This window comes from Rana temporaria, chromosome 2, assembly GCF_905171775.1.
Source record: "Rana temporaria chromosome 2, aRanTem1.1, whole genome shotgun sequence".
Lineage (NCBI taxonomy): Eukaryota > Metazoa > Chordata > Amphibia > Anura > Ranidae > Rana > Rana temporaria.
In genome coordinates this window covers 384,389,554-384,461,642 of record NC_053490.1, presented here as the reverse complement: position 1 = coordinate 384,461,642, position 72,089 = coordinate 384,389,554, and positions in this window count along the sequence as shown.

Here is a 72,089-nt window from a genome sequence, read left to right as displayed (position 1 = left end):
CCAACTGCGTTTAGGTGCTATTTAACAGCAAACGTGCAGTCACACCAACTGCGTTTAGGTGCTATTAAACAGCAAACGTGCAGTCACACCAACTGCATTTAGGTGCTATTAAACAGCAAACGTGCAGTCATACCAGCTGTGTTTAGGTGCTATTTAACAGCAAACGTGCAGTCATACCAGCTGTGTTTAGGTGCTATTTAACAGCAAACGTGCAGTCACACCAACTGCGTTTAGGTGCTAATAAACAGCACACACGCAGTTATAGCAAATGCGTTTAGTTGCTATTAAACAGCAAACGTGCAGTCAGACCAACTACGTTTAGGTGCTATTAAACAGCAAACGTGCAGTCAGACCAACTGCGTTTAGGTGCTATTTAACAGCAAACGTGCAGTCACACCAACTGCGTTTAGGTGCTATTAAACAGCAAACGTGCAGTCACACCAACTGCATTTAGGTGCTATTAAACAGCAAACGTGCAGTCAGACCAACTGCGTTTAGGTGCTATTTAACAGCAAACGTGCAGTCACACCAACTGTGTTTAGGTGCTATTAAACAGCACACACGCAGTTACAGCAAATGCGTTTAGTTGCTATTAAACAGCAAACGTGCAGTCACACCAACTGCGTTTAGGTGCTATTAAACAGCAAACGTGCAGTTAGACCAACTGCGTTTAGGTGCTAGAAAACAGCAAACGTGCAGTCACACCAACTGCATTTAGGTGCTATTTAACAGCAAACGTGCAGTCACACCAACTGCGTTTAGGTGCTATTAAACAGCACACACGCAGTTACAGCAAATGCGTTTAGTTGCTATTAAACAGCAAACGTGCAGTCAGACCAACTACGTTTAGGTGCTATTAAACAGCAAACGTGCAGTCACACCAACTGCATTTAGGTGCTATTAAACAGCAAACGTGCAGTCAGACCAACTGCATTTAGGTGCTATTTAACAGCAAACGTGCAGTCACACCAACTGCGTTTAGGTGCTATTAAACAGCACACACGCAGTTACAGCAAATGCGTTTAGTTGCTATTAAACAGCAAACGTGCAGTCAGACCAACTACGTTTAGGTGCTATTAAACAGCAAACATGCAGTCACACCAACTGCGTTTAGGTGCTATTAAACAGCAAACGTGCAGTCAGACCAACTACGTTTAGGTGCTATTTAACAGCAAACATGCAGTCACACCAACTGCGTTTAGGTGCTATTAAACAGCAAACGTGCAGTCAGACCAACTACGTTTAAGTGCTATAAAACAGCAAACGTGCAGTCACACCAACTGCGTTTAGGTGCTATTAAACAGCAAACGTGCAGTCAGACCAACTGTGTTTAGGTGCTATTTAACAGCAAACGTGCAGTCAAACCAACTGCGTTTAGGTGCTTTTAAACAGCAAACGTGCAGTCATACCAGCTGTGTTTAGGTGCTATTTAACAGCAAACGTGCAGTCAGACCAACTGCGTTTAGGTGCTATTTAACAGCAAACGTGCAGTCAGACCAACTGCGTTTTGCGTTTAGGTGCTATTTAACAGCAAACGTGCAGTCACACCAACTGCGTTTAGGTGCTATTAAACAGCAAACGTGCAGTCAGACCAACTGTGTTTAGGTGCTATTTAACAGCAAACGTGCAGTCAGACCAACTGCGTTTAGGTGCTATTTAACAGCAAACGTGCAGTCAGACCAACTGCGTTTAGGTGCTATTTAACAGCAAACGTGCAGTCACACCAACTGCGTTTAGGTGCTATTAAACAGCAAACGTGCAGTCAGACCAACTGTGTTTAGGTGCTATTTAACAGCAAACGTGCAGTCAAATCAACTGCGTTTAGGTGCTTTTAAACAGCAAACGTGCAGTCATACCAGCTGTGTTTAGGTGCTATTTAACAGCAAACGTGCAGTCATACCAGCTGTGTTTAGGTGCTATTTAACAGCAAACGTGCAGTCAGACCAACTGCGTTTAGGTGCTATTTAACAGCAAACATGCAGTCAGACCAACTGCGTTTAGGTGCTATTTAACAGCAAACGTGCAGTCACGCCAACTGCGTTTAGGTGCTAATAAACAGCACACACGCAGTTATAGCAAATGCGTTTAGTTGCTATTAAACAGCAAACGTGCAGTCAGACCAACTACGTTTAGGTGCTATTAAACAGCAAACGTGCAGTCAGACCAACTGCGTTTAGTTGCTATTTAACAGCAAACGTGCAGTCACACCAACTGCGTTTAGGTGCTATTAAACAGCAAACGTGCAGTCAGACCAACTACGTTTAGGTGCTATTTAACAGAAAACGTGCAGTCACACCAACTGCATTTAGGTGCTATTAAACAGCAAACGTGCAGTCAGACCAACTTCGTTTAGGTTCTATTAAACAGCACACACGCAGTTACAGCAAATGCATTTAGTTGCTATTAAACAGCACACGCGCAGTAAGAGTGACTGCGTTTATGTGCAATTAAATAGCACACGTGCATTAACAGCGACTGCGTACTATGTTTAGGTACTATGTTTAAACGAAAGACTATGCAGGCAATACAACATGTTAGAGCACTGCATCAAGCACAATCTCCTGCCTGACAAATACTAATAGCAGATCTATCTATGCTATACAGTTTATAAATATATGTACAACTCATAGTGATGTATATATATTCTCTACAAACTGTAAATTTAACTATACTGACTAGCCTTCCTGCTCTATCTATCTATCTATCTATCTATCTATCTATCTATCTATCTATCTATCTATCTATCTATCTATCTATCTATCTATCTACCTGGGAGAAAAGACACTGTGGGGCTGATTTACCAAGCCTTTACTCCATGACTCATGGAGTAAAAGCAGGAGTAGCAGCCGTTTGGTCATTTACTAAAGAAATACGCTGCTAGTGCAGTGTATTTCCCTAGTTAGTAATGTGCTTCGTGCGCCCAGGAGAGGGTGCATTGTGCACCAGTACAGACCTGGCGCACGGCACATTGAAATGTAAATTGCGGGGGTTTGGGCGGGAGTTTATTAGGGGGGGAGGTGGGGGGATGCAGGGGAAGTGAAGTGACATGTGTTTGAAAGTCTTTGGCGGGCCGAATTGAAAGTGAAAGTGTTTTTTGAAAACAGAAAACCTCGGGAGGTTCATTTGCATACTGGGCATGCGTAGAGAGAAATTTCGGAGCTACCCGTGCGCCGTGTCAGTACGCCGTGAAAATCTTGGTAAATACCAAGCGGCGTACCCGTGATTGCGCTGCGTGATGCGGTGCACGGGAATCTCCGAGCTGTTTTCAGCCATGAAGGGGAACTTTGCGCCAAATTTCAAACTTGAAATCGGCGCGGGTCCCCCTCCAGGGCTACATTAGGCTCTTAGGCTTGGTCCGGAACGTGAGGGGTTAAACCCACGCCGATTCGGCGCGGGGTTCCCCCCCCAGATCCAAACCAAGCCCTCATCCCAAGCACGCAGTCTGGCCCGGACAGGAATGGGGGTGGGGACGAGCGAGCGCCCCCCCCTGAGCCGTACCAGACCGCATGCCCTCAACATGGGGGAGTGTGTGCTGTGGGGGAGGGGGGCACTGCCCCCCACCCCACAGCACTCTTGCCCCCATGTCGATAGGGACAAGAGCCTCTTCCCGACAACCCTTGCCATTGGTTGTCGGGGTATGCGGGCGGGGGCTAATCGGAATCTGCGAGCTCCCTTTAATAAGGGGGCCCCCAGATGCCGGCCCCCTACCCTATGTGAATGAGTATGGGGTACATCGTACCCCTACCCATTCACCTGGGGGAAAATGTAAAGTAAAATCAAACACCACACAGAATAAAATATTTTATTAATCAGCTCCGGAGCCCCCCTTTCTTCTTTAGCTCTGTCACAAGGGGGGGTTTCTTCTCTCCCGATCTTCTGCCGGGACCCTGGGCTTCGGTGATTTCTGCTGGGGGAGGGCGCCATCCCTCGGTCCTCTCCGGAGCCTTCCGCCGGGTGCCCCCACCCCATTTAAGCTCTTTTACATTAGGGGGGGCCATCCGGACTTCGGCGACTTCTGCCGGGGGATGGCGCCTATTCCCCGGTCTTTCCGGTGCCTTCCGCCAGGGTTCCGGTCTTCCTGGTCTTCTGCCGGGGGTGCGCCAACTCCCCGGTCTTTTCTCTGCTCCCTCTTCTGCCTGGCTCCCCCGCGGAGCCAGGGCTTTCTTCCGTCTCTCTTCCTTCTTCTGCCTGTCTCCTCCGGGAGCACAGGGCTTGTCTGCGCTGTCCTCTCCCTTCTCTTCCATTGGATGTTGACACGACGAGGTTCCGCGCTGACATGCCGTGTCAGCGGCGGGCATGGACTTATATAGGGCAATGCCACCATGTGACCTCAACCCATGTGACATCACATTCCCTGGGCATGATGGGAATGTGATGTCACATGGGTTGAGGTCACATGGTGGCATTGCCCTATATAAGTCCATGCCCGCTGCTCAGACGGCATTCCAGCGCGGAACCTCGTCGTGTCAACATCGAATGGAAGAGAAGAGAGAACACAGCGGAGACAAGCCCTGTGCTCCCGGAGGAGCCAGGCAGAAGCGGAAGGCACCGCAGAAGCCCGGAGGGTGGCGCCCTCCGGCGGAAGAAAGCCCTGTGCTCCGCGGAGGAGACAGGCAGAAGCGGAAGGCATCGCAGAAGCCCGCGGGTGTCGCCCCCCGGCGGAAAACACCGTAGAAGCCCAGGACCCTCCCCCAAAGGCAAGGAGCCTCACTGGTGAAGGGGGTCCCGGTGAAAGACGGCGCTGAAGACCCCTGCTGAAACCAGCGAAAGATGGCGCTGAAGACGGGGGGGGGTAGGTGAACCCCCCCGCAGAAAGCGACGGAGCCCTCCCCCATAGGCAGGAGCCTCATGGTGAAGGGGGCTCTGGCAGAAGACGGCGAAGCCCGGCGCCTAATGGGGTGGTGGTGGGGGGCCCCGGCAGAAGACCCCCGGCAGACTAATAAATTAATTTATTAATGTGTGTTGTGTTTTATTTCTTTACATTTTTTTCCCCAGGTGAATGGGTAGGGGTACAATGTACCCCATACTCCTTCACATAGGGTGGGGGGCCGGAATCTGGGGGCCACCTTATTAAAGGGGTCTCTCAGATTCTGATAAGCCCCCCGCCCGCATACCCCAACAACCACGGCCAGGGTTGTCGGGAAGAGGCTCTTGTCCCTATCAACATGGGGACAAGAGTGCTTTGGGGTGGGGGGGCAGTGTCCCCCTCCCCCACAGCACACACTCCCCCATGTTTAGGGCATGCGGTCTGGTACGGCTCAGGAGGGGGGGGGCGCTCGCTGGATTACTGGCAGTAATCCAGCTCTCACATAGTAGAGATTGTGTCAGTCAGCAGTGAGGGGCGCGGTCTCATTGCTGGAACCTGAGTCAGTCAGGCAATGATCACTTCCTGCTATTTTCCTGATCTGTGTGCAGCTCTGTGTAACATCTGAGTTCTCTACCAGCATTACTCTTCTCCTGAGACTTCTCTGGACAGCTTTTAGCGTGGAGGAATCCAGCAGCGGAGTGGTGGACACTAATCAGATAGAGAGACACATGCGATTTCGATCTGTTTGTCTGTGTGGAGGAATCCAGCAGTGGAGACTAATCTGATAGAGAGATACATGCGATTTTGATCTGTTTGTCTGGTAAGCAGATTATTTACCTGAGGTGGAGGTGCTTTTATTCAGCTATCTTGACACCATTATCTTGGATTTTTTCAACACAAATACGGGTGCTTCTGTGAAGATTTTAGAACTATCTATAGAAAACACAGATGATTGCGGCTATATGGACTATCATTTCTTCTGTGCACTTGTTTTTAGTTTGCATTAATTGCACGTTGAGCACTTTAATATTGTTTGTGTCTATGTATGCATAATATGGTATTTGGTGGGTGCCATATATACATGTTGATACTGTTATAAAAAGCATGGATCGATCAGACCTCAGCTGCCCTCAGAAGGGGCAGGCTGGCAGAAATTCTGTTGCTAAACACAAATGTGGTTTGTTGCATGTTTTTTTTTATTTTGCCAATGGTTTTTGTTTATTTTTAAATGATGTTCACTTTGATGTATTTGTCTATGCGGCCTTATTTTATGAAAAATGTGTCAAGATGTGACTTTAAAACTATGTTTATTTTGATTATTGAAATGTATTTTTGTTTGTGTGTTTGTTTGTCTTTTTTTGCTTTCCTTGTTTTGTTGACCAATAAAAATTACTTTAAAATTTGGAAGTTTGTTTTTTTGTTACTTTTTTATGCTATATTTTGACAGCTGCAGCTGAAATAGGTTTGGGCCTAACAAATTATGTGTGATTTTTGTCTAAGCTTCTTTCCTGGTGTGTAGGCATGAAATGTTTGCCATGTTTAATCTCGAAATTAAAGACAAACTGGTAAGTATTTTCTTTTTTTCTGCAGTGGTCCTCAGCCCTCAAGTACCCCCGACAGGACATGTTTTGTGGATTTCTCTTATCAAGAATTGCTGTCCAGACTGTCTTTTAAAGCACATGTGCAAGATGAAGTAAAACCTGCAAACATGGCCCATGGGGGGAGGGGGGGTTTGCTATTGGTGGACAGGCTTGACGTGCTGATTTACAGCACTGTGCTTAAATCTAGCACAAGGCAATCCAATTCTAATTGTGGGTGTTTGAGGGAAGCCAAGTGAGTGTTAGAACCCCTGCTTTGTGTTTTTTTTGGGTTGAGCTTTGTGTCCCTTTTCTTAAAATTGGCTTCACTTCCTGTCACACAGCTGAACAGGAAGTGAGGTTAAAACCCTACCAATGTCTTTTCTTTTATGGACACAGGTCAATCTAACTAGTGTCCCCATTAAGCAAATTGCACTCCAGCACTGCTGTGTACACCCCAAATCATGGGTCTTCAAACTACGGCCCTCCAGTTGTTCAGGAACTACAATTCCCATCATGCCTAGTCATGTCTGTGAATGTCAGTGCATTACAAGGCCTCATGGGATGTGTAGTTCTACAACAGGTGGAGGGCCGTAGTTTGAGGATCCCTGCCCCAAATGATTATTTAGTTTGGGGTTTAGTAAAGGCAAAGCCACTCTGCAGTACAAGCATAGTTGCTGAAAATCAGAGAGGAAGCACTGATGGTTTTAACATCCAATCCTGTAGAAGCAAAGTTGTTTTGTTTTCTTCCTTGCTTTGCACTTGTAGTGCAAAGTGGATTTGCCTTTAGTAAATGGACCCCAAAGTCCAAGATCCCTAATAATTTGGGGTGTACACAGCAAAATGCTAGAGTGCAATTTACATAATGGGAAACTATTTAGATTGATCTCTGTGTCCCCAAGAAAAGATATTAGTAAGGTTTTACCCTCACTTCCTGTTTGGCTATGTGACAGGAAGTGAATGAATTAGAAAGGGTGAAGACACCTCACAAATGTTGTCACTATCAGGGGTGCAGACATCCCCAAAAAAATGAGCAGATAATACTTATTTGCAAATTAATAATTTTTTAGTTAACATTGGGTGGGGTGCTCTAACACACACATTCATACATATTAGCCATGCTGTATCCTGGCCTATTGGCATGGTTATATTTTCTTAGGCCTCTCAATAAAACTCTATGAAATTTGTGCTTAAACTAGAACCAGGGGCGGACTGACAACTCATGGGGCCCCCGGGCAATAGAAGATTATGGGGCCCCTCTGGCTTACAGATGGCCACCATGCCAGGAGGCAGTGCAGAGGCGGGGCAGCTAAAATCTTGGGATATTCACATTAAAAGCATGTCAGTTTAGGACATATCAGGGACAGATCTAAAAAAATAAAAGATTTTTACATACTGTCCCTGGTTTTACTGAGCCTGGCAACCCTGATGGGGGCCCCCTAGTGGCATGTGGCCCTTGGGCAGTGCCCGAGTGACTCAATGGTCAGTCCGCCCCTGACTAGAACTATAATCAACACTTTTTATTTTCTTTAATTTTGGATAGAGTGAGGGAGGGTTATAGGCCCTGTCAGTTTATTTTGTATTATCTGTGTCCAATTGGGGAGATTTGCCTTCACTTCCTGCCCCATAGCCAAACAGGAAGTGAGAGAAAAACTATGCAAATTAAGGGAGTCCAGTAACCCCCTCCCCCCCAGAACTAGTGTGTGTGTGTGCCCTGAAAATTCCTGGGCGGGTGATACAAAAACAGGGTGTGGCTTTGACAGGAAGGGGTGGGTCATTTTTCTATTAGGAGGTGCAGAAATGTAGTCAGGCCTAGGGCAGCACAAAACCTAAATATACTACTGCATATTAGGGCTTATTTAGACCGGATCTGATGTACAGCATGTTTTATATTGTGGGAGGAAACCCACACAGGCACAGGGAGAACATGCAAACTCCATGCAGATGCTGTCACGGGCGGGATTCGAACCAACGACTCTTTTGCTGCTAGGTCAAAGTGCTATACACTACACCACTGTGCTGAATGAACATGATTGCAGCTGAAAGCATGAGATCTTTTTTTTTTTCCAATACCATGCTTTCCAGCCTTATTGACCCCGCCTCTCTCCATAAAGAGGACCTGTCACACACTAGTCCTATTACAAAGGATGTTTACATTCCTTGTAATAGGAAGAAAAGTGATCCGAAATCAAAAAAAGTGACAAAAAAGTGAAAGAAGAAAAATATGAGCTAAAAAACACAAAAAAATAAACGGCCCTGTCCCTAGAAGCTCGCACTCAGAAGCGAATATTCATGTAAGTCCCCACATATGTAAACACCATTCAAACCACACATGTGAGGTATTGACGCATGCGTTAGAGCGAGAGCAATAATTCTAGCCCTAGACCTCCTCTGTAACTCTGAACTGGTCACCTGTAAAAAAAAAAAACAAGCATCGCCTATGGATATTTTTATGTCCCGAAGTTTGGCGCCATTCCATGATTGTGTGACAAGTCGGTATCTATTTACTCGGTGTAACATCATCTTTCACATTATCCATAAAAATTGGGCTAACTTTACTGTTTGGTTATTTTTAAATTCATGGACCGTGGTGTTTTTTTTGGGCAAAAAAAATAAGGCGTTAGAATAATTATTGCGCAAATGCCGTTGGAAATCAAATAAAAAATGTCCGCCACTTTATTCCCTAGGGTGTCTGCTAAAAAATTATATATAATGTTTGGGGGTCCTGAGTAATTTCCCAGGAACAAAATATAATTTTTACATGAAGGAGAGAAGTGCCAGAATAGGCGCGGTATGGAAGTGGTTAAAGTGAAATAATAAAAGTGAAATATTCCTTTAAATTTCATACAGGGGGGGAGGGGGTTTACACGCATGTTTCCCATGCTTAGAACTGTCCCTGTACAAGATGTCATTTCTGAAGTGAAAAAAAAAGTAAGTTTAAAGTACTCATGGCTATAAAGAATACAGTCATTGCTCATTAAAACTAAAAAAAAAAAAAAAATGTATGGGGGTCCCCCCAAATTAAATTACCAGGCCCTTCAGGTCTGGAATGGATATTAAGGGGAACCCCGCCGTAAAAACCAAAAGAAAAATGGCGTGGGGTCTCCCCAAATATCCATACCAGGCCCTTCAGGTCTGGTGTGGATTTTAAGGGGAACTCCACCCCAAATTTAAAAAAAAAAATGGCGTGGAGTCCCCTAAAAATCCACACCAGACCCTTATCCGAGCACGTTAACCTGGCCGGCCGCAGAAAAGAGGGGGGGACAGAGTGCGCCCCCCCTCTCCTGAACCGTACCAGGCCACATGCCCTCAACATGGGGAGGATGTCCCCATGTTGATGGGGACAAGGGCCTCATCCCCACAACCCTTGCCCGGTGGTTGTGGGGGTCTGCGGGCGGGGGGCTTATCAGAATCTGGAAGACCCCTTTAACAAAGGGGACCCCCAGATCCTGGCCCCCCCCTGTGTGAAATGGTAATGGGGTACATTGTACCCCTACCATTTTACAAAAAAAAGTGACAAAAGTGTGAAAAATGACAGTAGCCGTTTTTTGACAATTCCTTTAATAAAATCTTCTTTCCGCGGTTCCTTCTTCTTCTTTCATTCGGGTTTCTTCCTCTGCTTCTTTCTTGGGTCTTCTCGTCTACATCTTGCCGTCTTGCCGTCTTCTCCCATCTTCTTCTCTGTCCGTCGACCTTCTCGTCCCGCATCTTCTTGATCTTCTGGGCGCTGCGCTTGAAATTGTAGATCCCGCCGTGTTCCCGCTCCTGGGACCCGCCCCCCTCTGACGCCACAGGTTAACTCATCTGCAAGTCCGCGTGTGGCATATGTGCGTCAGAGGGGGGCGGGGTCACATGAGTGTGACACGGTGGGAACTTCAATTGGAAGCTGCGGCGGGTTTTTCTTCTCCGGACGGCGCGATTGAAATCGAATTCCCCCGCCGTGTGACGCTCTGTGACCCCGCCCCCCTCTGACGCACATGACCTTCTAAGGAGTTTACTTGTGGCGTCAGAGGGGGGCAGGTCCCAGGAGCGGAACACGGCGGCCAATTCAAATTCAAGCGCTGGGTCCGGGGAAGAAAAAGATGTGGAGGAGAAGGCTGGCAGACCGAGAAGAAGACCGGAGAAGACACAAGATGCGGACGAGGAGGCCGACGGAAGGAGAAGAAGATAGGAGAAGACACCGGGCAGACGAGGAGGCTGAAGGATGGAGAAGACAGGAGAAGACACCGGGCAGACGAGGAGGCTGAAGGACGGACGGAGAAGATAGAAGAAGACGTCGGGCAAGATGTAGACGAGAAGACCCAAGAAAGAAGCAGAGGAAGAAACCCGAATGGAAGAAGAAAAGAAGATTTTATTAAAAGATTTGTCAAAAACCGGCTACTGTCAGTTTTAACACTTTTGACATTTTTTTGGGGTGAAATGGTAGAGGTACAATGTACCCCATTACCATTTCACATAGGGGGGGGGCAGGATCTGGGGGTCCCCTTTGTTAAAGGGGTCTTCCAGATTCTGATAAGCCCCCCACCCGCATACCCCCACAACCACCGGGCAAGGGTTGTGGGGATGAGGCCCTTGTCCCCATCAACATGGGGACATCCTCCCCATGTTGAGGGCATGTGGCCTGGTGCGGTTCAGGAGAGGGGGGGCCGCACTCTGTCCCCCCCTCTTTTCTGCGGCCGGCCAGGTCAACGTGCTCGGATAAGGGTCTGGTGTGGATTTTTAGGGGGACTACACGCCATTTTTTTTTAAATTTGGGGTGGAGTTCCCCTTAAAATCCACACCAGACCTGAAGGGCCTGGTATGGATATTTGCCAGGAACCGCACGTCTTTTTTTTTTATTTTTTTACGGCGGGGTTCCCCTTAATATCCATATCAGACCTGAAGGGCCTGGTAATTTAATTTGGGGGAACCCCTACACATTTTTTATTTTGTTTTATGAATTAATCCTGTCAGAATTGTCAGAGCTGACAATTCATTATAGCCGCGTGTGAATTTTAAATGGCTTTTTTTCCTTCTGAATGTCACTTTGTGCAGGGGCAGTTCTAAGTGTGGCAAAAATGCGCTATTTCACATGCTGACATTACACCCCCCCTAGGTACGAAATTTAAAGGAATATTTCACTTTTATTGTTTTACTTTAAGAATTATTAATTTCACTGCTCCCGAAAAAACGGCCGTTTAAAAAAAAAAAACATTGATACATGTCCCCTGGGGCAGGACTGAGGTCCCCAAACACTTTTTAGGACAAAACTTGCAGATTAGCCTTTAATAATAACACTTTTGATTTCTCCCATAGACTTCTATAGGGAGATCGGCGCGGCTTTACATATTACTTTCAATGCGCCGGCTGCTACGCTGGTTCATGCGCCTAATTAAGGCTTCACCCGCAGTACTAATTAACGCATGAACCAGCGCAGCGCACAGAGCATAGTAAATTAGCCCCTGTGTCTCTATCTATCTCTCTCTCTAACTGTCTGACTGATCTTCTCTTTCACAAAGCCGGAACACACTACACGAGGCCGCCTTGCAGGCTGCCTTTTATAGTGTGGGTCGTGTACTAAACCCCCTGAGCCATAATTGCTTGGCCAATCATCAGCGCTCAACGCCGCAGTGAATTATGGGATGTTTTGCGTCACTGGAATTTGGCGCGAACGACCCGTTTTGTTCGAATTTCGTCGAACGATCGAACAACCGATGTTCGAGCCGAAACATACGTTCGTATCAAACGCGAAGCTCATCCCTAGTGCAGACATAAAGATACCAAACTCTGGACACAATTAGAACAGGACCAGAATGACATACCCCTGCAGGGTATCCTGTGGTGCCACGCAGACCTACCCCACACACTTAAGCGTCACCCCCTGATTGGCAACACCGCCAGTGTCTGCTCACAGATATTATCTGAAACCTCCCTGGCAAACCGAAACCCTCCACTGAGACCGGTGTCAGGTCACCCCCTATTCGAATCAGGCCTGCGTGATGGGAGATTCCGTGGGCTGCGGGACGCGGGGCTGCACAAGGCCACCCACTACAGTGTACAGGGGAGATGGAGGACGTATACAGAATTGACTGACCCTGCCGGCCCATACAGGCTAGATTTTTTTGAGGGTCCAACAACTCAGCCATTTCCTAAGCGGACTACAGCCACCCCCAGCGCCTCCCAATGGCCTCTTACGGCCTGGGAGGAGCTTTGCGTAGAGACTGGGACGGTACCTCATATGTTGTCCATGGCCTACTCCCTGCTGATGACGCCACGAGAAATGGTCAAATCCCCTTCTTCACTAAGTGGGAGGGAGACCTGGATTGCCAGTTTACAACCCACCAAAAACAACATATACTCACATTTATCCACAAATGCTCGCTGTGCGCTAAGACGCAGGAGACAAATTACAAAATTTTCACGAGATGGTATCGGACCCCGGCCCTGTTGCATAGGTTCTTCCCGGTGACCTTGGAGCTTTGCTAGCGCTGTCAGGGAGGAGAGGGGACCATCTTCACATATTTTGGTCCTGCCCTTGACTGCAGAGTTTCTGGGGGGAGGTTCGTCGCATGACTCAGAGATTTTCGGATCTCACGGTGCCAGAGGACCCAGCCTTCTTCCTATTGCATGCTACAGATACGCCGGCCTGTGTATACAAAAGGTCAGTGGTGAGACACCTTCTGGATGCGGCCAAGTCCTGCATTCCTCTTAACTGGAAGTCCCCCCACCCCCCAACGGTTGCCCAGTGGCTCCGAAGAGTGGATGACGTCAGCAGAATGGAGGACTTGATCCTCTCAAACCAACATAGGCAGGAGGCTTTCTCCAAGACGTGGTGACTCTGGAACATTTTTAAATATTCCGATGAGGGACAGAACCTCAGGGGAACCACCCTGGCATCTTGAGCACCTTCCCCCCCACCCCATGCGGCTGCTATGGGTGCGAAAGTGTTCGTGTTCGGGCATGCCTGCCTCTCCTAACCCTCCCTCCCCCCCTCTTTCACATTCTTCTTGGGTGTCTCCTTGGTGTGGGCACTAGCCTATATTTTCTTATCTGTCCTATTTTACTGTCTACCCTGTTTTCTCTTCTTCTCTTCTTATGATATACAGGTATATGACATGGGGGGCCTTCGCCCGCAGGGCTCCGGGGCGCCAATTGTTGCACCTTTTCAGGCGCTCCGCGCCATGGGGGGCATGGTTGGGACTACCACAGATTTGGCGGGGTAGTGTTTTCCCGTAGACATGTCACCTAAGGATCCCTATCACCTGTCCTGGCTGTGTTTGCACTAGTGGAGTACCTGTTTTGTGATGTTACCAGCTGTATTGTTGTCAATGTAATGCTTTACTTGTTATTGTGGCCCCTGGGGGCCGGCCTCTCTGTTATAAATAAATAATTAAAAAAAAAGATATACATTGGAACATCTTTTAATTTAATTTAATTTTAGACTTGTTTTTTTATTGTATGTATATGTCGATACATTGTGCACTCATGTGGAGATTAGATTGTAACGGGACTGTTAGGATTAAGTTCACCTACTGGTGGCACTATCCTGCTCTGGGCTGTTTGCTGCAGTTCCAGTGTCCACCAGCAGGTGTCTCCCAGAAGCCAGCAGGTTCTGATCAGCCACACCTGGCTCCAGCTGCCAGGTGGATATTTAAGGCTGCTCCTCCCTTCCCCCAGTGCGTTACGATTCTGGTCCCTTCCTGTCTGTCTGCTACCAGCTTGTGCCTAATAACTTGCCCTTGCCCTTGCCCTTGTCCTTGTCCTGATCCTGATCCATCCTGCACCCTTCTTGCCTTGTTTTTTTGCTCTTGTCCCCAGCCGTGTCCCTTTCCTTGCATCCCTGTTGCCTTTTCCCTCATGTTGTAGATAATGTATATAGATAGCTGTTAGGTTTATTAGTTGTTCTTGTTTGCTGGAGTGGTTTATGTTTTCACTGTTTGCTTTGTATGTTTATTGGTGTATGTTCACTGTAAATAAATATCACTTAATATATATATCCTTTGTTTGGTCTCAGTTCCTTTGTGTAGCTACGTGTCTGGTCACCTTAGCTGCTGATCCTGACATAATCGTAACGCCCACTAACGACCAGATCTGCTACACTTGGGGACTGAGAGCCAGTTGATTTGGATTTTTGCTTTTCCTTTCACAATGTTGAGAGTGCAGGTTATTTGCCGTGTGCAACTTGCAGTAGAGGATAAGGATTTGTGTCATTCACTGTGGCAGGATCTAACTGAGGAGGAGCTGCTTGGAGGCATTCTGACTGCACATGCCTTAGCCGTGGAGGGTAGATTTTCATTTGGTCAAGTACAACCTTTCATTTAGGTCTGTTCTGAGCTACTGTTTTCAGGTTACCTCTCAGGGCCATGATGTTTTCACTCCTCCATTTACTTTGTACCAGGCTGGATTTTTGGGATGGTTGTGCAGGTTCATTTCTCCAGCAGTATACAGCCTTTTCACAACAGGTGGTGTTGGAATGTATTGCTTCTGTGAACTGTTTAATTGAGCAATGTGAGCAAGGGAGAGACAGACTGACTTTAGTAAAACCTCTGCTACAAGCTTGGTCAGAGATCATATCCCCAGTGCTAGATGAGTCACATAAGTACCCTGCCACCAGAGGACACACTTCCCCTGTATGCAATCAATTGAAAGCTCCCCCTGCAGTACTGTTACCCATGGCAACATCTCAGGCCTCTTCCTGTATTTCTGATACTCTTCCCTCCATTTCCCCTAGTACTGTTACTACCTTCCCACCATCAGCAGTACAGCCTGGTCCGCACAAGGCAACTACATGCAGTAATCCAATATCTAAGCCTAAGAAAAAGAAACAAATGAAACAAAGTTTATCTCCTGCTCTTATATCTGTGCCACTATCCATGTTGCCTGTTGATCCTGTTCCCACCGATCCGGTGCCTGATGCGATCCAGTCCTCCTCCATGCAGACTGCTGATGCGATCCAGTCCTCCTCCATGCAGACTGCTGATGCGATCCAGTCCTCCATGTTGCCACCTGCTGATGCGATCCAGTCCTCCATGTTGCCACCTGCTGATGCGATCCAGTCCTCCATGTTGCCACCTGCTGATGCGATCCAGTCCTCCATGTTGCCACCTGCTGATGCGATCCAGTCCTCCTCCATGTTGCCGCCTGCTGATGCGATCCATGCCTCCTCCATGTTGCCGCCTGCTGATGTGACCCATGCCTCCTCCATGAAGCCGCCTGCTGATGCGATCCATGCCTCCTCCATGCTGCCGCCTGCTGATGCGATCCATGCCTCCTCCATGCTGCCGCCTGCTGATGCGATCCATGCATCCTCCATGCTGCCACCTGCTGATGCGATCCATGCCTCCTCCATGCTGCCGCCTGATGATGCGATCCATGCCTCCTCCATGCTGCCGTCTGTTGCAAAGCCTGCGGCGGGTGATCTGCCATCTGTTGCCAAGCTTGCCACAGCGGGTTCCCAGGCTGCCGCTGACCAGCTGGACTATGCTGATTGCGGGGCTGCCGCCCCTCTGGACTATGCTGATTGCCGGGCTGCCACCCCTCTGGACTATGCTGATTGCCGGGCTGCCGCCCCTCTGGACTATGCTGATTGCCGGGCTGCCGCCCCTCTGGACTATGCTGATTGCCGGGCTGCCGCCCCTCTGGACTATGCTGATTGCCGGGCTGCCGCCCCTCCGGACTATGTCAAATTTCTACTTGCTGTCAAACTGGTCACTGATTGGGTTAAACATAAACCTAATGATGTGTCTGAAGCTTCTAAAGATCCAGTGTTATGTGGCCTAAAGGGGTTGTCTGGGTGGGTCAAGATCCCTACATTTGCTCATCCTGAGTTCTTTTTGCAGCCAGAGGATCCTGTTATGCCAAGGCCAGGTGGTCCAGATCTCCCCTTTAAACTTGAGAGCCAAATCTAATGTTACAGCCCCGGTAGTAGAGGTCCCATGGGAAAGGACAGTGTTCCATTTGAGCTTTGTTCTGACCCAGGGGTAATCTCTGCGATCCCTGGTGCATTTGGGGACCCGAGTGGGGTAACCTATGCGCTGGGTAGACCCGGGGTACAGTGCACAGCGGCCTCTCGTAACAGAGGGAGAGAATTCCCTGGCATCGGGGTACCTGCACAGACCAGGGACTCTGGCATTGGGTGGTCGGGTGTCCTTTGGTGTCCCGGCTTTGGGACACAGGCTGCTTTTAAGAATGTACCTTTGGTGTTGCGCCTCCTCAGGGATCTGACCAACAGAGAACCCAGACAGTTTTGGGACCCCGGCGGCGGGGTTCTCACCAGGCCTTCAGACATGGACATTGGAGTGCTCAGTCAGTTTGCAGATCCTGGTGGTGGGGTCCTATGTAGCGTCCAGAGGCCGCTCCTTAAGGGGGGCAATCTGTTAGGATTAAGTTCACCTGCTGGTGGCACTATCCTGCTCTGGGCTGTTTGCTGCAGTTCCAGTGTCCACCAGCAGGTGTCTCCCAGAAGCCAGCAGGTTCTGATCAGCCACACCTGGCTCCAGCTGCCAGGTGGATATTTAAGGCTGCTCCTCCCTTCCCCCAGTGCGTTACGATTCTGGTCCCTTCCTGTCTGTCTGCTACCAGCTTGTGCCTAATAACTTGCCCTTGCCCTTGTCCTGATCCATCCTGCACCCTTCTTGCCTTGTTTTATGCTCTTGTCCCCAGCCGTGTCCCTTTCCTTGCATCCCTGTTGCCTTTTCCCTCATGTTGTAGATATTGTATATAGATACCTTTAGGTTTATTAGTTGTTCTTGTTTGCTGGAGTGGTTTATGTTTTCACTGGTTGCTGTGTATGTTTATTGGTGTATGTTCACTGTAAATAAATATCACTTAATATATATATATATCCTTTGGTCTCAGTTCCTTTGTGTAGCTATGTGTCTGGTCACCTTAGCTGCTGATCCTGACAGGGACATTACCACGGAGGTCAGCGATGTGAACGAGTAAGAGTGCCCTGCAGGTTTGCAGATTTGGGTGACACACTCTCCAGCTCTATGAATGTGAGTTCTGTAGTCACAGGAAGAGGGAGTGTCCTCACAGACTGTGGACAGCTGTGGTGATGCCTGAAGGGTTGCCTAGGCTTATTTGACCAACCCAGCTTTGGAAATCTACATATAAACTGTTTTTTATAATTTATTTATTTTATTTTTTCATAAATTGTTTTAGGGAATGTATAATTATTTGTTTATATAAGATTTATAGATACGCAGTGCTGCACTATTTTAACAAAATTAATAATATCGAGCAGTTGAACTGCAGTGAATTCTTAACTGGAGGTTTCACGCTTCTAAGCTTTGGGATCCCCTTGAAAAAACTATCCTAGGCTGAAATTTGTCATATGCATCCTGAGTCCCTTTGAGCAATAGAGGTCTTTAGTATCGGGTCTACCCGTTGACTGTTCATGTCCTCAAAGTTTCATTGGTCCCTACCGTGTCACTGCTGGCACCAGTAGAGGGCTTCCTGTGGGTTCCCCTCTGGTGAGAAACTGTCCTTTTTTTGGACACTGGGTGAGGGACAGGGATGTTAGTTTATCCCATTTTAAGGAGGGATCGTTTCGTCAGCTCCGTTACTTTTTCACACAACACCATTTAGCTCAGATCAAGTCTACCCTCACACATTTTGAACACTTGTGGGCAGCCAGGGACCCCATCCCCCATATGATTTTGGCCCTCTATAAGCTACTAACTGCACCATCTCTAGTGTTTGACACACTCCAGTTCAGTGGATACCAAGACACAGGAAAATTGTTACGAGTTGTTGAGATGGTATCCTGTGCCTATGACCCTTGCCTGGATTTACCCATCCATTTCTGACCTGTGTTGGAGGGGATGTGGGATTGCCCTGTGATATCGACCTTCAGGACAACTGTCCATAAACACATAACGGAAAGCCTAGACATAATGAATGAATGAATGACTTGTATAGCGCAACGCATGCGAACTGAATCGCCTCTGGGCGCTTTTTCCAGCCAGTATCTGCTTGGCTGGTGCGGTCATTTTTACCCCGTAGGATCATGACACGCCAGGGACACACAGTCATACATATATATACTGGGCCAATTTGGACGAGATCCAATTTACCTACCAGCATGTCTTTGGAGTGTGGGAGGAAACCGGAGTACCCGGAGGAAACCCACGCAGACACAGGGAGAACATGCAAACTCCAGGCAGATGGTGTCGTGGTTGGGATTCGAACCAGCAAACCTTTTGCTGCTAGGCGAAAGTGCTACTCACTGCACCACTGTGCTGCCCCCAGACATAGATCTCCGAAGCAATTTTTACAGTAATTCATGCAGCGCTCTCCCCCACCTTCTCAATGCTGCAAATTGTCTTATACCTGATTATTGGAAGAGCTTGTACGTTCCAAGTGAACAGGACTGGATTGAGAAGGTGATGGAGATCATGGAAGCGGAAGAGTGGATTGATACCTGAATGGGTACTTGGGAGTATTTTGATTCTATTTGGGCACCATGGAGGAACAATGTGTCTGGGTCGGCTCCAGTTTCCTCTAAATTGAACATTGCCCCGTTGGCCCTGACAAGTCCAAAATTTCAGCAACTTGCCCAGGCACACCAGCAATCTTGATTTTATATTATATCTTTTATCAGCCCGTGAACCAGGTCTGATTGACATATTTTGAAACTTAAGCGTCCTATATGTTTAGAATATTTTTTTAATTATGTGGTTTTGTTTTATGTTTTTCTTATTTATTCTATTAAGTCATGGCCAAATGCTAGATGTTTTTTTCTACAGGCACTTGTTGTTTCTTTCCCCCTCCCCTCCCCTTTCCTTTTTAGGTTCCCGTAAAATGACTGTGTCTTACTTTTGTTTTTGTTCCTTTGAAACTGAGCAGCTGGATAAGGCAGGTGCCTCTCTGTGCAGCAACATCAATGTGCTCATTTTCGGGTTCGGGGGGGCTACAGGTACTCCGTTCATCCACCAGGTAGGAGTGTCACAGTTCAGCGTCCTCGCCGTCATATTGCGCATGTGCGATTCCGGAGCCATACAGAGCCGTAGTTTCTCGGCTCTCTGTGCTGGGTGACGCAGGATCTTCTGTGCATGCGCAGTCGCTTGGTTCAACGGTGGTCATCTTGGATTCTGGAAAAAGGGCTAGATTTGCTCTTTTTTTCCAGAATCAATTCCCAGTGTTGGTTTGGGATTAGCCCACCTACTTTTGAAACTATTTAAGATCAGAAGCAGGGTTAGCTGTCAGTCTCCTCAGCGGTGCCCTGCTAGGTCTCTCTGACACTGCCCTGTGTGACGTGTGTGTGTGTATGCATATGTGTGTGTGTATATACAGGGAGTGCAGAATTATTAGGCAAATGAGTATTTTGACCACATCATCCTCTTTATGCATGTTGTCTTACTCCAAGCTGTATAGGCTCGAAAGCCTACTACCAATTAAGCATATTAGGTGATGTGCATCTCTGTAATGAGAAGGGGTGTGGTCTAATGACATCAACACCCTATATCAGGTGTGCATAATTATTAGGCAACTTCCTTTCCTTTGGCAAAATGGGTCAAAAGAAGGACTTGACAGGCTCAGAAAAGTCAAAAATAGTGAGATAGCTCGCAGAGGGATGCAGCACTCTTAAAATTGCAAAGCTTCTGAAGCGTGATCATCGAACAATCAAGTGTTTCATTCAAAATAGTCAACAGGGTCGCAAGAAGCGTGTGGAAAAGCCAAGGTGCAAAATAACTGCCCATGAACTGAGAAAAGTCAAGCGTGCAGCTGCCAAGATGCCACTTGCCACCAGTTTGGCTATATTTCAGAGCTGCAACATCACTGGAGTGCCCAAAAGCACAAGGTGTGCAATACTCAGAGACATGGCCAAGGTAAGAAAGGCTGAAAGACGACCACCACTGAACAAGACACACAAGCTGAAACGTCAAGACTGGGCCAAGAAATATCTCAAGAATGATTTTTCTAAGGTTTTATGGACTGATGAAATGAGAGTGAGTCTTGATGGGCCAGATGGATGGGCCCGTGGCTGGATTGGTAAAGGGCAGAGAGCTCCAGTCCGACTCAGACGCCAGCAAGGTGGAGGTGGAGTACTGGTTTGGGCTGGTATCATCAAAGATGAGCTTGTGGGGCCTTTTCGGGTTGAGGATGGAGTCAAGCTCAACTCCCAGTCCTACTGCCAGTTTCTGGAAGACACCTTCTTCAAGCAGTGGTACAGGAAGAAGTCTGCATCCTTCAAGAAAAACATGATTTTCATGCAGGACAATGCTCCAGCACACGCGTCCAAGTACTCCACAGCGTGGCTGGCAAGAAAGGGTATAAAGGAAGAAAAACTAATGACATGGCCTCCTTGTTCACCTGATCTGAACCCCATTGAGAACCTGTGGTCCATCATCAAATGTGAGATTTACAAGGAGGGAAAACAGTACACCTCTCTGAACAGTGTCTGGGAGGCTGTGGTTGCTGCTGCACGCAATGTTGATGGTGAACAGATCAAAACACTGACATAATCCATGGATGGCAGGCTTTTGAGTGTCCTTGCAAAGAAAGGTGGCTATATTGGTCACTGATTTGTTTTTGTTTTGTTTTTGAATGTCAGAAATGTATATTTGTGAATGTTGAGATGTTATATTGGTTTCACTGGTAAAAATAAATAATTGAAATGGGTATATATTTTTTTTTTGTTAAGTTGCCTAATAATTATGCACAGTAATAGTCACCTGCACACACAGATATCCCCCTAAAATAGCTAAAACTAAAAACAAACTAAAAACTACTTCCAAAAATATTCAGCTTTGATATTAATGAGTTTTTTGGGTTCATTGAGAACATGGTTGTTGTTCAATAATAAAATTAATCCTCAAAAATACAACTTGCCTAATAATTCTGCACTCCCTGTATATATATATACACACAGGGCTCCACAAAATCCGGGCGCCCGGTCGCAATTGCGACAAGAAATAGTGACCTGGTGCCCGGGGGAAGCTTAGGCCTGCAGAAGGCCACAAAGCCATGGCCTCAATTACCGGCTGGCGCGGGCCAGCCACGATCACGCGGGGGGGAGGTGGGGGCGCACAGAGACACAGGATCCTGTGTCTCCATGCGCCTTCACCTCCCGCGCCGGCCGGTAATTGAGGCCGCGGCTTTGCGGCCTTCTGCAGGCCTAAGCTTCCTTCTGTGATCTGGCACCATCTTGTGGTGGCCGTTGGCATTACAAGTAAAACAGCAATCCAGCAATTCTAAGGTGTTTTTCACTGCCATCTCCTTCCCTCTAATTAGAGCCCCCAAACATTATATATTTTTTATTCTAACACCCTAGAGAATAAAATGGCGGTAATTGCAATACTTTCTGTCACACCATATTTGCGCAGCGGTCTTACAAGCGCACTTTTTTGGGCAAAAATACACATTTTTTTACAGTTTTTCTCTATTGTTTTGGCTAATTTCTTGAAACAGAAATGACATTCTCAAAACTCTAAGATCTTTTGGCAAAACAGTCTTACAGTTGAGCACAACACTATAACTCACGTGCAAAAGCTCATATCTCTCCCAAAACTCTTCACTCATGCTTCAAAACCATATTCCTTTCCCATATAAAGAGTTAGTGCCCCCAAAATGGCAAAGATTCTTCGCAATTGCTTTGGCTCATTTCTTGAAACAGACCAGATGTTCTCAGCTCTCTTGGTGCTTTTGCCAAAATAACCTGGATGGTTCGGCACAACACCATGGTTCACGTTCAAAAGCTTATATCTTTCCCAAAACAGTTCACTCCTGTGTCAAAACTAAATTTCTTTCTCATTCAAATAGTCAGTAAGCACTGCAAGTCAAAATGTTTAGATGTTTTGTCTCTATGGCAGAGGACCATTGAAATATCCCTCATGTCCACCTTTCAGTCTTAGCCCAGTCCTTCATTGACAATGGTTACTGTACAGTTTTTGTCTAGCTAAATAAATTCAATTGTGTATAAAACTAAAAAAAAAGGAAAAGATTTTAGGGTAAGAGTAGCCTCCAAGGTTTGACATCACACATTGCACTCATACTGCCAAGGAAAAATTACTTTACAGTATTGTAACCATTATCATTCACACACAAAGTAACTTCCATACATCAGAGTAAAAAGAAAATGTATACAGCATAATATACGGAAATATAAATACACAAACAAAAAACAAGGAAAATTACATTTAGCCTACAATGCTGTAAATAAAGCTGGAGTTTCACAACTACTGTAACATCTCTTCACTGGTCGCTGTCCTCACCCTCCTGCCCACCGTCCTCACCCTCCCTCTCCTGGCCACTAGTGTTGCTCACGAATATTCTTATTGTGAATATTCGGCTCGAATATAGCATATTCGAGTATTCGCGATATATTTCGAATTTCGCGGTGAATATTCGCTATTCCGAATATTCGATTTTTTCCAATTTTATTTTTAGAACAGATCACATCCTAGAGATCTCCATCAACGTCTAAAAGCATTGCTGGTATGATTAGAGACCTTGGGCCGAGTAGCTGAAGCGATCATTGTATCTTGCCGAAAAATCGCAATGCGATTATTCGGTAATCGCAATATCGTGCGATTATTTTCTCCACCCTTCTTTTGCATCAGAGCCAATCAGAGTTCTCCTACCACAGTTGTCATAGGTTTGCAACCAATAGGAACCTGCCTGCACGGACATTATATAAGGTCACTCCCAGCACCATTTCATTGCAGATTCAGAAGGTGGCTAGAGAGTGTGGACTGTTTCTGTGTTCCTGTGTCTGTGTTCCTGATTGATCTTGCAGCATCAGCATTGTGCTTCATTGCTACTTTGCTAGTGATTTCAGTGCATATTCTACTGATTATAAACTGCTTTTTTCAAAGCAAAAGACCCAAGAGCTTTTTTAAAAGCTACGTTTTGTGTTGTGTTGTTCAGGTAGTTTAGCTTAGTGTTAGATATATTTATGTGTAGTAAGTGTACATACTGTTAGTGTACATTTCTTTCAGCTAGCTTAGTTTAGTGTGTGTTTAGTGTCTGTCTTGTCTAAATAATAAATATTTTTTTTTTTTTTTTTTTTTGTGTTTGTTTAGTGTATTTTTTTTGTAGTTGTAGTCCTTGTCAGTTAGTGTAAAAAAAAAAAAAAAAAAAAATTAGCTTTAGTTTATAGTCTTTAAGTTTGTGTAAGCAGTTAGTGTTTGTTTTAGTACTTCTTTTTTTTTTTTTTTTGTAGTCCTTGTCTTTGGTGTACTAGTTTTATTATAGTTTAGTAGCCGTCTGTCTACGTCTTTGTCTGCGTGCCTGTCTGTTAAAAATACAAAAAAACACCTTCCTCACATATCCCGCCCCAATAAAGTTTACCCCCCCCCACATCAGCAATTATGAGCGGCATCCGTGGGAGTACCTCTCGTGCCCCTACTAGTGCTACAGGATCGGGTGGAAGGGGAGTCCGCCTGATCCGGGAGTTCTTTCCATCGGGCAGCCGCCCGATATTGCCATCTCAGGCTCCAGTAGTGGTGGACTATATGGGGCACAGCAGTGCCACTGAGTCGTCTGTCCCGACTCTCAGTAGTACCACCACTACACCGGTGCCTTCAGTACCCCCCCAGCCCCCAAGAGTCCAGCATCTTACTGTTCGACAGCGACAGTGAGAGGGATCTCTTGGGGGAGGCCATGCATCAGGCAGACCTCCAGCTCTGTCCTGATGGTCAGGACCTTTTTGAAGGGATGGATGAGGAGGATGGGATACCTGCTGGCAGTATCCCAGAGACATCCCTTCAAAGTGGTGCTGCTGTTTTGGTGCAGGCAACAACAGCACCTAGTCAGACCCAGGCGTGGGTGAGGGGACAGCGGAGCCAGGCTAGAGGCTCCATGTCAGCTGGTTCCCTCAGACCACAACATCTCAGCCCTTGGTCTGACATCTCTGGGGGCGAAGAGGAGGGTGACCCATCATGGGTGCCATCTGACTCGTCGGCTCACTGCGTCAGTGACGACGGGGAAGGTAGGCACCCTGGGGAAACGGTGCGCCAGGTCACCACCAGGGAAACCAGCGTCAAGGTCTCCACTGGTGATGGCAGCAGGAGGTGTCAGCAGCAGCAGCAGCAGCAGCAACAGGCAGCTCCACCTGTGTGCACCGAGTCCCAGCAGGTGCAAGTCATCGTCACCCCATCTGACAGGAGGGCGGTGCTGAAGTCACCTGTCTGGGACTGCTTCACCCTGGTAGCAGACAACCCTACCGTGGCCATCTGCCAGATCTGTAAAGTCAGGGTGAAGAGAGGGAAGTGTTTGGCTCGTGTGGGTACCACAGCCCTGAACCAGCACCTGCGAATCAACCACTGGTGGGTGTATGACGAGATGAAGCGTGGTGGTGGTAGCAGCGCCACCACCACAAGTGAGCAGGGTACAGCAGCCCCTGCCACAGCTTCATCTCTTCCCAGCAGGTCATGCCCCCCCCGCTCCCTCTAGTAGAGCTACTGGTACCGGCATCCAGACCTCTACTTTCACAGCACCCTCCGCGTCTGTGTCCTGCACTGCCGTCCGTCGCCAGGCGTCGATTTCAGATGCCTTTGAACGCACCACTCCCTTCCCCCCTGGAGACCGACGTGTGCATTCCCTCAATGGGCTTCTGGCAAGGGTTATTGCCCAACATCTGCTGCCCTTCAACATAGTTGACAGCAACCCCTTCAGGCAGATGTTGGAGCAGGCCCAACCCCAATGGCGTGTCCCCAGCCGCCATTTCTTTGCCAGGACTGGTGTCCCTGCCCTACACCAGCACATTGTGCAGAATGTAACCCTGTCGCTGGATCACGCTGTCAGCGACAGGGTTCATCTGACAATGGATGGCTGGACCAGCAGGCATGGGCAGGGGCGCTACATCAGCTTCACGGCCCATTGGGTTTCCCTCCGAGGCGCCGGGGAGGGATCGGTGGCAACAGATTTTGTGGTGCCGCCCCGGGGTGTCCAGGGGAGAACCTCCCAGCAAGCGCCCCCGTAGCTACTCAAGTGTGGGGCACGTGCGCTGTCAGGCCGTGCTCCAGCTTGTTAGTTTAGGGGACCGGAGACACACTGGCACTGAAGTGCTGACCGCACTTCAGGCTCAGGTCCAGAAGTGGCTGACACCCCGAAGGCTCCAGGCAGGTATGGTTGTCTGTGATAACGGCAGCAACCTACTCGCCACCCTCAATGCTGGCAGTCTGACCCACGTGCCCTGTCTGGCACATGTCCTCAACCTAGTGGTGCAGAAGTTCCTGCGCACCTATCCCGGGTTGAGTGACATTGTGCTAAGGGTGCGTAGGATTGCCAGCCACTTCAGGCGCTCCCCAACCGCTACCGCGTCCCTGTCCAATTTGCAGCGGGTCAACAGGCTGCCCCTTCACAGGCTGATTGTGGACAGTGTGACGCGGTGGAACTCCACCCTCCACATGCTGAAGAGGTTGTGGGAGCAGCGAAGGGCGGTGAGGGAGTACCTGCTGGAGCTAGGCACTGAGAGGACTTCACTAAAACTCCCTTTCATCACCTGTGCGGAGTGGGGGCAGATACACCAGGTCTGCCATGTGTTGTCCTCCTTCGAGCAGGCGACCAAGATGGTGAGCAGGGAGCATGTTGGCCTCAATGACGTGCTCCCTATAGTGTTCGTGCTGGAGAGGACACTAGATCGCCTGCTCGAAGCTGGGGAGAGTGCCTTGGTGGAGCAGGAGGAGGCAGCAATGCTCCACCGAGATCAGGGCCAGGACGAGGAGGAGGAGGATGATGATGATGAGGAGGTTGCTGGTGTCATCCTGGAGTCAGGGCCTGGTCAGGAGGGAGAGCCGGTGTTGGGGGCACCGATAGTCCGGGGGTTGGGCATCTCTGAGCGTGAGGAGCAGCGCCTCAGGGATGAAGAGTCTGACCTCATTGACCTGGGCAGCAGTGAGGAGTCACAGCGGGCTGTGCTCTTCCCCATGGCTGCCCACATGCTGAGATGCCTCAGGAGGGACCCCCGGATTAAGACCATCAAGGAGAGGGATGTTTTTTGGATGGCCACCCTTTTGGATCCCAGGTGCAAGGGGAAACTGGAGCAGTTCATCCCAGCCAGCCGGAGGCAGCACCGGATGGAGGAACTGCAGGCAGGCATTGTCAGCCGGGTTGGAGCAGGCAACTCCCCGGCCTCCAGTTGTCCCCCCTCATCTTACCCAGCAGGTGGCTGCACCCAGCAGCAGCCGAGCAGGGGACCTAATGGATGAGATGAGGATGTTCTTCCAATCGGAGCGACCCAGTACCAGCAGCAGCAGCAGCAGTCACCACCAGCGGCTGGCCCACATGGTGGCAGATTACATGGCGTCCGTCGGTGCTTCTGAGAGTATGATCACCAACGACCCCATGGAGTACTGGGTTGCCAGATTGGACACCTGCCGCGAGCTCGCTCAGTATGCGCTGGAGTTATTGTCTTGCCCCCCCTCCAGCGTACTATCTGAGCGGACATTCAGCGCGGCAGGTGGGGTGGTCACGGACAAGAGGACCTGTCTGTCCACAGGCTCCGTGGACAGACTCACATTCATAAAGATGAATGAGTCCTGGATCGGCGGTGACTTTCTGGCACCCGCCGTCGGTTCAGGGCGCTGAAGGGTCCCTTGTCATGCATTCCCTGATGGAGCCCCGGACCTGATGTATTTACAGTGCTGAATATAACTATTTGAACACCTGAGAAAATCAATGTTAATATTTGGTACAGTAGGCTTTGTTTGCAATTACAGTGGTCAAACCTTTCTTGTAGTTTTTCACCAGCTTTGCACACACTGGAGGAGGGATTTTGGCCCACTCCTCCACACAGATCTTCTCTACATCAGTCAGGTTTCTGGGCTCTCGCTGAGAAACACGGAGTTTGAGCTCCCTCCAAAGATTCTCTATTGGGTTTAGGTCTGGAGACTGGCTAGGCCACACCAGAACCTTGATATGCTCCTTTCAGAGCCACTCCTTGGTTATCCTGGCTGTGTGCTTTGGGTCATTGTCATGTTGGAAGACCCAGCCTCGACCCATCTTCAAAGCTCTAACTCAGGGAAGGAGGTTGTTGCCCAAAATCTCGCAATACATGGCCCCAGTCATCCTCTCCTTAATACAGTGCAGTCACCCTGTCCCATGTGCAGAAAAACACCCCCAAAGCATGATGCTACCACCCCCATGCTTCACAGTAGGGATGGCGTTCTTGGCATGGTACTCATCATTCTTCTTCCTCCGAACACGGTTAGTGGAATTATGACCAAAAAGTTATATTATGGTCTCATCTGACCACATGACTTTCTCCCATGACTCCTCTGGATCAGTCAAGACAACTATGTCAGAAGTAATTTCCCACTCTATATACTACTAATATTACCACTGCTGTTCATCATGGCACCTCCTGCCCAAGTGATATGACTCTGTATCTACTACTACTACTACTACTGCTGCTGCTCAGTCAAGACACCTATGTCAGAAGTTATTTGCCACTCTATACTACTATTACCACTGCTGTTCATCATGGCACCTCCTGCCCAAGTGATATGACTCTGTATCTACTACTACTGCTACTAATACTGCTGCTGCTCAGTCAAGACACCTATGTCAAAAGTTATTTCCCACTCTATATACTCCTATTACCACTGCTGTTCATCATGGCACCTCCTGGCCAAGTGATATGACTCTGTATCTACTACTACTACTACTGCTGCTCAGTCAAGACACCTATGTCAGAAGTTATTTCCCACTCTATATACTACTATTACCACTGCTGTTCATCATGGCACCTCCTGCCCAAGTGATATGACTCTGTATCTACTACTACTAATACTGCTGCTGCTCAGTCAAGACACCTATGTCAAAAGTTATTTCCCACTCTATATACTCCTATTACCACTGCTGTTCATCATGGCACCTCCTGCCCAAGTGATATGACTCTGTATCTACTACTACTACTACTAATACTGCTGCTGCTCAGTCAAGACACCTATGTCAAAAGTTATTTCCCACTCTATATACTCCTTTTACCACTGCTGTTCATCATGGCACCTCCTGGCCAAGTGATATGACTCTGCATCTACTACTACTACTACTACTACTACTGCTGCTGCTGCTGCTCAGTCAAGACACCTATGTCAGAAGTTATTTTCCACTCTATATACTCCTATTACCACTGCTGTTCATCATGGCACCTCCTGCCCAAGTGATATGACTCTGTATCTACTACTACTACTACTGCTGCTGCTGCTCAGTCAAGACACCTTTGTCAGAAGTTATTTGCCACTCTATATACTCCTATTACCACTGCTGTTCATCATGGCACCTCCTGGCCAAGTGATATGACTCTGTATCTACTACTACTACTGCTGCTGCTGCTCAGTCAAGACACCTATGTCAAAAGTTATTTCCCACTCTATATACTCCTATTACCACTGCTCTTCATCATGGCACCTCCTGGCCAAGTGATATGACTCTGTATCTACTACTACTACTACTACTGCTGCTGCTGCTCAGTCAAGACACCTATGTCAGAAGTTATTTCCCACTCTATATACTCCTATTACCTCTCCTGTTTATCATGGCACCTCCTGCCCAAGTGATATGACTCTGTATCTACTACTACTACTACTGCTGCTGCTGCTCAGTCAAGACACCTTTGTCAAAAGTTATTTGCCACTCTATATACTCCTATTACCACTGCTGTTCATCATGGCACCTCCTGGCCAAGTGATATGACTCTGTATCTACTACTACTACTACTGCTGCTGCTGCTCAGTCAAGACACCTTTGTCAGAAGTTATTTGCCACTCTATATACTCCTATTACCACTGCTGTTCATCATGGAACCTCCTGGCCAAGTGATATGACTCTGTATCTACTACTACTACTACTGCTGCTGCTGCTCAGTCAAGACACCTATGTCAAAAGTTATTTCCCACTCTATATACTCCTATTACCACTGCTGTTCATCATGGCACCTCCTGTCCAAGTGATATGACTCTGTATCTACTACTACTACTACTACTACTGCTGCTGCTCAGTCAATACACCTATGTCAGAAGTTATTTGCCACTCTATACTACTATTACCACTGCTGTTCATCATGGCACCTCCTGCCCAAGTGATATGACTCTGTATCTACTACTACTACTACTAATACTGCTGCTGCTCAGTCAAGACACCTATGTCAAAAGTTATTTCCCACTCTATATACTCCTATTACCACTGCTGTTCATCATGGCACCTCCTGGCCAAGTGATATGACTCTGTATCTACTACTACTACTACTACTACTACTGCTGCTCAGTCAAGACACCTATGTCAGAAGTTATTTCCCACTCTATATACTACTATTACCACTGCTGTTCATCATGGCACCTCCTGCCCAAGTGATATGACTCTGTATCTACTACTACTACTAATACTGCTGCTGCTCAGTCAAGACACCTATGTCAGAAGTTATTTCCCACTCTATATACTCCTATTACCACTGCTGTTCATCATGGCACCTCCTGGCCAAGTGATATGACTCTGTATCTACTACTACTACTAATACTGCTGCTGCTCAGTCAAGACACCTATGTCAGAAGTTATTTCCCACTCTATATACTCCTATTACCACTGCTGTTCATCATGGCACCTCCTGGCCAAGTGATATGACTCTGTATCTACTACTACTACTACTGCTGCTGCTCAGTCAAGACACCTATGTCAAAAGTTATTTCCCACTCTATATACTCCTATTACCACTGCTGTTCATCATGACACCTCCTGGCCAAGTGATATGACTCTGTATCTACTACTACTACTAATACTGCTGCTGCTCAGTCAAGACACCTATGTCAAAAGTTATTTCCCACTCTATATACTACTATTACCACTGCTGTTCATCATGTCACCTCCTGGCCAAGTGATATGACTCTGTATCTACTACTACTACTACTACTGCTGCTGCTCAGTCAAGACACCTGTGCCAGAAGTTATTTCCCACTCTATATACTACTATTACCACTGCTGTTCATCATGGCACCTCCTGCCCAAGTGATATGACTCTAATACTACTACTACTACTACTACTACTGCTGCTGCTCAGTCAAGACACCTATGTCACAAGTTATTTGCCACTCTATACTACTATTACCACTGCTGCTGCTGCTGTTCATGGCACCTCTTTCCCAAGTGATTTGACAATATATTGTCTACTGTTACTACTACTGCTGCTGCTCACGACACCTATGTCACAAGTTATTTGACACTATAGACTACTATGGCCACTACTGATAATGTAAAGTCTTTCCCAAGTGTTTAGATGCTATCTAGTACTATTACCACTACTGCTTGTAAATGCTGCCTGTGTGATAATTACATTATATTTTAATACTACTGCTGCAGCCTCCATGTTGAGTAATGCTTCATGACCTCTCTGGCACAGCGGATCCACCAACAGCCTCCGCTACAAGCTACCAGACCGGATCGTAACAGCAAGTGTAACTAAAACAATGAACTTTATGTTAAACCCTGGTTTGCAGCCTTTATACTGCAACCATTAGCCTGTCTGCAAGAGCAAATCTGCACTCTCTCTCTCTTTCTTGCTCTCTCTCTCTCTATATATATATATTGTTGCTTTTGTTATGTTCATTTTTCAACAGTTTAGTTTGTGTTCGTCGTGTCTGTGTCCGCAAACTTTAGTTTGTCCTAGGTTTGTGTTACATAAAATAATAGTATACAAATTTTTTTGCTTATTATGAAGTTAGATGTGTTGATGTTGATGTGTTAGATGTTAAGTTAGATGTGTTGAAAAACCTAAAAATCTATCTCAAAAAGAAAGGAAACATTTAAAAAAAAAAAATTTTTTTTATAATTAAAAAATTTTTTTTTTTACGTAATTAAGCATGCGCTGCTGAAGCTCTGCCATCTCTGCATAATTTTTTAATTGCTGCTGCTCCAGCTGCTGGTTCTGCTGGTCCAGATAACAAATTTTTTTCTGATTGGAGAGGATCTTGGCATTCGTTCTCTGGATCAAAGCCTGCTTCAGCAGCATATCTTTTGCAACTGTTAGGATATAAGAAAAAAACATTTGGATTTCAAAGACCGTTACCAAATAAATAAAATATTTCTGTTGCTTATTAAACAATCATTATCATGTCTATACACTTGTTATGTGTCTAGCACATTCAGGGAGTGCAGAATTATTAGGCAAATTAGTATTTTGACCACATCATCCTCTTTATGCATGTTGTCTTACAAGCTGTATAGGCTCGAAAGCCTACTACCAATTAGGCATATTAGGTAATGTACATCTCTGTAATGAGAAGGTGTGTGGTCTAATGACATCAACACTCTATATCAGGTGTGCATAATTATTAGTCAACTTCCTTTCCTTTTGCAAAATGGGTCAAGAGAAGGACTTGACAGGCTCTGAAAAGTCAAAAATAGTGAGATATCTTGCAGAGGGATGCAGCACTCTTAAAATTGCAAAGCTTCTGAAGCGTGATCATCGAACAATCAAGCGTTTCATTCAAAATAGCCAACAGGGTCGCAAGAAGCGTGTGGAAAAACCAAGGCGCAAAAAAACTGCCCATGAACTGAGAAAAGTCAAGCGTGCAGCTGCCAAGATGCCACTTGCCACCAGTTTGGCTATATTTCAGAGCTGCAACATCACTGGAGTGCCCAAAAGCACAAGGTGTGCAATACTCAGAGACATGGCCAAGGTAAGAAAGGCTGAAAAACGACGACCTCTGAACAAGACACACAAGCTGAAACGTCAAGACTGGGCCTAGAAATATCTCAAGAATGATTTTTCTAAGGTTTTATGGACTGCTGAAATGAGAGTGAGTCTTGATCGGCCAAATGGATGGGCCCGTGGCTGGATTGGTAAAGGGCAGAGAGCTCCAGTCCGACTCAGACGCCAGCAAGGTGGAGGTGGAGTACTGGTTTGGGCTGGTATCATCAAAGATGAGCTTGTGGGGCCTTTTCGGGTTGAGGATGGAGTCAAGCTCAACTCCCAGTCCTACTGCCAGTTTCTGGAAGACACCTTCTTCAAGCAGTGGTACAGGAAGAAGTCTGCATCCTTCAAGAAAAACATGATTTTCATGCAGGACAATGCTCCATCACACGCGTCCAAGTACTCCACATCGTGGCTGGCAAGAAAGGGTATAAAAGAAGAAAAACTAATGACATGGCCTCCTTGTTCACCTGATCTGAAACCCATTGAGAACCTGTGGTCCATCATCAAATGTGAGATTTACAAGGAGGGAAAACAGTACACCTCTCTGAACAGTGTCTGGGAGGCTGCAGTTGCTGCTGCACGCAATGTTGATGGTGAACAGATCAAAACACTGACAGAATCCATGGATGTCAGGCTTTTGAGTGTCCTTGCAAAGAAAGGTGGCTATATTGGTCACTGATTTGTTTTTGTTTTGTTTTTGAATGTCAGAAATGTATATTTGTGAATGTTGAGATGTTATATTGGTTTCACTGTTAAAAATAAATAATTGAAATGGGTATATATTTTTTTTGTTAAGTTGCCTAATAATTCTGCACAGTAATAGTAGTCACCTGCACACACAGATATCCCCCTAAAACAGCTAACACTAAAAACAAACTAAAAACTACTTCCAAAAATATTCAGCTTTGATATTAATGAGTTTTTGGGGTTCATTGAGAACATGGTTGTTGTTCAATAATAAAATGAATCCTCAAAAATACAACTTGCCTAATAATTCTGCACTACCTGTATACTTCTATCATAAATACAATATTATGGTTCTGAAATCTGACGGGTGCGCTTTATATGTTGTCCATTTTTATATCTACATTTTATTGTTGAAATGTTATTAATCTTTGTGCACATATTTACCTTTGTGACCGAGGCTCATGACAACGGGCTCATCCTGCACCTCGACCTCTCCAGCAGCCGTGATGTCGTCATCACCAGTAGTTTGTTGGGGGGGGGAAGCTCCTCAACAGGAGCTGTGGGTGGCGAGTCGGAGGGCCCTGGCTGCTCATCCTCATCCCTCTCCTCCTCTGCCGCATCCTCCTCTGCCGCATCCTCCTCTTCATCCTCCTCCTCAGCGGCCTGTCGACTTGTGCGCTTGGGCGCACAGTTGGTAGAGGAGCTCCTATAATAACACAATGTTCATATATTATAAAAATGTTTTCTAATGACGTATGCAAATTCTGTGTACTCTGCTGTATTGTATATGAATACAAATTAATTTATATAGACAGTTAACCAATAGGACAATGTTATATTAAAGGGTCTTGTGGGCACTACAGGGGACTGAGCGTGAGCTGGGCTGCCACCATGGTAAAATTAGCTGTTTTTGTCTCCTTTGTTTTGTTCAGACGATCTCATGTTAAAAAAAGGGCCTGATGGAGCACACGGGATTAGTATGAAAACCCCATGCCTAACACAGGAATTGAGTGTGAATCTATATATATAAAACTCAACGTGTCTGTGTATGTATGTATGTATGTATGTATGTACCAGCATCACGTCCAAACGGCTAAAGATATTTACATGAAACTTGGCACACAGGTTACTTATATGTCAGCCACAAACATAGGATAGGTGATTTAAGCCTTACCCACCCCCATTTGCCATGGACGGGGTTTTTCTTTAAAGTCCCATTCAACTCTATGGGAAATACATGTTACTTCATAACAGCTGTAGATATTTCGATAACACTTGGTCACATGTTACTTATACGTCCACTTAAAGTATAGGATCGTTAATTTATCCCTTAACTACCCCCATTTGTGATGGTCGTGGTTTTTGTTCAAAGTCCCATGCAAAGCAATGGGAAATGTATGTTCCCACATAACTTCTGTGTTCCTGTCTGCTGTCCCATGTCTTTTTTCAACAGTACTATGAATACCTTGGCTGGTGGTGAATGGTGATATATGTTACCACAACATGGCGTCTGGGTTAACAACATCTGCCCTTACATTAATTACATATGACCTTACATAACTGTCACCAAAGGAGCTGCGGTGGCTCAACGCGATTGCCACTGCGCTGACAAGCCATTCACCTCTGCAGCTAGGGGTTCGGATCCCGCTCTCGGCTACATGTGAATTGAGTTTGGTGGTCTCAGCCCGGCCCCCGGTGGGTGTGCTATGCGAGGTAAGCCTGCGCTTAGTACACCCGACCCCTCCCACAAAAACCACCACACTTACACACGCACTCGAAATTGCGTTAACATGCACGCACTCTGACCACGCGGTCTCTAAAAAGAGAGGCGTAGGACTAACGGGGCTGGTTGAGCGGGCAAATCCTCTCACTCCCTTATAGGGAGTCCCTCTGCCCCGTTGGGCTTCAAAGCGGAGCAGGTAGGACGGGCTGTGTTAGGAGGACCCCCTCACACCCGCCATTGCCACCCGGGGCATGGAGAAAATTGGCAGATTGCCTCTGGGGGAGGCCTGCCTACTCCCAACTCCTGCAGTCCGGCTCCTCTCTCGAGTACACACACAAAATACACTTTAGAAAAAAAAACATAACTGTCACCAATAATTTACCTGGATGATATTTCTCACGGATACGCATGACCCGGTCAATATGGCGCCTCTTCAGGTCTGACCATTTTTTGATGATCGCCATGTGATCAGGTGGGCCGCCGTGTTGGTCGCGTAATTCCTCAATTATGGAGCTGACCACGGCCTTTTTTTCGGCTTGTCTCCGCAGCTCATCATAACCTGTTTCCAGGAACTTCTGCAAGATGAAGAACAAAGTATATTATAATACTTTTGTTTAAAGCCTTATGGATATATGACGAAATCTATGGTATTCAACAATTGGGAGCATTCTCGCATTATTAAGCGTGACATGTTGGGTATCATTTTACTCGGCGTAACATTATTTTTCACAATATATAAAAAAATTGGGCAAAATTTATTGTCGTCTTATTTTCTAATTCAAAAAAGTGATTTTTTTCCAAAAAAAGTGCGCTTGTAAGACCGCTGCGCAAATACGGTGTGACAAAAAGTATTGCAATGACTACCATTTTATTCTCTAGGGTGTTAGAAAAAAAATATATAATGTTTGGGTGTTTTAAGTAATTTTCTAGCAAAAAAACAGTTTTAGTCTCGTAAACACCGAATCTGAAAAATTAGCCCGGTGGTAAAGGTTAAGGACCCTGAAGTCAGGTCAGGACGTTCGCATACGTCTTATGTCCACAACATGTTAAATTCATTATGCTAAATAGCAAGGAAAGTGCCTAAATACACATTTACCAACCAGGGTGTCTGCAGCTGTCCAGGCATGCTGGGAGTTGTAGTTTTGTAACAGCAGGAGACAAATTGTTTGGGAAATACTAATATCTGATCTTATATACTAACTTTTAAACTAGTCTAAAATGCAGTTAAAGATAATGAAATAACAGTGGTGAAAATACTTACACTAATCAGCATCTTTTCCTCACTGAGTGTAAAATTGCTCCCGACCATTTTTACTTCCAAGCTGGGCAGCACAAAATTTCTATGCTAAAGTAAACTGGCAAGGATCCAGGAAGTGATCGCGTGTTGGTCGCGTGTTGTTCGCGCGATTGCGCATGCGCGATCGAGAATTTCGCAATCGCAATATTGTTTTTTCGCTAAAATAACACAAATATTCGATTTCAGGGTGCTCCTACAGCAGTTCTCGAAATTCCGCAATCAATTTCTCATTCGCAATTTGTGAAATTTCGATAAAATATCTCGAATATTCGATTTCAGAATGAGCCAATCAGAGCGCTCCTAAAACAGTTGGCGAAATTCCGCAATCAATTTCGCAATCGCAATATTGCGAAATTTCGATAAAATATCACAAATATTCTGAGCCAATCAGAGTGCTCCTACAGCATTTGTCGAAATTGCGCAATAAATATCGCATTCGCATTTTGCGAAATTTCGAAAAAATATCAAGAATATTGTGAGCCAATCAGAGTGCTCCTACCGCAGTTGTCGAAAATTCGCAATTATTTTCGCATTCGCAATAGCGAAATTTCGCAATCATTTCATTTCGATAAAATATCACGAATATTCGAATTTAGCGAATATATCTCGAATATTCGACTATATATTCGAGATATATCGCGAAATCGAATATGGCGTATTCTGCTCAACACTACTGGCCACCATCCTCACCCTCCTGCCCATCCACACGCTGCTGTCTGTCTGGCCACAGATTCTCATCAACATCACAGCGTATATCCTCCCTTTCGATGCAATGAGGGAAGAAATGGCATGCATGTCCCAACCATCCCCTACACTGATCTCCTGTAATATCCTCACAGGCAGCGTCCATTGCCTGGAGCAGGGACCTCTGATCTTAATCCTGATGCTTATACACTCTCCACCTTCAAGCGGAGAAAAACTCCTTAATAGAATTGAGGAAAGGAGAGTAAGTTGGTAGGAATATCATATCCATCCTTGGATGAGCAGTGAACCAGGCCCTGATAAGTGGGCCACGTGGGAAATTTACATTGTTAAATACAATTATATATTGTGGTAGGTGAGGCCCTATGAGACCTCTCTCATTTTCAGGGATCAAATCCAAATGAAGGCGGTCCAAGAAGATGAGGAGCTTCTGTTTATTGTATGGGCCAAGACTGGGGATGTGACTGGCCATACCATTCTCAGAAATGGCAGCACACATAGTTATATTGCCCCCTCGCTGGCCTGGGACATCCACTGTGGCCCGGTGGCCAATAAAATTACGGCCACATCTTCGGCCCTTGGCCAGGTTGAAGCCAGCCTCATTCACATACATGAGTATGTGAGAGGTCTCGTTTCCTTCCAATGCCATTATTCTCTACAATAGAGTAAAAAAAGAAAACATAAAATCAGTCATACAGAAGAGTCATACACTACAGTTACAGACAGTTACATAGGAATGTTCTATGTTCTACACAAGTTCAATATACTACTGGCCAGTATTCCAGTGGTTCCAAACCTGGGGTACACATTCCCTATGCAGAGGTACTACAGGGGGTATTTGACAGAAAGGGGAGGGGAAAAATTATCAACGACTAGACTTGCTGAAATTTAGAAAAGGTTCCTGTAACAGGATGATGTGTGGGATTTTAGATGATGCAAAAATGGGTATATGTAACAAAAATATGTATAAGCCTGATCAAACCCCAAACAAATGGATCATACAAGCAAACAATTGATTAGATATAAAATATTTATTACAAAAAATAGAAAATTAGAAAAGTTTGACATAAGTTAAAAATGTTCAGACATGAAATGGAAAAAGTACTAATAGTGCAGATGACTGCACGTAGTCTTCTTCAGACCCCACATAGAGAGGTTCAACTAGTTTCGCCGGTAAGGCTTCGTCAGGAACCTGTGGAGGGTGATAGTCTATAATAATTAGATAACATATTACAATATAGTTGAGAAAAAAAAAGGAATAGCATGAATCTATTACAAGATAAAATAATAATAATAATAAATATACAATCAGAGTAAGTATGCTATATCCACTTCCAGACCCCCCACTGTATATATACGTCCTCTTTTTAAACATGGATATCTCAGTAACGGCAGCAGCTGCTGCCACAACTGAGATATCCATGTTTTCAGCGGGCGGCCGTGTAAACGATAACGGCGGTCTCCGCAGCGGATTCGCCGCGAGATCGCCGTTATCGGTGGCGGGAGAGGGCCCCCCCACTCCCGCCGCTTTTCCGCGCCCTCCGCCGCTTACCGGAGCCGTCGGTAGTGGCGGAGGAGATCCGATGCTGCCGCCTGGAGAGTGAGGACTTGAGTGAGGGGAAGATGGCCCCCACCCGTCCTCATAGCTCTGCTGGGCGGAAGTGACGTCAAAACGTCAGTCCCGCCCAGCCTCTTAAAGAGACAATTTTTTTTCTGTCATTTTTTTAAATGACAAATTTTCCTTTTTTTTTTTTTTTTTTGCATTTAAGCCTAAATATGAGATCTGAGGTCTTTTTGACCCCAGATCTCATATTTAAGAGGACCTGTCATGCTTTTTTCTATTACAAGGGATGTTTACATTCCTTGTAATAGGAATAAAAGTGATCATTTTTTTTTTTTTATATTTTAGTGTAAAAAATAATAAAATCAATAAAATTAAATAAGAAAACAAAAAAAAATTTTTTTTAAAGCGCCCTGTCCTGACGAGCTCGCGCGCAGAAGCGAACGCATACGCGAGTAGCGCCCGCATATGAAAACGGTGTTCAAATCACACAAGTGAGGTATCGCCGCGATCGTTAGAGCGAGAGCAATAATTATAGCCCTAGAGCTACTCTGTAGCTCAAAAAATGCAACTTATAGAATTTTTTAAACGTCGCCTATCTAGATTTTTAAGGGTAAAAGTTTGACGCCATGCCACGAGCGGGCGCAATTTTAAAGCGTGACATGTTGGGTATCATTTTACTCGGCGTAACATTATCTTTCACAATATATAAAAAAATTGGGCCAAATTTATTGTTGTCTTATTTTTTAATTCAAAAAAGTGATTTTTTTCCAAAAAAAGTGCGCTTGTAAGACTGCTGCGCAAATACGGTGTGACAAAAAGTATTGCGATGACCGCCATTTTATTCTCTAGGGTATTAGAAAAAAAATATATATAATGTTTGGGGGTTTTAAGTAATTTTCTAGCAGAAAAAACTGTTTTAGTCTTGCAAACACCAAATCTGAAAAACACCTGAGGTCTTTAAGTAGATATTGTATACATATAGGTTATGGTAGCCACATTGGACTGCAATATATTGAACATTGGAAACCATATGATGATTGTGGACTATGGAGCCGCTCCTACCTGATAGTAGTGGGATGAGGTCACATAGAACAGCGATCGCAACAGAACCATAATCCGGATGCAAGCGCCCTCTATTGGTGGAAGGTGTCCCTGTATAACAAGTATAGACCTGAGAGACAACGCAAGCCCATGAATAGACCTAATGGGAGGAAAGGAAGATAGACAATACCCATTGACACAGGGGGATAGAATGCATAAATTTAACGATTAAGTGTATAGCGACAAAGTGCGCAAGAGATTGCAACATAAGCAAATAACACATATGGTTAGACAATAGCGAGTAACTTACTGCTATAGCCTACTAAGTAATTCAGAAGCGGGGTAAATGAAGGTACAGGTGTCGGGTAGGTGGATGTTATAATTGAGCCGTGGTTCCAAGAAGGTATGCTGAATGGCCGATCAAATAAACAGAGACCCTTACTGCATAGCAGAAAGGAGCCTAAAAAAAGGGATTTAATTAATTAAATCAATTAATTCAGAATAGGTAAAAAAAATGAGTAAGTGAATAAAGGTGAAAGCTGCCAAGAGTCTATGAAAGGAGTATATATATATATATTTAAAAGTTAGCTTAGTAGTATATCTTGAGGTTGAAGTATTATAGTATAATGAAACTTCAACAACAAGGTGCATGATATGCCACAGAGTAGCACTGCACTTGTATGAAACGAAAAGAATGTATAGAAAAGATTTTTTGATACACAAGTTGTAAGAAAAAATTAATTAAATTGAATCAGGAATACCTAGTCAGTGTGGCCACATCATTTGCTTGAAGGCAAAAAAGGACCACAGCGCCAAGTGTATTAGAAGCTTCTCAAGTTTCAATAGGACAAGTGAATCTGCAGATTTAGGAATACATATTACAAAGAGGAAGTAATTAGAATATTACAAAGAAAAGATCACTGCAAGAATTCACCAGGGAGAGAGAGTGATTGGCCAAATGCATACCTTGCAAAACTGGAAACCCACTGATCAATGTCGATGCTGTCTTCACATACACAGCGAGTTCACACTGAAGCTGATAGCTGTGTGAGCTGCATATGTAGTGTCCTCTATTAGGCTGTAACGGCACCACCTGTGTGTGGGCCGTCCGCCTAATCAATGTGGGTGGGATTAGGCGGCTGACGTCACTTGGGATTCCCCTGCTAGTGCCACCCAGCTCAGTCGCACAGACACAGCCTGTGACGCCCAGAGAGGCGGCGCCAAACAGGGAACAGCAGTGGGCATGGTCAGAGGAATGACCAACAAACTGCAGCCAATGGCGTGGGTCGCAGAGCGGACCTGTGCTAACATTCGTGCCTCCGCACGAATTCAGCGATGATGGAGACAGCGCTGGCACAGGCCCCCAACCGCCCATATAGGCATTCATGGAGCGCTGTCATAGGGAGCACTGCAAACCAGGAAGAGGGATGCGACGCGAACGCTGTATGCGGCAACAATGTTCCCACTGTTGTAGAAGAAGAACATGATAGAGAGGAAGGAAAAAAGACAAAGGAAAAAGGAAGAAAAGAGAATGAAAAAGGAAAAGGAAAAGGAAGAAAATGAGAAATAATAATAATAATAATAAAATAAAATAAAAGGAAAAGAAGAAAAAGTGGGTAGATGGGAAAGGGGAGTAGAGAATAAGATATAAACATAGTAAAAAGACAAAATGACTAGCCAGGGAGGAGAGACTGAGAGAAGGGGGGGAGGGGAGGGGAAAAAGAACATACAATGAATGAGGGAACCACATAAAGAGAGACAGCTGAAAGGAGAGGAGCGGCTAGCAACAAGTCCACAGGCACAAAGGTTTATACCATACATATTAGTGTTTCTGTGCGGTAAAACGCACGGATGCCATAAGAGAAATTACTTTACAATAATATAGCAAACCAAAATAATGTCATGCTGAGAGCGTGCTGTCAGGGTGTTTAAAGAAGATGGTTTTGAATCCAAATTCTAACCCATTGGCAGCACGACATTCAGACCTGACATAAGCGATACCTATTCTCAGAGCCAAAAGGTGTACAACACTGGAATAGCTGGTAATGAATTACCAGCTGCTAAGCATTTGGGAGGGGTACATGGGGACAGGGTATAAGGGTATTGGGCATGGAGTCCATGAGACAGTTGAGATTAGTTCAGAGCATGTACAGAGGAATTGCAAAAAAGATTAAATAAATAAAATGCTGATAATACATCCAGGTCAAAGAAAACTCTGGAAACCAGAGCATTCCGAACCCTTAAGAGTAGTCGATAACAGACTTATCAAATGTATGAAACCAGATGGTATTATAAGGTTGCAGGGGCGGACTGACCATTGAGTCACTCGGGCACTGCCCGAGGGCCCCATGCCACTAGGGGGCCCCATCAGGGTTGCCAGGCTCAGTAAAACCAGGGACAGTATGTAAAAATCTGTGTTTTTTTTAGATCTGTCCCTGATATGTCCGAAACTGACATGCTTTTAATGTGAATATCCCAAAATTTTAGCTGCCCTGCCTCTGCACTGCCTCCTGGCGTGGTGGCCATCTGTAAGCCAGAGGGGCTCCATAATCTTCTATTGCCCGGGGGCCCCATGAGTTGTCAGTCCGCCCCTGTAAGGTTGTTAAAGAAACGGTTTGTAACTGATGTTCTCGTTCAGTCCTGGATGCTGGGTAGCCCTTAGCGTATATATCCATCTGGCTTCAGTCTGTAACAGACGCTTATCAGCATCACCCCCACGTTCATTCAGTGGGATATGTGCTAAAGCATAAAAGCCTAGCAGCTGCTGGGGATAACCCAAGTAAAACACTAAAATGGCAAAGATTACGGTGATGTCCTATAACGTAAAAGGGTTAAATAACCCGGAGAAACAATCTAAATTGATGGCAGAAAAATGGAGATCAAAAGCGCATGTAGTATTCCTCCAGGAGACACATTTCAGAAAAAATTTAATTCCAAAGTTAGGAAATCACAGATTCCCAACTGTGTACCACCGTTTCTCATTGACAACAAAGACAAAGGGGGTATCAATTATGTTTTCAAAAATGGTTTCATGGAAAGAGTTAAGTGTAATTCAGGATGAGGAAGGATGCCTTCTTATTGTGAAAGGATACATAAATGATCAGAAGGTCACTCTGGTAAATGTATACTTGCCTAATGAGGGACAGATTGCAGCGTTGGAGAAGTACATAAACAGGGTGCATCAGAATATGGAAGGTATTGTAATAATGGCAGGAGACTTAAACATTGCTTTAGATCCTATATTAGATACATCTAAGGGAACCTCGCATATAGCGTATAGCAAACTAAGCAAAGCAAACAGATTGTTACAAGAGATACAGGTGGTAGATTGTTGGAGGACTACCCATCCACACGAGAGAGATTACACTTTTTTTTCTGCTAAACATAAAACCTATTCTAGAATAGATTATATATTTATATCTCAAAATTTCTTACAGGGTATAGTGGAGGCCTCCATTGGGTCTTTCTCAATATCGGATCACTCACCGACAAATTGCACATTGGAATGGGGGGAACCTGTAGCATGTGAGTGGTACTGGAAAATCAACGAGTCCCTCTTAAAAGACCCAGGGTATGAGGGAAAGATAACACAGGAGTTGGAGATGTTTTTTTCTAACAACGAGGTGGGGGGGGTGACCCCAACCTGCATTTGGGAAACACATAAGTGTTACATCAGAGGAATACTAATATCATTGGGAGCACATAGGAAACGCCAGATAGGAGCACAGATCGAAATGTTGATGGGAGAAATCCGTAGACTGGAAAAAATACACAAAAAATCATTGGCAATACAGGCAGAGGAGAAGCTGAAGAAGGTGCGAGACGAATTGAACTTGTTATTAACAGACAAAGCAAAAGCCTCATTAAGAAGATGTAAACAAGCTTTTTACGAATATGGCAATAAGCCAAGCAGGATGTTAGCGAGAGCATTAGGAGAAGCAAGGGCCCAAAATCATATAGAGGGAATTAAAACAACAGGCGACAGGATAGCTAAGTCCTCACAAGAAATTGCGAAAATATTTAGTAATTACTATGTGAGTCTATATCAATTAAAAGAGGAGCAGAATACAGCAAAGACTCAGGGGAGGGAGGAAAAGTTAAAAAAATACATAAAGAAGTCAGGAATGCCGAAACTATCGGAGGAAATAGGGAGAAGTTTAGAAGGCCCAATTACAGCAGAAGAATTTACAAATACCCTTAAATCGTTAAAACCAGGTAAAGCCCCTGGCCCAGATGGATTTACACTCCTATACTATAAGACCTATTCAGAAAAGTTGTTGCCAAGATTTTTAGATGCATACAATTCGATACGAGAAGGACAGGAGATGCCAGAAGAAGCCCTTATGGCACACATAGCGGTCATACATAAGGAGGGGAAAGATCCAGCGCAGTGCGCAAATTATCATCCAATATCTTTACTGAATGTAGACCTAAAGATCTTCGCAAAAATTTTTGCAAACAGATTACTACCATATATTCCCGGCCTGATACATCATGATCAGGTAGGATTCACTCCAGGAAGAGAAGGTAGAGAAAATACGCAGCGGGTGATAAACGCAATTCACCTCTCGCAGTCATACAAAAAGCCCTTAGTACTGGTATCTACCGATGCCGAAAAAGCTTTTAAAAACAATTATACAACATATTGGACTGCGAGAGGGGATGCAAAGATGGATTATGAGCTTGTACTCCCGACCGAAAGCGAAAATTAAGATAAATGGTATTTTGTCAGATCCCTTTGATATACGCAATGGGACGCGGCAAGGTTGTCCATTATCGCCACTTATCTTTGTTTTAACGCTAGAACCCCTTTTAAGGACAATAAGGCTAAGTACAGATATCAGAGGTATCTGCGTAAAAGGGGGGGAACACAAGCTCGCAGCATTCGCTGACGATCTAATGTTTTTTATAACCGAGCCGGCGTTATCTCTACCCCCACTGCTGTCGGAGATAGATAAATATGGTGCACTTTCAAACTTCAAAGTGAATTATGATAAATCGGAGGCAATGGGGGTAGAGATGAGCATGGCACAACAACAACAATTAACCAACTTTTTCTCATTTAAATGGACAAATTCACATATAGGATATTTGGGGACTAAAATTCCGAAGAAACTAAACAGAATTGTAGAGTTAAATTTGGCCCCGTTGGCAAGACAAATTAAACGAGACCTACAGAAATGGGACAAGGAGGTGTTCACCTGGTTTGGTAGGATCAATATCATAAAGATGAATGCAATGCCAAGGCTATTGTATTTATTGCAGACACTCCCAACTAGAATACCTCAGGGATTCTTCAAAGAAATTAGAGCAAAGTTTGCGCGATTCATATGGGCAGGGAAACCTGCCAGAGTGAGAAGAGATATATTAACACTACCAGTGCTTTAAGTGGGCCAAAAGAGGTGCCGGTACTCTATTAGGCGCCGGTGCTCCCCCCCCCCAATACTGAACATGAAAATACCCTTGGCTGCGTGTGATGGGCACAGTGGCTGCATTAGATGGGCACAGTGGCGACAATTGATGGTGGCATAGTGGCTGCGTGTGGTGGCACAGTGGCTGCGTGTGATGGCACAGTGGCTGCGTGTGATGGCACAGTGGCTGCGTGTGATGGCACAGTGGCTGCGTTTGATGGGCACAGTGGCTGCATGTGATGGCACAGTGGCGACAATTGATGGCACAGTGGCAGTGTAAGTTGGCACAGTGGCTGCATGTGATGGCACAGTGGCGACAATTGATGGCACTGTGGCTGCGTGTGTTCGCACAGTGGCTGCATGTGATGGCACAGTGGCTGCGTTTGGTGGCACAGTGGCTGCGTGTGATGGGCAGAGTGGCGACAATTGATGGCACAGTGGCTGCGTTTGATGGACACAGTGGCTGCGTTTGATGGGCACAGTGGCTGCGTTTGGTGGCACAGTGAGGCTGCAATTAATGGGGGGTTTTTTTAGTTAGAGAAGGCAAGCTCAAAATAACTCAAAAATATTTTTTTCTGCCATTTTTTTATTAAAAAACTGATGGTCACCTCAGTCCAACCCCCCCTCCCTCCAATACAGTCAATTATTTTCTTACTTTCTTCTGTTGCAGTCCTGAGTCCAGGATCCAGACAGTAGCAGCACTAGGAACTGTAGACGCAGGCTGAGCTGAGGCTCCTCGTGACTTGGGCTTCTTTCCTTGCCGCCGACACAGCTCCCTGCGCGAGTCCTCCTCTCACCTCTCACCTCGCCTCCGGCGTGACGTCACGCGGCGCACGCCGGGGAATGAACCAACTCTCCTCCATGGGGGGGGGGGGGTCGAGGAAACGCACAGGACAGGAGTGACAGGACAGAGGAAAGGGAGCCAGGAGCGCACTCGGCAGCAGTGAGTCGGCTCCGGCGGGGCGGCATACAGTTTCTTTTGTGACTGCGCTGCCTGTCTGACACACATTACTGGCCCGCAACTCGACAAGCCCACCGGCTGCGTTCCGGTACTGTAAACCCACGTACTGGGCGCACGGAGAGGTGCTGGTACTCTCCAGGGCCATTTTTGGAAGTGGCGGTACTGAGTACCGCCGCGTTCCGGCCCAGTTAAAGCACTGAACACTACCAAAAGAAAAGGGGGGGTGGGATTTCCAGACCCACTTGCTTACTATGAGGCAGTGCATTTCTCAAGAGCACTAGATTGGTGTATTGTACCGAAGGACAAACCATGGATCCGTTTAGAACAGGTAATGTCGGAGATTCCATTGGAGGGCCTAATATGGCTCTCTAAATCTGTTTTACCACAGACAGTTAAAAGACATCCAACGATAGGGACGACAATCAGCGTAGTTAAAAAAATATTCAGAAACTCAGATGGTGAAACAGAAGTGAATCCGATGACACCAATTTTAGGGAACCCAGCGTTTGTTCCTGGTTTGAGGGATTCGGGTTTCTGGAATTTAAAAAGTCAGGGCAAAACCAGATTGATACACTTTCAGAGAGAGAACCGAGTAATGTAAAATGAAGAAATAGAAAGGGAACTGTCCGAGGATCTAGACCCATATAGGAGAAGACAGTTAAGGGGCTTCCTCCGATCAATCCAAGGACAAACAACGGTAAGAGTAACATTATCGGAATTTGAGAAACTGTGTCTTAAGGGAGAACCGGTGAGACATTCGCTTTCATTGTTCTATTCCTTAATAAATGAACTAAAAGCCCCACAAGAGATAGGTTTTATCCAGGCATGGGAGAGAGATTTAGGGGTAACTTTCACAGAAAATCAGAAGAATTTTTTTTTTCAATTTAACCACAAGGCATCATTGGCATCTAAATTTCAGGAGGGAGGGTATAAGATTCTGAGCAGGTGGTATAGGACACCGGAAGTCTTAAACCAGATTTTTCCACAAGTGTCAAATCTTTGTTGGCGCTGTCAAAAAGAAGAGGAAAACCGGGTTACACATTTTTTGGAACTGTGAGGGAGTTAAAGATTTTTGGAAAATGGTATCTGAAGTTATAGAAGAAATAACTGAGATGTCTCTAGGAGAGGACCCGGCGACCTATTTGTTATTGGACATTCAGATATCAATAGAAAAGTATAAAAAATCCCTAGTGAGGCACCTATTGGTTACAGCTAGATCGTGCGTCCCGGCTCTCTGGAAGAGTACTTGTTCCCCAAATAGACCACAATGGTTGGCAAAAATTACAGAAATGCAACACATGGAGAATCTCACAGCGGCTCTGAGGGAACAGGAAGAGGGGGTCAGAGAGATATGGGCACCCTATGTTAGATATAGGGAACGAGAGGAATGGGATGGGGGGGATAGGATGAGGGGGGAGGGAGGGGTGGAATATACTAAGGAAGGGAAGAAGGAGCTTTTTTTTTTTTTTTTGGGCCGATGCTGTTTTGGACAACAGGCTCGAACGCAGGGGAGGGGGGAGAGGGTTGTATTTGGGGAAAACCCTGGGTATTAATGCCTCTAACGGGGAGAGTTCACGTCAAATGTGCGGGATTTGCAAAAGAAGAAAGTTAAGGTACATTAGTATTCGTTTTGACGATTGTATATAAAGGAAAAGGCATATATGATTAAGAGTAGGATCTAACAAGAGAATGGAAAAATGCACTGCACATGTAAAGATTGAAGTTGATTGTTTTGGAGGATTTGATACTAACCTTTGTTTGAGGTAATGTGAAGTGTTGAAAATTTTAAAAATAAAGAATTTATAAAAAAAAAAGGGATTTAGTTAATTAAATCAATTAATTCAGAATAGGTAAATAATGAGTAAGTGAATAAAGGTGAAAGCTGCCAAGAGTCTATGAAAGGAGTGTATATATATATATATAAAAAAGTTAGCTTAGTAGTATATCTTGAGGTTAAAGTGTGATAGTATAATGAAACTTCAACAACAAGGTGCATGATATGCCACAGAGTTGCACTGCACTTGTATGAAACGAAAAGAATGTATAGAAAAGATTTTTTGATACACAAGTTGTAAGAAAAAAAAAATTAAATTGAATCAGGAATACCTAGTCAGTGTGGCCACACCATTTGCTTGAAGGCAAAAAGGACCACAGCGCCAAGTGTATTAGAAGCTTCTCAAGTTTCAATAGGACAAGTGAATCTGCAGATTTAGGAATACAAGTTACAAAGAGGAAGTAATTAGAATATTACAAAGAAAAGATCACTGCAAGAATTCACCAGGGAGAGAGAGTGATTGGCCAAATGCATACCTTGCAAAACTGGAAACCCACTGATCAATGTCGATGCTGTCTTCACATACACAGCGAGCTCACACTGAAGCTGATAGCTGTGTGAGCTGCATATGTAGTGTCCTCTATTAGGCTGTAACGGCACCACCTGTGTGTGGGCCGTCCGCCTAATCAATGTGGGCGGGACTGGGCGGCTGACGTCACTTGGGATTCCCCTGCTAGCACCGCCCAGCTCAGTCGCACAGACACAGCCTGTGATGCCCAGAGAGGCGGCGCCGAACAGGGAACAGCAGTGGGCATGGTCAGAGGAATGACCAACACACTGCAGCCAATGGCGTGGGTCTAATTTACAGAATTGCTCCATCAATATGATGCACATATTGTGCAAACAATATGGTCTTGATATGGTCAACATAGACAGCGAGATCAAAGACTGGCAAGAGACCAATAAAAATATACGTACCTTTACAGGTTACGCTCTCTATGATGACCAACTCAAAACTCACCTAACCAAATATGCCACGAATTTAATCAAAATGAAGGAGAGCAAATTTCAAAGGGACAAGAGGGCTTATGACAGTGCACAGGCATATAGATGGCCTAGCAATTTCCAATGCAAAAGTAACAATAACAAAAAAACTTTTGAAAATAAAGGCCAGTCGAAACCTATTAGTCCAAGAAGAGGATCAGATACATCCTCCGCATCTTCAACGTCCTATATCCCAATAGAAAGGCGGAATGCTGTAGACAACAAAAAACGCAAAAGCGACTTAGATCGAAGTCTATAGGAGATTTCTCGCTCTCAGTTCCCACTAAAGGACAAGCGCTCTCGCTCTCAGAGATCGCGTGGTAGCCAATCTACCAGCAATGTCAGCTCAGTGAGTAACACCTCCCTTACGCTCCCAATGCCTCCTCCGGGCGTAATGATAACCTCAACCCTTGCACCCCCCATGACCCCCACCCTACAGGGGCATAATCAGCTAGCCACTAACCTAATAACAGATTTGAGACCCGCACCGATTTTCACCATGGAGAGAAAATCCAGTGCACTTGTTTCCAACACTCAGCAGACAGTAAAAGAGCTGGTCCCGGCCCCCACAACAGTGTAGACCGGGACATGGAAAATAAAGAGGAAGTTAAAAATGAAAATAGAAACATTATCAACCTCTCTCCGTACCCCCTCACTCCAGATCAGGAAACCGTACTACAACTCGGTCTCTCTTTTTGCCCGGACGGCGAGGCTGACAAGTTCGAACTTGTTAAGGACTTGCATCTCTTCGCCCGGCGCCTTATGTACAAGGTCCTATATGATAAAACAGATGTTTCACCAATTACCTCTAGTAATGATAATACCATCTTAGACAATGCCTCTCTCCAAGAGCTACAAGCCTTACAGGATTTAATGTCACTCTGGGACGAAAATAATCCTGAAGAGGAAGGATGGACATACCAGCTTCCTGGCATTCAGCCGGGAAGCTTGGTACAATCTAGACTAAATAAACCTGTCTATGTGCCACCAAAATCCTACAAGCCAAAGTCCAGATCATTCCCTGTCCTGCAGGGCAACCCAAATATTTGGGCATTTGTCCTGCAGGTCACCAAGGCCATAGAGGCAACCAATTGGAAAATGGGTACTGTACCTAATCTAAGCCTCAAACTCAAAACAGCTCTTAACTCCATCCGTAACAACGATGACTTGGTCATCAAACCTTCTGACAAAGGGGGTAACATCGTTGTTATGGATGGGGCAGGCTATGAGGAAATGTGTCACAGGATCCTCAGCAATAGAGAATGGTACAGACCCGTACCGGCCTCAATGCTGACACAAAGTATTACTAAATATCGTTCAATTCTGAACCGGGCTCACCGTGCAGGCATTATCGATGACAATACACTACAATTTTTGAACATTCTAAGCCCTACAACTCCCACCTTTTACGCCTTACCCAAAATCCACAAAGGCACTTTACCACCCCCAGGTCGTCCTATCGTATCAGGCTGTGGCTCCCTGACTGAGAATATAAGCCGAATAATTGATGAATACCTGTATCCACACGTGCAAAGCTTGTTTTCTCATGTCAGGGACACTATAGAACTCCTTAAAATTATTGATGGGCTCAACATTCCTCCAAATGCATGGTTAGTAGCCATTGACATCGAGGCACTTTACAACTCTATTCCCCATGCTTTTGGTACTCAAGTGGTGAGGAGTTTTCTTAATGAACGTGACAAAAATACGTCTAAGTATAATAATTTCATAATCGAGATGCTTGAGTTCATACTCACTAACAATATTTTTCTTTTCAAGCGCTCCCACTACCTCCAGGTGCAAGGTGTGGCTATGGGGGCGGGCTGTGCCCCCTCATACGCCAACTTGTACCTGGGGGGGTGGGAGCGCAACCTGTTCAGTGAGGAACACAACGGTAATTCGTCAGATAGCGTGCTCACGTGGCATCGCTATATCGACGATGTTTTCATGGTGTGGGCGGGGCCTAGAGAGGAGTTGGTGGCTTTCTTGGATGGTCTTCAAACCAATCACTATAACTTAAAATTCACCTATAATTTCAGCCAGGAACACATCACCTTCCTGGACGTGGAACTATATATAGATGAGGGGGGTTTTCTCTGCTCTACGTTATACAGGAAGCCTACGGCTGGCAACAGTTTGTTGCACGCCACTAGCTCACATCCCAAGTCCCTTATTAACAGTATACCCTATAGTCAGTATCTACAACTGAGACGCAATTGCTCTCAAGAGAATGACTTCAAAAAGGAAGCTGCATTACTATATGCACGTTTAAGGACTAGAGGCTATAGTAAGACCTGCCTACACAGAGCTCACAACAAGGCAAGTGCCTTACAGAGAAACTCCCTCATCTACAAACCCAAGGATACACCCAAGCCTAATACTACCAGAGTGATTACACGCTTTAATCGCCAACACGGCTCAATCCGCAAAATTTACAATACATTTTGGTACTTACTCACCTCTGACGAGAAAATCAGCAAGTACATTAATCCTACACCTCAAATTACCTTTAAGCGTTCTCTATCGATAAAAGATAAAACAGTTTCAAGCCACTATGTGGTTCAAACTATTCCCAAGCCTACTCAGATGGGCACTTTCCCCTGTGGCAAATGCAACTTTTGTCGTTACATTCTGAGAGGTACTAGTATTACCCTTCCGAATGGAGACACATGGTCACCAAAATTCCGTGCAACGTGTCAAACAGTGGGGATAATATATCTAATGAAGTGCAATTGTAGGGCCTACTATGTAGGAAAGACGAAACACAATTTCTTTTGTAGGATAAGAGACCACGTCTTATCAGTATCCAAAAAGCTAATGGAAACACCCATTAGCCGGCACATTATTCCATAATCACAACCGTGCAATGCTAGGCTTTTATGCTTTAGCACATATCCCACTGAATGAACGTGGGGGTGATGCTGATAAGCATCTGTTACAGACTGAAGCCAGATGGATATATACGCTGAGGGCTACCCAGCATCCAGGACTGAACGAGAACATCAGTTACAAACCGTTTTTTTAACAACCTTATAATACCATCTGGTTTCATACATTTGATAAGTCTGTTATCGACTACTCTTAAGGGTTCGGAATGCTCTGGTTTCCAGAGTTTTCTTTGACCTGGATGTATCATCAGCATTTTATTTATTTAATCTTTTTTGCAATTCCTCTGTATATGCTCTGAACTAATCTCAACTGTCTCAGGGACTCCATGCCCAATACCCTTACACCCTGTCCCCATGTACCCCTCCCAAATGCTTAGCAGATGGTAATTCATTCCCCTCTATTCCAGTGTTGTATACCTTTTGGCTCTGAGAATAGGTATCGCTTATGTCAGGTCTGAATGTCGTGCTGCCAATGGGTTAGAATTTGGATTCAAAACCATCTTCTTTAAACACCCTGACAGCACGCTCTCAGCATGACATTATTTTGTTTTGCTATATTATTGTAAAGTAATTTCTCTTTTGGCATCCATGCTTTTTACCGCACAGAAACACTAATATGTATGGTATAAACCTTTGTGCCTGTGGACTTGTTGCTAGCCGCTCCTCTCCTTTCAGCTGTCTCTCTTTATGTGGTTCCCTCATTCATTGTATGTTCTTTTTCCCCTCCCCCTCCCCCTTCTCTCAGTCTCTCCTCCCTGGCTAGTCATTTTGTCTTTTTACTACATTTATATCTTATTCTCTACTCCCCTTTCCCATCTACCCACTTTTTCTTCTTTTCTTTTCCTTTTATTTTATTAATATTATTATTATTATAATTTTTTCTAATTTTCTTCCTTTTCCTTTTCCTTTTTCATTCTCTTTTCTTCTTTTTTCCTTTGTCTTTTTTCCTTCCTCTCTATCATGTTCGTCTTCTACAACAGTGGGAACATTGTTGCCGCATACAGCGTTCGCGTTGCATCCCTCTTCCTGGTTTGCAGTGCTCAGTATGACAATGCTCCATGAATGCCTATGTGGGCGGTTGGGGGCCTGTGCCAGCGCTGTCACCATCATCGCTGAATTCGTGTGGAGGCACGAATGTTAGCACAGGTCTGCTCTGCGACCCACGCCATTGGCTGCAGTGTGTTGGTCATTCCTCTGACCGTGCCCACTGCTGTTCCCTGTTCGGCGCCGCCTCTCTGGGCGTCACAGGCTGTGTCTGTGCGACTGAGCTGGGCGGCGCTAGCAGGGGAATTTCCAAGTGACGTCAGCCCCCCATACCGCCCACATTAATTAGGCGGACGGCCCACACACAGGTGGTGCCGTTACAGCCTAATAGAGGACACTACATATGCAGCTCACACAGCTGGGTCACTGGCACCTAAGGCTGGCCAGTACCTTGCCTCCAAAGACGGACCATTTAACATGGGAGTCTATGGGGAAACAGGGTTAGCTTGAGACACGATATCTCCACGGCTATTGGACCCCAAACTTGGCTTGGTCGGTTCAGGACATATGGGGCTACAATGTGGCGAAGAAAGTAAGTTGCTATCGGTTATGGTTCAGGAGAACTGGCCATCCAAAATTTGGTGTTTTGGGACTTCTGCCTAAAATTGGTGTAAATTGGTTTGTGGGCTATAACTTTTGAACGGAAGGTGCTAGAGCCTTCAAACTTGGGGAGCATCTTCCTGAATAGCAACAGGAGCATATCAAAAATTTGATGTTTTTGGGACCTTTTTTTTTTTTTTTAAATCAAACCAAAGTTTAATGAGCATGTAAAAAAAAAGGGTTACAGACAGTGTACTAGTCGGTGCAACATGCACCACAAGCAAGGATACATTGCAATGTCAGGTGCGCAGACTTGACAGACGAGGTAAATGAAAAACATGTAACATGTGAAAATGCAGAGCAGCACATGGGGACGGGGTAGGTCGGAGGTGAAGGTCACAGCCCAATAATACTCAACAGGTACATATAAGGGGTGTTAAGCAGAGGGGGTAATGCAGGTAGAGGCATCTCCCAACCATCTATCCCAAATCTTGTTATATTTACCAGGGCAACCCCTGTGGACATATAGAAGCTTTTTAAAGGGTAGGGTGTCGTTGACAGCTTTGATCCATTGTTGTAGGGTGGGGGGGGGGGCCCTAAGCCAGGTTCTCGCTATCTGAAGCCTTGCAAGGAACAAAGTCTCTTGTAGCAATGTGTTAAGATATTTTCCGGCCTCAGACAGCGAAAATATTCCGAGCAAACACTGACGGGGGCTAAGGGAAATGGGAGAACCCATGCGGTCATGGAGAAATCGGACCACCTGGGTCCAAAAGCCCTGCACGCAGGGGCACCCCCAGAGAAGATGGTAAAAGGTGGGATCAGGGGAGTTGCAGCCCGGGCAGTTAGGGTCGCCGCCCGGCCTGAATTTTAGGATGCGACGGGGCGTTAGGTATGAACGGTGCAGGATATATAATTGGGTGAGGCGGTCAGAAATTTTGGGGGAAACCAATCTGCAGTTGACGAGAGCTTCATCCCAGTCCTCCGACGACAGCACCCCCAGGTCAGGAACCCAACGAGCTTTAACCTGCTGGAGAGTGGCAGCCGCCGAGGGAGCCAGGAGGTATGAGTAGAGTTGGGAGGTCAGTTTCTTGGGGTCCGAGCCCATGACAATGTCAACAGGAAGCGGGATCTCGAGGGTAGGGATGGCAGCACCAAATTGTGTGGTAAGTGCGTGTCGAAGCTGGAGGTAGCGGAAGAACATGTGATTCGCTAGGGCATGGGTATCTTTGAGGGATTGGAAGGACCTAACCGAGCCGTGTGAAACTACTTGCGAAAGGTAAATAATTCCGCTCCTGACCCAGACACCATGGTCAGGGACCATGGCAAGCTCGGGCAGCAAGGGATTATCCCAAAGGGGTGTGTGGGAGTGGGGGGACGGGGCCTCGCCGACTGACATGGTAGTTTGCCAAATCTTGCGGTGGTGATGGAGCAGTTGATTACTATCGTCTGGGCGCCTAGAGTTGCGGGGCGGACACAACATGAGTTGAAAGGGGTGCGAGACCGGGCCAGGGGCCTTGGAGCACACCATGGCCAGATATCGCCTCTTCTCGGAGTGATGAATATAGTGGAAGTGGGAGAGCTTGGACGCAACATAGTAAAGGTAGAGGTCTGGGACCGAGGCGCCCCCTTGACTAGAGGGGCACTTTAGAACCCGCCACGGCAGTTTATGCCGGGACGGGCCCCAGATGAATGAGTTGAGAATGGACTCCATTTTTTTAAAAACACGGGGAGGGATACACAGCGGTGCATGCCAGAAGGCATAGAGCAGCTTCGGGAGAAGGATCATCTTGACTAGACTTATGCGGCCCATCACCCCAAGAGGGAGACGGGACCACGTTTGCGTTTTGGACTTCAAGGTATGAAAGAGTGGCTCAATGTTAAGGCGTATGTAGTCTAGAGGGGACCTAGTGACGAGGATGCCCAGGTACTTAATGACATCCGTCCGTGGCAACGGAAGGGCTGCCTGCATTGCAGTGGGGGGACCCAGATCTAAGGGGAGGATATAGGATTTGGTCCAGTTCATCTGCAGGCCTGAGAATTCCCCGAATTGGGTTATAACTTGGAGGGCCATTCGAAGTGAGGGGCCGGCATCCGATAGGTAGAGGAGCATGTCATCAGCGTATAAGCTGAGTAGCTCGGTGACCTGGCCACAACGCAGCCCGCTAATCCCTGGGCGACTACGCAAAGCTATGCTCAGGGGTTCCACAGCAAGGGCATAGAGCATGGGTGAAACGGGGCAGCCCTGACGAGTGCCACGAGTCAGGGGGAAGGGAGAGGAGGTTCTACCATTGACCCTGATACGCGCCGTAGGAGCATGATATAGGAGTTGTAGCCATTTCACAAAGCGGGGACCAAAACCGAAACTGCCAAGGCATTCCCAGAGGTATTTCCACTCAACCGAATCGAAGGCCTTGGCAGCATCGAGGCTAACTATCACCCTAGAACCCACTTCTGCGTGTTGGGCCTGAAGGTTCATGTAAAGTCTGCGGAGGTTAAAGGCCGTGTTTTTGTTGGGCATGAACCCAGTCTGGTCAGGGTGTATTAAGCTAGAGATGACTTTATTGAGACGCAGGGCAAGAATTTTAGCGAGGATCTTCACGTCGAGCTGAAGGAGGGAGATGGGGCGGTAGGACTCGGGGAGCATAGGGTCCTTGCCTGGTTTTGGTATAAGGACAATGAGGGCCTCGCGCATGGAGGAGGGTAGCGTACCCGAATCAAAAATGTGGTTATATAGCGCGCAGAGCCTGGGGACAAGGGAGTCCTGGAAGGACTTGTAGAATTCGAGGGGAAGCCCGTCGGAGCCTGGGGTTTTAGAGGTGGGGAGGCTTGCTATAGCCGTCTCCACACAGACGGTGGTAATTGGAGCCTCAAGCATAGAGACCTGACTCGGGGATAGGGTTGGAAAGGTAACACTCCGCAGAAGGGCAGTAAGCTCCTCCGCGGAGTGTTGTGCAGTGGAGGTGTAGAGCCTCGAGTAAAAGGACCGAAACTCCTCCGCCACCAAGTCAGGGTCAGAAAGTATCGCCCCGGACTCCGCGCGGAGGGCCACGACCACAGGGGGTTTGTGATCTAGGTGAGCCATATAGGCAAGTAGCCGACCAGCCCGTTCCCCATGCTCGTATGTGCGCTGTTTGCTAAAGAAGATACCCCGGCGTGCCTTCTCGAGGTGTAGCTGATCCGTCAGCCTGGACTGCAGGCGGAGCTGAGAAGCAGTAATGTCTGACGGATCAGCCTGAAAGGCCCGCTCAAGAGAACTAAGCTGCGTCTCAGCCTGGTGGATTAGCAGTTTAGAGGAGGCTTTGTGTCTGTTGATGCGTAAGGAGAGGAACATGCGAGCGTGTAGTTTGAACGCCTCCCACACGGGTCCAGCCGAGGCTGAGCCGTCATTGGTGGTAAAGAAACGGACCCATTCGGATCCGATGGAGTCCAATTCCGGGAGAACCCTCAACCAAAACGGGTTGAGGCGCCAGGTCTGGGTCGTGGGGGGTGACGGGAGTCTCAGCCTGACCCAGTACGGAGAGTGATCAGACAGTGTTCTAGTATCAAACCCTACGTCAAGGAGATGTGGGAGGAGGGAAGGGGTCACAAGAACAAGATCGATACGTGACATCACTGCACGGGAGGGAGTAAAGCAGGAAAACCCTAATTGGGTGGGATACTTATGTCGCCAAGTGTCGGTGAGGGCAAATTCAGCTAGGAACCTACCGAACCTGGTGATTTTTGGTACAGGGCCTGTGGGGGCGCTCTGGCCCAGTCTGTCCATGGATGGGGAAATGACCATATTAAAGTCGCCCGCCCATATGGCAGGCACCGACGGGTGGAGAGTCATAAAAGCCACCCCACGTTGAAGTACTTCAAACTGAAAGGGAGGGGGGACATAAAAAGCAAGGAGTAATACTTCGAGGCCTCCAATGGTAGCATGAAGGAACAAATAACGACCCTGGGGATCAGATTGTAGCGTATGTAGTTGGAACTGCTGTGATCTTGCTACCAGCACCGCCACCCCTCGAGAATTAGAGGTGTGGGGGGCTTGGTACACCCATCCCACCCAGGCTTTTTTGAGGCATAGCTGCTTCTGACCTGCGAGATGAGTCTCCACCAGGATAGAGACATCAGCACGCAGGGACTTTAGGTGGGAGAGGACCGCCGACCGTTTAGCCCGATCCCCCAAACCCCGGACGTTCCAGGACACTATTTTCAGGGAAGCCATGGGTAGGAATGGTGGGATAGGGGGAGGGCATGGGGACCATGTGACTGGATCAGGAAGCAGTGGGTGAGGACCACGCGACCCCCGAGGGCCCAAATAGAGCCCAGCGCGGGTAGGCGTGGGGCCCACCCCATACAGAGAGGTACATCAAAATATTCAGTAAAGTCTGCAACACACTTTGACAATATTAAAACGAAACAGTAAAAAAAAGGAAAAAGAAAAAGGAAAAAACAAAAACCAACAATAACAGCGCTACGGTGAAACCGCAGAGCATAACCTGCAATAGCGCTGGAACGACACAGCAGTTTTTTGGACCTTTTACCAGGAATTTACCGATTTACCGGTCACACTAGGTACCCTCTGGCCTTTGGTGCTAGGACCTCCAAACTACCCACATTTGTAGAGGAGACTCTCGGCTACATGTCTACCAAAGGTGGGGTCACTGGCACCTAAGGCTGGCCGGTACCTTGCCTCCAAAGATGGACCGTTTAACATGGGAGTCTATGGGGAAACAGGGTTAGCTTGAGACGCGATATCTCCACGGCTATTGGACCCTTGGACCCCAAACTTGGCTTGGTCTGTTCAGGACATATGGGGCTACAATGTGGCGAAGAAAGTAAGTCGCTATCAGTTATGGTTCGGGAGAACTGGCCATCCAAAATTTGGTGTTTTGGGACTTCTGCCTGAAATTGGTGTAAATTGGTTTTTGGGCTATAACTTTTGAACGGAAGGTGCTAGAGCCTTCAAACTTGGGGAGCATCTTCCTGAATAGCAACCGGAGCATATCAAATTTTTTATGTTTTTGGACTTTTTACCAGGAATTTACCGATTTACCGGTCACACTAGGTACCCTCTGGCCTTTGGTGCTAGGACCTCCAAACTACCCACATTTGTAGAGGAGACTCTCGGCTACATGTCTACCAAAGGTGGGGTCACTGGCACCTAAGGCTGGCCGGTACCTTGCCTCCAAAGATGGACCGTTTAACATGGGAGTCTATGGGGAAACAGGGTTAGCTTGAGACGTGATATCTCCACGGCTATTGGACCCTTGGACCCCAAAATTGGCTTGGTCTGTTCAGGACATATGGGGCTACAATGTGGCGAAGAAAGTAAGTCGCTATCAGTTATGGTTCGGGAGAACTGGCCATCCAAAATTTGGTGTTTTGGGACTTCTGCCTGAAATTGGTGTAAATTGGTTTTTGGGCTATAACTTTTGAACGGAAGGTGCTAGAGCCTTCAAACTTGGGGAGCATCTTCCTGAATAGCAACCGGAGCATATCAATTTTTTTATGTTTTTTGGACTTTTTACCAGGAATTTACCGATTTACCGGTCACACTAGGTACCCTCTGGCCTTTGGTGCTAGGACCTCCAAACTACCCACATTTGTAGAGGAGACTCTCGGCTACATGTCTACCAAAGGTGGGGTCACTGGCACCTAAGGCTGGCCGGTACCTTGCCTCCAAAGATGGACCGTTTAACATGGGAGTCTATGGGGAAACAGGGTTAGCTTGAGACGCGATATCTCACGGCTATTGGACCCTTGGACCCCAAACTTGGCTTGGTCTGTTCAGGACATATGGGGCTACAATGTGGCGAAGAAAGTAAGTCGCTATCAGTTATGGTTCGGGAGAACTGGCCATCCAAAATTTGGTGTTTTGGGACTTCTGCCTGAAATTGGTGTAAATTGGTTTTTGGGCTATAACTTTTGAACGGAAGGTGCTAGAGCCTTCAAACTTGGGGAGCATCTTCCTGAATAGCAACCAGAGCATATAATTTTTTTATGTTTTTGGACTTTTTACCAGGAATTTACCGATTTACCGGTCACACTAGGTACCCTCTGGCCTTTGGTGCTAGGACCTCCAAACTACCCACATTTGTAGAGGAGACTCTCGGCTACATGTCTACCAAAGGTGGGGTCACTGGCACCTAAGGCTGGCCAGGTACCTTGCCTCCAAAGATGGACCGTTTAACATGGGAGTCTATGGGAAACAGGGTTAGCTTGAGACGCGATATCTCCACGGCTATTGGACCCTTGGACCCCAAACTTGGCTTGGTCTGTTCAGGACATATGGGGCTACAATGTGGCGAAGAAAGTAAGTCGCTATCAGTTATGGTTCGGGAGAACTGGCCATCCAAAATTTTGTGTTTTGGGACTTCTGCCTGAAATTGGTGTAAATTGGTTTTTGGGCTATAACTTTTGAACGGAAGGTGCTAGAGCCTTCAAACTTGGGGAGCATCTTCCTGAATAGCAACCGGAGCATATCATTTTTTTATGTTTTTTGGACTTTTACCAGGAATTTACCGATTTACCGGTCACACTAGGTACCCTCTGGCCTTTGGTGCTAGGACCTCCAAACTACCCACATTTGTAGAGGAGACTCTCGGCTACATGTCTACCAAAGGTGGGGTCACTGGCACCTAAGGCTGGCCGGTACCTTGCCTCCAAAGATGGACCGTTTAACATGGGAGTCTATGGGAAACAGGGTTAGCTTGAGACGCGATATCTCCACGGCTATTGGACCCTTGGACCCCAAACTTGGCTTGGTCTGTTCAGGACATATGGGGCTACAATGTGGCGAAGAAAGTAAGTCGCTATCAGTTATGGTTCGGGAGAACTGGCCATCCAAAATTTGGTGTTTTGGGACTTCTGCCTGAAATTGGTGTAAATTGGTTTTTGGGCTATAACTTTTGAACGGAAGGTGCTAGAGCCTTCAAACTTGGGGAGCATCTTCCTGAATAGCAACCGGAGCATATACATTTTTTTAATATTTTTTGGACTTTTTACCAGGAATTTACCGATTTACCGGTCACACTAGGTACCCTCTGGCCTTTGGTGCTAGGACCTCCAAACTACCCACATTTGTAGAGGAGACTCTCGGCTACATGTCTACCAAAGGTGGGGTCACTGGCACCTAAGGCTGGCCGGTACCTTGCCTCCAAAGATGGACCGTTTAACATGGGAGTCTATGGGGAAACAGGGTTAGCTTGAGACGCGATATCTCACGGCTATTGGACCCTTGGACCCCAAACTTGGCTTGGTCTGTTCAGGACATATGGGGCTACAATGTGGCGAAGAAAGTAAGTCGCTATCAGTTATGGTTCGGGAGAACTGGCCATCCAAAATTTTGTGTTTTGGGACTTCTGCCTGAAATTGGTGTAAATTGGTTTTTGGGCTATAACTTTTGAACGGAAGGTGCTAGAGCCTTCAAACTTGGGGAGCATCTTCCTGAATAGCAACCGGAGCATATCAAACTTTTTATGTTTTTTGGACTTTTTACCAGGAATTTACCGATTTACCGGTCACACTAGGTACCCTCTGGCCTTTGGTGCTAGGACCTCCAAACTACCCACATTTGTAGAGGAGACTCTCGGCTACATGTCTACCAAAGGTGGGGTCACTGGCACCTAAGGCTGGCCGGTACCTTGCCTCCAAAGATGGACCGTTTAACATGGGAGTCTATGGGGAAACAGGGTTAGCTTGAGACGCGATATCTCCACGGCTATTGGACCCTTGGACCCCAAACTTGGCTTGGTCTGTTCAGGACATATGGGGCTACAATGTGGCGAAGAAAGTAAGTCGCTATCAGTTATGGTTCGGGAGAACTGGCCATCCAAAATTTGGTGTTTTGGGACTTCTGCCTGAAATTGGTGTAAATTGGTTTTTGGGCTATAACTTTTGAACGGAAGGTGCTAGAGCCTTCAAACTTGGGGAGCATCTTCCTGAATAGCAACCAGAGCATATAATTTTTTTATGTTTTTTGGACTTTTTACCAGGAATTTACCGATTTACCGGTCACACTAGGTACCCTCTGGCCTTTGGTGCTAGGACCTCCAAACTACCCACATTTGTAGAGGAGACTCTCGGCTACATGTCTACCAAAGGTGGGGTCACTGGCACCTAAGGCTGGCCGGTACCTTGCCTCCAAAGATGGACCGTTTAACATGGGAGTCTATGGGGAAACAGGGTTAGCTTGAGACGCGATATCTCCACGGCTATTGGACCCTTGGACCCCAAACTTGGCTTGGTCTGTTCAGGACATATGGGGCTACAATGTGGCGAAGAAAGTAAGTCGCTATCAGTTATGGTTCGGGAGAACTGGCCATCCAAAATTTGGTGTTTTGGGACTTCTGCCTGAAATTGGTGTAAATTGGTTTTTGGGCTATAACTTTTGAACGGAAGGTGCTAGAGCCTTCAAACTTGGGGAGCATCTTCCTGAATAGCAACCGGAGCATATAAAATTTTTATGTTTTTGGACTTTTTACCAGGAATTTACCGATTTACCGGTCACACTAGGTACCCTCTGGCCTTTGGTGCTAGGACCTCCAAACTACCCACATTTGTAGAGGAGACTCTCGGCTACATGTCTACCAAAGGTGGGGTCACTGGCACCTAAGGCCAGAGGGTACCTTGCCTCCAAAGATGGACCGTTTAACATGGGAGTCTATGGGGAAACAGGGTTAGCTTGAGACGCGATATCTCCACGGCTATTGGACCCTTGGACCCCAAACTTGGCTTGGTCTGTTCAGGACATATGGGGCTACAATGTGGCGAAGAAAGTAAGTCGCTATCAGTTATGGTTCGGGAGAACTGGCCATCCAAAATTTGGTGTTTTGGGACTTCTGCCTGAAATTGGTGTAAATTGGTTTTTGGGCTATAACTTTTGAACGGAAGGTGCTAGAGCCTTCAAACTTGGGGAGCATCTTCCTGAATAGCAACCGGAGCATATACATTTTTTTAATATTTTTTGGACTTTTTACCAGGAATTTACCGATTTACCGGTCACACTAGGTACCCTCTGGCCTTTGGTGCTAGGACCTCCAAACTACCCACATTTGTAGAGGAGACTCTCGGCTACATGTCTACCAAAGGTGGGGTCACTGGCACCTAAGGCTGGCCGGTACCTTGCCTCCAAAGATGGACCGTTTAACATGGGAGTCTATGGGGAAACAGGGTTAGCTTGAGACGCGATATCTCCACGGCTATTGGACCCTTGGACCCCAAACTTGGCTTGGTCTGTTCAGGACATATGGGGCTACAATGTGGCGAAGAAAGTAAGTCGCTATCAGTTATGGTTCGGGAGAACTGGCCATCCAAAATTTGGTGTTTTGGGACTTCTGCCTGAAATTGGTGTAAATTGGTTTTTGGGCTATAACTTTTGAACGGAAGGTGCTAGAGCCTTCAAACTTGGGGAGCATCTTCCTGAATAGCAACCGGAGCATATACATTTTTTTTATTTTTTTTACTTTTTACCAGGAATTTACCGATTTACCGGTCACACTAGGTACCCTCTGGCCTTTGGTGCTAGGACCTCCAAACTAGTGTTGAGCAGAATATGCCATATTCGATTTCGCGATATATCTCGAATATATATTCGAATATTCGAGATATATTCGCTAAATTCGAATATTCGTGATATTTTATCGAAATTAAATGATTGCGATTTTTCGCTATTGCGAATGCGAAAATAATTGCGAATTTTTAATAACTGCGGTAGGAGCACTCTGATTGGCTCAGAATATTCTTGATATTTTGTCGAAATTTCGCAAAATGCGAATGCGATATTTATTGCGCAATTTCGAGAAATGCTGGAGGAGCGCTCTGATTGGCTCAGAATATTCGTGATATTTTATCGAAATTTCGCAAAATGCGAATGCGATATTTATTGCGCAATTTCGAGAAATGCTGGAGGAGCGCTCTGATTGGCTCAGAATATTCGTGATATTTTATCGAAATTTTGCAAAATGCGAATGCAATATTTATTGCGCAATTTCGACAAATGCTGTAGGAGCACTCTGATTGGCTTAGAATATTCGTTATATTTTATCGAAATTTCGCAATATTGCGAATGCGATGATTATTGCGGAATTTCCCCAAATGCTGTAGGAGCGCTCTGATTGGCTCATTCTGAAATCGAATATTCGAGATATTTTAGCGCAATTTCACAAAATGCGAAATTGTTTGCAGATATTTCGAAAACTGCTGTAGGAGCACTCTGAAATAGAATATTTGTGATATTTTAGCCAAAAAATATTGCGATTTTTCGATCGCGCATGCGCAATCGCGCGAACAACACGCGCCCAACACGCGACCATTTCCTGGACCCTTGCCAGTTTCCAACTTTATGATCGCATCACAATCGAAGAGCAAGATGGTTGGAAGTAATTTCACTGTATCTGAGGAAAAGATGATGATTTGTGTAAGTATTTTGACCACTGTTATTTCATTATCTTCAACTGCATTTTAGTTTAGTTTAAAAGTTAGTATATATGATCAGATATTAGTATTTCACAAACAGTGTGTCTCCTGCTTTTACAAAACTACAAGTCCCAGCATGCCTGGACAGCTGCAGACACCCTGGTTGGTAAATGTGTATTTAGGCACTTTTCCTTGTTATTTAGCATAATGAATTTAACATTTTTTTGGACATAGGACGTATGCGAACGTCCTGACTTCAGGGTCCTCAAGGCCCAAGGACGTTCGAATACATATTGCCCTTTAGATGTTGCAGAACTACAACTTCCAGCATGCCTGGGAATGCTGGCACTTCTAGTATTGTAAGTTCTGCAGGCCCACATTTTTCAGGCCTTTATGCACGGGTCTCTAAACTGTGGCACCCTAGATGCAGCAAAAGTAAAATTCTTAGCATGCACTGACAGACCGTGGCTGATGGGAGTAGTAGTTTTGCAACAGCTGGAGGTGGACTGGTCTTGAAACCCTGAGTTAGGTAACAAACCCGTAGTGTTTTGCAACCATTCTGCCTCCAGCTGTTTTTTTTCTGTTGAAAAGCCTGTGGCGGGCAAAACACAACCCAAAAACTCCACCCGGTGCAGGGAAAAATGTGCACACACCTAAAGAGTGACATCACAAAAAACTGCGACGGGTGCATACGTCAGTGGTCCTCCGAAAAGGTCCCGTCTCTGACCCCACGGGGCGTTAGGCTCCTGACAGGGAAACGAGTTACTGTGGTCCATACAGCCGAAACCATATGGACCCATCTCGGTCCAAGCAGCCGAAGCCACAAGGACCCAACATCCTCGGAGGGACTGCCGCAACAGAACCCTCCTCGGTGAGGCTCCCCCTAAGGGAGACCCCATGAGAGCCGGTGAACCTAACCAGAACGCCGAGTCTACCAACTCCCAAGACTTTCAGAGACCGGCCCGAGGACCAGCACCCTACTCGCCACACATAAAGTGCAAGCACCAAAACAAAAAGAGTGACAAACAAAACAGAACACGGGGAAACATAATAAAAGAAAGTGGGGAAAAGGAAGATGGGAGGGAGAGTGAGGAAAGTGACCAATGTGAAATAATTCTGCCTCCAGCTGTTGCAAAACTAAAACTCCCTGCATGCAACTGGCTGCAATTACCCCCCCTCTCCCCCAATGTGAATTTACAGGGTACATTCACATGGGCTGTGGCTTACAGTGTGCTTCTAGCTGAAGCAAATTCGGCGCTGCAGCTCAAACCCTCAGCGGGAAACTACTGTGAACCCCATGCCTCCCCGTTATTACCGGACAGCCATTAACTGTCCAGGCATGCTGGGAGTTAAAGTATAATTGTTGTACAGCTGGTGACGGATGAGCTACATGGTGTATCAGAGCATGCTGGTAGTTGTAGTTGTTAAATAACATCAACTCCATTATTTATTCTAAATTAATTCATCAAAAGTCAAAAGAAACAAACATATTCTTGTTCCTATATAAAGATAGGGATGAAAAAAAATAATCTATTGTACAGGCCCATTATCAGTGTCCAAAAAAAATTATAGCGGTCAGATGAATAGCAACGCATATCTCCCCTATACGTGTATCCTGTGTTGTTAATCATATATACATAATTATGCAAATCATAATGGCTGCTATATTTATGCAAAAAAGGTGGCGACCGAAATGGCAGGATATAAAATCTGTCATGTTACCCCTGTCATTGATTAATAAGGCGAGAATGCTTCCAATTGTTGAATACCATACATTTACATCATATATCCATAAGGCTGTCAACAAAAGTATTACAATATACTTTGTTCTTCATCTTGCAGAAGTTCCTGGAAACAGGATATGATGAGCTGCGGAGGCAGCAAGAAAAACAGGCAGTTGTAAGCTCCATAATTGAGGAACTACGCGCCCAAAACGGCGAAGCACCCAGTCGCATGGTGATCCTCAAAAAGTGGTCCGACCTGAAGAGGCGCCAGATGAACCGGGTCAGGCGTATCCGGAATAAATATCATCCAGGTAAGTTATTGGTCACAGTTATGTTTTTTTTTCCTAAAGTGTATTTTGTGCGTGTACTCGAGAGAGGAGCCGGACTGCAGGAGTTGGGAGTAGACAGGCCTCCCCCAGAGGTAATCTGCCACCTTTCTCCATGCCCCGGGTGGCAATGGCGGGTGTGAGGGGGTCCTCCCACACAGACCGTCCTACCTGCTCCGCTTCGAAGCCCAACGGAGCAGAGGGACTCCCTATAAGGGAGTGAGAGGATTTGCCCACTCAACCAGCCCCGTTAGTCCTTCGCCTCTCTTTTTAGAGACCGCGAGGTCAGAGTGCGTGCATGTTAACCCAATTGCGAGTGCGTGTGTAAGTGTGGTGGTTTTTGTGGGAGGGAGGTGGGCGTACTAAGCGCAGGCTTACCTCGCATAGCACACCCACCGGGGGCCGGGCTGAGACCACCAAACTCAATTCACATGTAGCCGAGAGCGGGATTCGAACCCCTAGCTGCAGAGGTGAATGGCTTGTCAGCGCAGTGGCAATCGCGTTGAGCCACCGCAGCTCCTTTGGTGACAGTTATGTAAGGTCATATGTAATTAATGTAAGGTCAGATGTTGTTAACCAAGACGCCATGTTGTTGTAACATATATCACTACCAGCCAAGGTATTCATAGTACTGTTGGAAAAAGACATGGGACAGCAGACAGGAACACAGAAGTTATGTGGGAACATACTTTTCCCATTGCTTTGCATGGGACTTTAAACAAAAAGCCCGACCCTCACCAATGGGGGTAGTTAAGGGATAAATTAACGATCCTATACTTTAAGTGGACGTATAGATAACATGTGACCAAGTGTTATCGAAATATCTACAGCTATTATGAAGTAACATGTATTTCCCATAGAGTTGAATGGGACTTTAAAGAAAAACCCTGACCAAGGCAAATGGGGGTGGGTAAGGGTTAAACCACCTATCCTATGTTTGTGGCTGACATATAAGTAACCTGTGTGCCAAGTTTCATGTAAATATCTTTAGCCGTTTGGACGTGATGGTGGAACATACATACATACATACATGCACACACACGTTGAGTTTTATATATATAGATTCCCACTAAATTCCTGTGTTAGGCGTGGGGTTGTTATAGTAATCCCGTGTACTCCATCAAGCCCTTTTTTTAACATGAGATCGTCTGAACAAAACAAAGGAGACAAAAACAGCTCATTTTACCATGGTGGCAGCCCAGCTCACGCTCAGTCCCCTGTAGTGCCCACAAGACCCTTTAATATAACATTGTCCCATTGGTTAACTGTCTATATAAACTAATTTGTATTCATATACAATATAGCAGAGTACACAGAATTTGCATACGTCATTAGAAAACATTTTTATAATATATGAACATTGTGTTATAGGAGCTCCGCTACCAACTGTGCGCGCCAAGCGCAGAAGGCGCCAGGCCGATGAGGAGGAGGATGCGGCAGAGGAGGATGCGGCAGAGGAGGATGCGGCAGAGGAGGAGAGGGATGAGGAGCAGCCAGGGCCCTCCCACTCGCCAACCCCAGCTCCTGTTGAGGTGCAAGCTGAGGAGCTTCCCCCCCCACCCCAACTTCTCAAGGAGACGAGCAGGAGGAAGACAGCGTTCCTATGACCCTCGCTCAGGAAGGTAAATATGTGCACAATGATTAATAACATTTCAACAATAAAATGTAGATATAAAAATGGACAACATATAAAGCGCACCCGTCAGATTGCAGAACCATAATATGGTATTTATGATAGAAGTATACAGGTAGTGCAGAATTATTAGGCAAGTTGTATTTTTGAGGATTCATTTTATTATTGAACAACAACCATGTTCTCAATGAACCCCAAAAACTCATTAATATCAAAGCTGAATATTTTTGGAAGTAGTTTTTAGTTTGTTTTTAGTGTTAGCTATTTTAGGGGGATATCTGTGTGTGCAGGTGACTACTATTACTGTGCAGAATTATTAGGCAACTTAACAAAAAAATAAATATATACCCATTTCAATTATTTATTTTTAACAGTGAAACCAATATAACATCTCAACATTCACAAATATACATTTCTGACATTCAAAAACAAAACAAAAACAAATCAGTGACCAATATAGCCACCTTTCTTTGCAAGGACACTCAAAAGCCTGACATCCATGGATTCTGTCAGTGTTTTGATCTGTTCACCATCAACATTGCGTGCAGCAGCAACCGCAGCCTCACAGACACTGTTCAGAGAGGTGTACTGTTTTCCCTCCTTGTAAATCTCACATTTGATGATGGACCACAGGTTCTCAATGGGGTTCAGATCAGGTGAACAAGGAGGCCATGTCATTAGTTTTTTTTCTTTAATACCCTTTCTTGACAGCCACGCTGTGGAGTACTTTAACACGTGTGATGGAGCATTGTCCTGCACGAAAATCATGTTTTTCTTGAAGGATGCAGACTTCTTCCTGTACCACTGCTTGAAGAAGGTGTCTTCCATAATCTGGCAGTAGGACTGGGAGTTGAGCTTGACTCCATCCTCAATCCGAAAAGGCCCCACAAGCTCATCTTTGATGATACCAGCCCAAACCAGTACCCAACCACCACCTTGCTGGCGTCTGAGTCGGACTGGAGCTCTCTGCCCTTTACCAATCCAGCCACGGGCTCTTCCATCTGGCCCATCAAGACTCACTCTCATTTCAGCAGTCCATAAAACCTTAGAAAAATCTTTCTTGAGATATTTATTGGCACAGTCTTGACGTTGCAGCTTGTGTGTCTTGTTCAGTGGTCGTCGTCTTTCAGCCTTTCTTACCTTGGCCATGTCTCTGGGTATTGCACACCTTGTGCTTTTGGGCACCCCAGTGATGTTGCAGCTCTGAAATATGGCCAATCTGGTGGCAAGTGGCATCTTGGCAGCTGCACGCTTGACTTTTCTCAGTTCATGGTCAGTTATTTTGCGCCTTGTTTTTTCCACACACTTCTTTTGACCCTGTTGACTATTTTGAATGAAACGCTTGATTTTTCAATGATCACGCTTCAGAAGATTTGCAATTTTAAGAGTGCTGCATCCCTCTGCTAGATATCTCTCTATTTTGGACTTTTCAGAGTCTCTCAAGTCCTTCTTTTGGACCATTTTGCCAAAGGAAAGGAAGTTGACTAATAATTATGCACACCTTATATAGGGTGTTGATGTCATTAGACCACACACCTTCTCATTACAGAGATGTACATTACCTAATATGCCTAATTGGTAGTAGGCTTTCGAGCCTATACAGCTTGGAGTGAGACAACATGCATAAAGAGCATGATGTGGTCCAATTACTCATTTGCCTAATAATTCTGCACTCCCTGTATGTGTTAGACACACAACAAATGTATAGACATGATAATGATTGATTAATAAGCAAAAAAAATATTTTATGTATTTGTTAACGGTCTTTGTAATCAAATTGTTTTTTCTTATATCATAACAGCTGTAAAAGAGATTATGCAGAGACAAGCAGCAATAACGAAAAGGCAAGAATTAATTATTGCTAACCAGAGGAAAATGTGCTATTTAGCCAATCAAAACAAGCAACTGGAGGAGCAACAAATGAGAGAAATGCGTGAATTGGAAAAATTGCAGAAGCGCATGAGCCATTCAGTTTGATTTTTTTTTTAATAATAAAAAGTGTTATTTTTTGGAAATGTTTCCTTTCTTTTTGAGATATATTTTTTGGTTTTTCAAGACATCTAACTTCACATCTAACACATCAACATCAACACATCTAACTTCATAATAAGCAAAATCATTTTATACTATTATTTTATTTAACACAAACCTAGGACAAACTAAAGTACACAGACACAGTCACGACGAACACAAACTAAACTGTTGAAAAATGAACATAACAAAAGCAACAATATATATATATATAGATATAGAGAGAGAGAGCAAGGAAGAGAGAGAGAGTGCAGATTTGCTCTTGAAGACAGGCTAATGGTTGCAGTATAAAGGCCGCAAACCAGGGTTTAACATAAAGTTCATTGTTTTAGTTACACTTGCTGTTACGATCCGGTCTGGTAGCTTGTAGCGGAGGCTGTTGGTGGATCCGCTGTGCCAGAGAGGTCATGAAGCATTACTCAGCATGGAGGCAGCAGCAGTAGTATTAAAATGTAATGATAGTAGAAAAGATACAATTTCAGGGTAAATTGTGCTGCGTGGTCTTGCCTCCACCGATACTACTGACTGGAGACGGTGCCCCTGGAGATGTAAATGTGATCCAACCGTGTGTGGATCCAGTTCGGTCCATTGCCCCATCAAAAACTGCTCAATCCAAAACTAGCCCATCAAAACTGCACCATCAAAACTAGTGCTGCGCATCTTCACCCGTCTCACGATTCGATGCGATTACGATTATCAAGTCCACGATTCGATTCGATTCCGCGATGCATCACGATGCATAACGATTGCAGCGCAAGTACGCATGGCTCTCCCCCCAAAATAATAAAGGAGATTATCAGAGACTGCAGACATAGTACAGGAGATGGTCAGAGACTGCAGACATAGTACAGGAGATGGTCAGAGACTGCAGACATAGTACAGGAGATGGTCACAGACTGCAGACATAGTACAGGAGATGGTCAGAGACTGCAGACATAGTACAAGAGATGGTCAGAGACTGCAGACATAGTACAGGGGATGGTCACAGACTGCAGACATAGTACAGGAGATGGTCAGAGACTGTGGACATAGTACAGGAGATGGTCAGAGACTGGGGACATGCTACACGAGATAAGAGACTGCGTGCATGCTACAGGAAATGGTCAGAGACTGCGGAAATTATACAGAAGATCAGTATGTAAGTATGATTTTTTTTTTTTTTTTTAATTTTAAAGAAGAAAATAAAACCCTTTAGTATCACTTTAACAAAGCCATTGAGTCTTTTGGCAGCAACTTGCATAGTAAACAGGTCAACATCACTGCACAAATAAAAAAAGGGAGACATTCCAATCATCAAGAAATATACTGCTTGCAGATCAGTAGATGGTTCCAGAGGGGAGAGATGATAGGGAAATCACAGCAAGAAATTAGACAGTAAAAGAGTTTGCCTTACAAATTGGGGGCTGCACAAACAGTACACACACACAGAGGATAGCTGCAGCATGGAAGGGGGGGGGGGTGCTGCCACCTCTCTACACTCACCCATATATCAAGCATGACAGGCTTATCTCTCACCTCCGGAACACTTCCATCCTCCCCTCCTCTCAGCTCGTTTGTAGTTTGCAGAAGCCAAATTTATGGCTCATGGCACGGATGTTACAACAGCACCCTGCAGTCATGATCTGTATGCCTCTGTCTCTCAGCTCCTCGTGCGGCTCGGCACCGCTCATCGGGGAGATGTTGCAAAACTACAAGTCCAATGAGGCATTGCAAGAATGACAGTTACCAGCATGACTCCCACAGGCAGAGGCATGATGGTAACTGTAGTTTTACAACAGCTGGAGGGCCACCAGTTTGAGACCCTTGCTTAACAGAGGAAAGTTCCCTCAGCCTTGTGTGGGAGGAACCAACTCACCTCATAACTTTATGTGAGGTGTTATTAAACTCCTCAGCTTTTCCTAGGAAAACAATTTTTGGGTTTGCAGGCTCTTAGCAGAAATTGAGGAATGTTTTTTGAATACTTGTCCTTCAAATTGTTAGATCTTAAAAACTATAAATCTCACAGTGAATATCTTTATAGTTTACGAATCACAAGACCCAGACCTACATTTTGATGTATAGTATGTCTCTGAAATAATAAAATTGAAGGCACAGTCGAAGTTTACAAATTCAACAGCAGATTTTAGTTTTATAAACTTTGACTTCCATTAAAATAATGGATGTCGTTGGTTGCAAACAAATTATCATATTGTGAAAACCGTTTGATCATTCGCTTAGCCGTAAACACGTGTGATGGCAGCAGCGAGAGCTGAACTTTTTGATATAAGATTTGTGTAGGTCGGCTTGAAAATGAGGGAGTGGTCGCAGTTTACAAATCATGTGCTGATTTTTCCGGTTTTCACATTTCACACTCTAGCTCTCCTCATTCACTCCTAAGGTAAAATTTCGCCGCAAAAATGACGATATTTCATGAATGATTAAGCGAAACGTTCCACAAAGTAATAGCACACCATTCTGGAACAATCCACACGTTTAGATATATTACTTGTCTATGTAGTGTAAAAACTGTGGGAGGAGATACCGTTTAAAAGTTGGCTATAATAAGAATAATATATATGTGAGATAACAATAAGTGCTCTTGCTATGCAAGACCACTTAACTCTCACACAGGCATCATTTACAAGGAGTATTGGTAATATTACTAGATAGCATCTAAACACGTGGGCAGGACTTTACAGCATCAGTAATGACCATAGTAGTCAATAGTGTCAAATAACTTGTGACATAGGTGTCGTGAGCAGCAGCAGTATTAGTAACAGTAGACAATATAGTGTCAAATCACTCGGGAAAGAGGTGCCATGAACAGCAGCAGCAGCAGTGGTAATCGTAGTATAGAGTGGCAATTAACTTGTGACATAGGTGTCTTGACTGAGCAGCAGTAGTAGTAGTAGACAGTGACAATACAGAGTCATATAACTTGGGCAGGAGGTGCCATGATGAACAGCAGTGGTAATAGGAGTATATAGAGTGTGAAATAACTGCTGACATAGGTGTCTTGACTGATCAGCAGCAGTAGTAGTATTAGCAGTAGTAGTTGATACAGAGTCATATCACTTGGACAGGAGGTGCCATGATGAACAGCAGTGGTAATAGGAGTATATAGAGTGTGAAATAACTGCTGACATAGGTGTCTTGACTGGGCAGCAGCAGCAGCAGCAGCAGTAGTAGTATTAGCAGTAGTAGTTGATACAGAGTCATATCACTTGGGCAGGAGGTGCCATGATGAACAGCAGTGGTAATAAGAGTATATAGAGTGTGAAATAACTGCTGACATAGGTGTCTTGACTGGGCAGCAG